Below are 67,631 nucleotides of genomic sequence, written 5' to 3' on the forward strand. Positions count from 1 at the left end.
AAGGGAATCTGGGTTAGGCAACAATTACATCATGTAGGATAAATTTTAAAAAATGTTCTGATGAAGATTTCTTTTCTTTTTCTTTTAGTGTTACAGTCTTTATTTTCTCTGATGTTTATTGTATCTATGCAAGTTCAGTTATTGTGTGTTTGATCCATCTTGGGATTCCTGAACAGATCCATCATACCTTGTGACCTGTTCCAAGTTTCTATTCTCCTTTATTGCTTTAATGAGAAATTCCTTTACAGTACTGTTTATGATATTACCAGCAGTGTATTTTTTTTCCAACTGCAATGACAGTTTTGACCCCTGATTACCTAAAATTAAAAAAGGAATTTTTTACATTCTCTTTTTTTTCTTTTCCCAATAAAGTTGACCTTAAATTGTATCTTGTGATATCAGTCTACCTCAGAAAAGGAGGGAGATCGATATCCCTCATCAGATGTCTAAAAGCTACAAGGAACAGGTGGTAGGCCTATAGCATTTATTTCATTAGTATGACCTTGTTCACCTGCCAGTTAGGTGCCAAGGCTGAAGGGGTCCCATCTTTCTCCCACACTGGCGTTAGAGGGGAAAATGCCAGGTGAAGTCACCCCCTAGAAAAGCGGGTGGCAGCATTAACCACCAAGCAGCTACACGAAGGCAGGTAGGTGGGCCAGGGAGACCCAAAGGGCTTCGGGGGGAAGAGGATTGAGACTCCCAACCTTTCATCCTGGGGTCTCAGCCTGGCAGCTGCACCATACAACAGATGGAGTCACCAACTGAGAATTCACTCAGGAGATAAATCATATGGGGAAAGCTTTAATTATTTTACTGCTCTTACTCTGAATCAGAGGACCAAGCAGTAGTAATATCAGTGAGCATCCTGTGGAAAAATGATTGACATTTAATTGTAGTTCCCCTTCAAAGAATCTAGTGTGAATTCCAGAAGATTCCATCCTAAAATATCCTAGCTACTCCAGAGTTGATCTAGGGGTTCTGAGGACGTCAACCTTCTGATGTTGCTCTGGGGTAACACAGGTTTTGAGAAGCATCAAGCAACCCACAGTGAGGCTAAATCAGACCAATATTTGTGCACATATTTAGCGACCACAATTGGGACCAGCAATTCAGCTTTAAGCGAAGCAGTCACTAAGTGAAACCATGACTGTGCTTATGATGTTACTTCAGCTTTCCTTTGCTTTACAGACCCGCAAAGGATGTAAATGAGATGATTGGTCACAAAGTTAGATTATTATCATCATCGTAACTACAAATGGTCACTGTATGAGGCAGTCACTAAACGAGGACTGGCTATACAGTGGTACCTCGGGTTACGAATTTAATTCGTTCCGTGACTCTGGTCGCAGCCCGAATTGGTCGCAACCCGGAGCAAATTTCCCCATAAGTTTCAATGTAATTACCGTTAATCCGTTCTGGCGTGGGGGACAGGGAGGTGGCTATTGCTTGGAGGGAGAATCCCCCTCCCTATGACCACGTGTCAGGGGCGGAAAATGGCCGTGGACCATGTGTCGGGCAGAAAAATGGCCGCGGACCATGTGTCAGGGGCGGAAAATGGCTGCGGACCACGTGTCGGGCGGAAAAATGGCCACGGACCGTGTCACGGGAGGGAAAATGGCCGCGGATCCGGTTCGTAACCCGAGGCGGAGTTAGCAAACCGAGGTAAATTTTTGCGGCCAGAGCTGGTCATAATCCGAAAAATTCGTTAACAGAGGCGTTCGTAACCCAAGGTTCCACTGTAATTCAATAAAATTATCCACGCAATGCTGTAACTGCTTCAAGGGACTGAATGCTGAAGGAGGACTTCCTGCACAAGAATGAAGCAGTGAAGGAAGACATCAAATAACTTTTTGAAATGTAGATGGGAAGAGGAGCTATTAAAAACCAGCACATCTTTCTTAACCTGAAAAAAATTATTCAACTACTTCACAACCAGATAGAAACAACCAAAGGACTATTACAACCACATGGCATTATCGTAGCACGAAAACCAACTAGAGCCCTCCAAAACTTCTTAAGCAAACCAAAAGACCCAGTAGCCCAAGAAGAAAAAACAGGAGTCATCTACAACATACAATGTAAGGACTGTAACAGCCACTATGCAGGACAGACAGGCAGAAGGCTAGCAGAGCGCATCCATGAACAACAACTAGCACTCAGAAGACACAATGAAAACTCCTTCATCTCACCACACATGGACAGACTCAACCATAGCTTCAACTGGGAAACTGAGCATCCTAGGCCAAGCTAAATCCAAAAACACTTGGGAATTCCTGGAAGCTTGGCACTCAGACACATCAGCCATCGATAGACACATAGAGATAAGCCACATTTACGCACCATTTGAAAGAGAGAATAGGAAAGCTAAGAAGGAAACAGACCAGAACACACATCCTCCCCAGCAGCCAATACCCAGATAAGCAGGGATTAACACCAGACAAACAATCAGGCAGAAAACAATACCCTATTCAGGGAACTACCAGGGAGAAAACCGAACCCCCCAACAACACTGGCAGGGCCAGCAACGGTACATAGACAGGGAGCAAACCCCACACTCACTCGCACTGATGATGTTACTTAGTTGGGTAACGAAACGTCTGCAAGCAAACCACCAAGCTCAGAGAGCACCAAGGACTCCACAGAGAGAAATAAAGTGTCTTGATGGAATGATCCCTCATTCTAGGCAAAAGCCCCTTTTCCACATCTCACTCCAGGTCTCCAGTTTCAGTCTAAACCTGCTCCCGGTTAATAAATAACAGTTTATTATTATTATTATTATTATTAATAATAATAATAATAATAATAGAGTAATAATAGATTATTATCTATTTAATTATTAATAGATAATTTAAAAACATCATCATTTAATGTTTGGGGCCTTCATAGCTAAAAACCAAGACCTGTCTAGATTTTGCTCCTAGAAAGGTTATGCACACTGCTTTTTTTTTTTTTTTTTTACAGTTAGGCTGGCTAAAGTTGGCTTTCCTTTTTTTAACCAAGAATGGAGGCTTTTGGCCTGAAAACAATCTTGAAATGTGCACCTGCAAGATTTCAGCTAAAATAGTTGCAAGGTATTTGCCTTCAAGGCAGACATGATTGCTGGTGACTCTACGTTCATTTTCAGGGGAGACCCCTATTCCCCTGCTCCCTCAGAAATGGAGGGGCCCCAAGAGACCGTTCCCCAATTTGGCACTTCCTGGGAGCCATAGCCGGAGGGAGGTCCGTTGGTTTCTTTGCAACTCGGTGACGGCTGAGAAGCAAAAATGACCTCAGGACGTGAAGGCTCAGGAATCAAAGGCTCCTCCTGAGGAAGGGAGCTCACTTATTTCACACATTAGAATGCCAAAGCCATGGATAATGCAGTAATTCAGATTTAACCCTTAAGATGGCTAAATGTTGGCTTTCATTTCCTTTTACCAAAGATTGAGGCTTTTGGCTTTAAAAAGATCCTAAAGTAGGTACCTATAAGATTTTGGCTAATGAAAAAGGCTTCTGGGCTTGCAAATAATTCCAAGGTATTTGGTCAGACTTGACTGCTGGTGACTCCATGTCCATTTTCTGGTAGAGACCCTTGTTCACCTGCTCCCCCAGAAGCGGACCCCCCCCAGAAGCCATTCCCCCCATTGGCACTTCCTGGGAGCCACCGCTGGAGGTCCGTTGGTTCCTCTGTGACTCGTGACCGTTGAGGAACAAGAATTACCTCAGAACTTATGGAGGAAAGGCGTTTTTCTGATTTCAGGCATGAAGGCAGCGCCAAAAGTGGATAATGGCATCTTTTGGCAGCTCTGATTTGGCTAAAAGTTTCCTTTTATCGAGGATTGTGGCCTTTGGCCTCAAAAACACCCTGAAATGGGCACCTCACAGCTGAGGGCTTGACAAGGTTTATGCTACACGGGAAAGGCGTCAGGCCTAGAAATCAGCTGTCCCAGATTTTCTAGCCAAGAAACAGAATCTGAATAAATAGGGAAGTGAAGTTTACCAAGGGAGTATCTTGCTCATTTTTGCTGTTTACCCATTGCTTTCCCGATGATGCTGTCACGTAGAATTTTAGGCTTTATTATTAGCATTTTAATAAAGGTGATATTAGCATTTTAGCATGGTAGTCTGTGGCTCCTTTTGAAGTTTAGGAAACCACGTTTTCTTTTTTAGCCAAAGTTATTTCCTTTGATGTGCAAAAACCAGCCTTTTCAGCAATGAAACAATAGGAATGTATTCTGAAATCCTTGATTAAAGTTGCAAGTGTTAAGAAAGAAAGAAACCTGGGTGAGAGAGGAAGGGATGTAACGTGTAAGCTATCTCAGGATCCATAAATTTACCACTTGTGGAATTTTATCTAAGGACAAAACAAGCACAAACAAAGCCTTTATTGCACATCAGTGTCTTTTATTGTTTTTTGCTTTCTGTTGCACCTTTCACAAATATCAAATATATATAATCATTTGTACCTTATATAAAGAATTGATCCCCCCCCCCAATAAATGCCTTTTGCTTTGCCTGAAGTACTCGGGATTGGTATTGTTGGGGTGTGAAAAAGACACTTTGCAAAGACACTTTGGGGTGTCTCTCTCTCAGTTCCAGGGACCAGGCTCTTGCCAGCTCTGTGCCAGCTCAGGTGCCTGAATTTTATGGGCAACAATGCTAAGTTTTCCAAAAACAATTTACTCAAGCTGAAGGACAAAACAGTTTCCTCCGATGTTCTAGAGAAAAGGAAAGGCTTTTAGACATTCTCTCCATACATCCTGTGTAGTTTTCTTTCACAATTCATGTTCAGGATGAAACCTTTCAAGGTTTCTAAAGCATCCCATTTTTGCTTGGATTATATGATTTTCTTTAGCTCTGTCAAGTCAAGGTTTATTGCATAAATTCCTCTTGAAGATAAAGTCTCCTTCCAGAATGACCTGGGCTGTCCTTACATTAGCAGGGAATGTTGCCTAAGACAAGAGTGTGATTAAGTCTAGCAACTTCTTTATATCTTTTCTGTTTACTAAAAAGCCTTAGCTGAAATCCTCAATTAGCAAAAATCACGATGGGCAACACAGTCATTCTTTTCTGCTTCTTCACATAAGATTGATCCCTCCCAAAGGGAACAGCATGATACGTACTGATGGATATATGCATGTATCTGCTCTGGGGATTAGAGAGTTAGGGAGAAATCTTTGAGCATCTCTGTTCAATCAGAAATGTTTTCTTCCTCTTTTAGGAACCCATGTCCTTCAAGGTTGTTGCCCTATATTTCTCCAAAGAGCAGATCCAAAGAGATCCTGGATTGCAATCAAAGAGCTCTGCACAAAGGAGTAATGGGAGACAGTTCTAGGAATGTGGCATTTATTTACTTAATTTGTAGACCACCTGACTCCCTAATGACTCTGGGGTGATTTACAACCAAAAGCCCTAAATGTAAAGAATGCAATTGAGCAAAGTGTCAGACCAGACCAGACCAAAGCAAAGCAAAAAGGGAGAACAATCAGGTCTTTGATAATTTCCTGAACGACATAAAGATGGGAGCTACACAGATCTCTGGGGGAAAGATAATTTCAGAAGGTGGGAACTGCAACAGGTCCTGCATGCTGGGTGGGCAGAGATGATTGGAGATAAGTGGTCTCTCAATAATGGTATGTCATTGTTCTGAATTCAAGCAGCTGGTGAAGGATGTTATAGTCTCAAGTAACCAGCCTGTTTCTTCCAAGAAATGGCCAAACCAGAATCTGCCTCCTGGTTGGAAGATCTACTCTCCTGGAGATCCAAGAAAGGTGAGAGAACAAGAGGCCTTTGCTGATAGGACCATTTCTTGCCTTAGTTTTTATGGGTTCTTTCATGAACTTTTCAGTTTGTGTTACTTCATGAGTAATTTCTTCTTGGCTGCCTCCAATCCCCAGATCCTCCTTGTGATGCCCTTAAAAAGATAGTGGCACCAGCCTCTGACACATCTCATCTCTGATGTCTTGATCACATATGCTCCAGGAGGGAGAAAAGATCTGCTGTGCCACCACCTCTGTAGGAAAACCAGCTCCCTTGAAAAGTAGTAATTTCTTCTGTCCCCACTCCATCTATGGCTGTTCCCCCCCCCCCCCCCCGCTGTGGGTCCTTATACGAGAAGCCAGTTGACTGCTTTGCCTGAAGCCCTTTCCACACACACTGCATTTATATGGCTTCTCCCATGAGGAGTCTTTTATGGGAAATAAGATTACTGCTGTCACTGAAGCTCTTCCCACATTCAGAGCATTTATATGGCTTCTCCCAGGTGTGGTTCTTTTTATGGGAAATCAGGTGACTGCTCATCCTGAAGTCCTTCCCACACTCCACCCATTTATATGGTTTCTCTCCAGCATGGACCATTTTATGGAAAGTTAGGGAATTGCTTGAGCTGCAGCTCTTTCCACCCTCCAGGCATTTATATAATTTCTCTGCAGTGTGGATTCTTTTATGGGAAGCAAGAGAATTGCTGTCAGGGAAGCTCTTTCCACCCCAACCCCCTGCATTTATACAGTTTCTTCACTGTGTGGAACATTTTATGGCAAATAAGGGAACTCCTATTGCTGAAGCTCTTGCCACACTCCAGGCATTTATAGGGTTTCTTCCTTGTGTGGGTCTTTTTATGGTAAGTAACAGATGGCTGGTGTGGGTCTTCCGGGCTGTGTGGCCATGTTCTGGAAGTTTCGTTTCCTAACGTTTCGCCAGCACCTGTGACCGGCATTTTCAGAGTGCAGGAGCACAGACAGGAGCAGTCCTCTCTGTGCCCAGGGTGATGTGGCCCTTTTGTGGGTATTTATAGAGATCTGAGGGGGGGGGATTTGGGTTACTGAGTGGCTGCTTGTTTTGGTGTCAGAATCTGTGTGTATTTTCCTGGGGATTAGGCAGGGTTTTTTCTTCTATTGAATTGCTAACAAGGGGCTGCTGGGGGTGATTAGCAAGTTCATTGTGTGAACTGTTCACACGTCCTGGTGGTTGAGCTGAGTTCATTGACCTTTTGCAGGCTGTATTTTTCAGGATTGGTAGCCAGGTTTTGTTGATTTTTAGACTCTCCTCTTTTTTATTGAAGCTGTGCTGGTGTTTGTGAATCTCAATGGCTTCCCGGTATAGCCTGGTACAGTGGCTGTTGGTGTTGTCCAGTATCTCTGTGTTTTCAAAAAGGATTTTGTGTCCAGTGTGCTTGAGAGCATGTTCAGCTACTGCAGATTTTTCTGGCTGCTGTAGTCTGCAGTGTCTTTCGTGTTCTTTTCTCCTGGTATGGATGCTGCGTTTTGTGGTCCCGATGTATACTTGCCCGCAACTGCATGGTATGCGGTATACTCCTGCGGCGGTGAGGGGATCCCTTTTGTCTTTTGCTGATTTTAGCACTTCTTGTACTTTTCTGGTGGGTCTGAAGATTGTTTGGAAATTGTGTTTTTCCATCATCAAAATCAACAAAACCTGGCTACCAATCCTGAAAAATACAGCCTGCAAAAGGTCAACGAACTCAGCTCAACCACCAGGACGTGTGAACAGTTCACACAATGAACTTGCTAATCACCCCCAGCAGCCCCTTGTTAGCAATTCAATAGAAGAAAAAACCCTGCCTAATCCCCAGGAAGATACACACAGATTCTGACACCAAAACAAGCAGCCACTAGTAACCCAAGTCCCCCCCCTCAGATCTCTATAAATACCCACAAAGGGCCACATCACCCTGGGCACAGAGAGAACTGCTCCTGCTCTCTGAAGATGCCGGTCACAGGTGCTGGCGAAACGTTAGGAAACAAAACTTCCAGAACATGGCCACACAGCCCGGAAGACCCACACCAGCCATCGTATGCCGGCTGTGAAAGCCTTCGACAATACAACGTAAGTAACAGAATTGCTCTGACTGAAACTTTTCCCATACTCTATACATTTATATGCTTTTTCCCCTGTATGAGTTCTTTTATGTCTGGTAAGGGACACATTTTTCACAAATTCTTTCCATGCTCCATGCATTTATATGGTTTTTCTCCAGTGGGATCCTTTTATGCAAAGTTAGGGAACTGCTCTGTCTGAAGCTTTTTCCACACTCTAGGCATTTATATGGTTTTTCTCCTGCATGGATCCTTTTATGTAAAGTTAGGGAATTGCTTTGGCTGAATTTTTTCCACACCCCATACATTTACAGATAGTACCGTTTGAGTTCTGTTCCCAGGGTCTGTCCTTAACTCGAATTTGTATGTAAGCTGGAACAGTATTATTGTATAATACTGTATAAGTAGTATTGTGTAATGAACCTGAACTATCGTGTATTTAACTCAAAGTTTGCTACAATAGGCTCCGTTCTTAACTATGGGTCATCTGTAACTGGGCATTCTTCACCTGGGGACTACCTGTATATGGTTTCTCCTCTGTGGACCCTTAAAGGGAAATAAAGGAATGAAATCTCTTTCCGCACTCCATACATATATATGGTTTCTCCCCTGAATGGATCCTTTTATGGATACGTAGAGGACTGCAATCACTAAAACTCTTTCCATACTCTGTAGGCTTGAGGGGGAGGCTTGAGCTGCTCCTCCTGGAGCTGCAACATCTAGCCAGTGGCGAAGAGTACCCCCGCCGGGTCCTTCTGGCCAAAGGCGCCTCCGCAGCTTGGCAATGAGGGGGGCGCCGTGTTGCAGATCGGGGTCGCATTCAGGAACTGGGAATTGTTAGCCCCTTAATTGGCCTCTTGGGATTCGCGAAGGAGGCAGGAGGGCTGGAAAATCCTCCTCCCACCCAATGCCATTCATCAAACACTGCTAAAGTTTAGGATTGGTGGCGATCTCTTCTCTTAGCCCCGAAGCCTCATCCTGCATTTGCCATGCAAGGACGCGCTCTGCATTGGAAGCTTCCCTCCTTGTTCACCCGGGTGATTTGCATGCTTAGCCTCCCTTCCACATAGGCAGAGCCCCTCCCCCAACCCTTGAATAGGAGGATGGTGCAACTGCAGATCTGTTCTCCTGTTAGTTGCAATGAGTACTAAGAAGAAAATCAGGCACAATAGTCGTGCTATGCGCAGCATTGCACACCCCAAAAGGGAGCTGCCTGAAGGTTATGGATGGGGGACCTTCCTAAAAAGAACAGAATGACATCCAAGCCCCACCTTGCAGGGGAAAGCCCTTCTCTTTCCATGGGGGGAGAGACCTTCTGCTTGGGGAAGCCTCTCTTTCCCTTGCTTGGGGGTCTGGGGCCTCCTGGGGGCAAGCTGAAGCTGTGGGAGAACCATTTCTGTCCCGGATACTTGGGGGGCAAGCAAGGACAACTTTGGAAGGGGGAGTTGGGCAGGGTCCCCACTTCCTCTGTCCTTTGAAAATTGTACCCTGAGCTCCCTTTGAATTGAGACCCTCCAGCTGGATCCCTCACCCAATGTAAGCCTTGCGAAGGGGGTAAGAAGGAGGGAGGGACTGAAGAAACCTTTCTTTGGGGGAAAGAGGGGGTCCAGTCTAAGAGTAGATTAGTAGAATGCTGATTTCCTAAATCTCAAATCTAGATTAGTATTTCTCAACCTCAGCAACTTTAAGATGTGTGAACCTCAACTCCCAGAATTCCCCAGCCAGCCTTCAAACCAACCATATTCAACAATCAGGTAGGATTAGAATTTGGTTGGTTTGGTTTATGGATGCATAAAACATATTTTCCATCAGTTTTGATTTCTATAAGGTCTCTTTAAGATCTATCTTTTACACACTCCCCCCTGCAAAGTTCCTCTGAAATTCAGAGTTTGGTAGGTACTGTCTTTATTAAGTCCAACAAAACGACAAATAATGCTTTTCCTAAGTGGGAAGTTCTTCAACTCTGCATTCTCAACACATGTTCATTGTGTGGGCAGATTCATGTAAATGATAAATACCGCTATGATTTCTCTCCTCCATAGGTTCCTTAATAGGTCCCAAGACCTCTCTTACTCTAAAGCATTACCAGAAGATTTACTTTGTGAAAATGGACGGACAACCCCTGATATGGCTGGATTGTCATAATATGGAATCTTCTGGAATTCCCTGGAACATTCCATTTCCTAATTACTTCCCTATGTAGATTCTTTCAATGGGAAATACAGTTAGTGTTCATTTGATTTTTCACACACCATGCACAATATCCCTTTTTGTGATTTAGAGTAAGAGCAGTAAAATAATCCATATTTGCTGCATTTATGGGGTTTCTCTGCGGGTGAATCCATAACAAAGCAAGGCTACCCAAGAGCTGTTATTTCCATACTCTATAGTTGTATATGGTTTCTTCCCCGTGTTGATATTTTTATGGGAAAGAGAGTGCATTCTTGTATGGACAATCTTTATAGATTCTCTCTTATATGAGTCATCGGAAAAAAGAAAGTGGAGGCTGAAACTGGAACTCATTCCCTATTACATGATTTCTCCTGGGTGAATCCTTTTATGGGAACTAAGGTGGCTGCTCTGGCTGAAGCTTTTTCCACACTCCATGCACTTATATGGTTTCTCCCCAGTGTGGATCCTTTTATGCGCCGAAAAGCTACTGCTCCTACTGAAGCTCTTTCCACACTCTGTACATTCATATGGCTTCTCCCCCATGTGGATCCTTCTATGAGATGTAGGGCTACTGCATCGACTGAAGCTCTTTCCACACGCTATACATTTGTACGGTTTCTCCCCTGTATGAAGCCTTTTATGGGAAGTAAGGATACTGCATGTGCTGAAGCTGTTTCCACACTCACTACATTTATATGGTTTTTCCCCTGAATGAATCCTTTTATGAGTAATAAGATTATAGTTCTGAGTGAAGCTCTTTCCACACTCGATACATTTATATGGTTTTTCTCCCGTATGGAGCCTTTTGTGAATAGTAAGGTTATAGTTCTGATGGAAGGCCTTTCCACACTCCATGCATTTATAAGGTTTCTCTCCTGTGTGGAGCCTTTCATGGAAAATAAGGGCACTTCTCATTCTAAAAATCATTCCACACTCCATACATTTGAATGTTTTCGTAGCATGGATCCTTTTATGACAAATAAGTTGACTGCTCCGTTTAAAACTCTTTCCACACTCCCAGCGTTTATATGGTTTCTCCCCTGTATGGATCCTTTCATGTACAGTAAGATGACTGTTCCATCTGAAGCTCTTCCCACACTCAGCACATTTATATAGTTTCTCTCCTGCGTGGAGCCTTTTATGGAAAGTAAGGCTACTTTTCCTACTAAATCTCTTTCCATGCCCTATGAATTTCTTGGGTTTCTCTCCACGCTCTGTGTGGATTCGCTGACATAAAGTAAAAGCAAAGCTTTGGTTGAAATACATTCCATGCTTTTTACATTCACATTGGTTGTCTACAGTTTTAGTTCCACAATGATTACATATCTCTGATTTATCTCTGAATATTTCCCCATAGGGTATGGAATTCCCATTTCAGTTTCCTGTGTGATGCTGTTGAGTCAGGAATTCATGGACTTCAGTGCACTGGGAAGTAGATGATTTCTTCTCCATATACTTAGACTTTTTCCCCTCAAGTGTTTTTGATCTGCAGTGGTTCTCAAATGTCTCTTTTCCCACTTCAGCATTGGCTGGTTGTGATGTCACTGTATCTGGCTGCTGGCAACTCTCATTTTCCTGCTCATCTGCTGCTGGAGAGAGAAGGAACAGACTGAGTGGGGTAGCAAGGATTAATGCCCATTAGCTAATGAATTCATTCTAATGTGAATTGATCAATATCTTGCACAATTTTTCATTTCTGCTCTGTGTAATTTGTCAAAATGTTTTTTTTGCATTTTGATTACACAACTGTTTCAGATGTGATGTCTTTCCTGAACTGTTTCCCATTGAGGGCATCATTACTATTTTTTCCTCTAAAAATGAAGCTTAAAATGAAGGAACAAAAGAGAAGAAAAAGACTGTGATGAAATTGTGATATAGGTAGGCCACAGATGGAACTTATATCTAATCTTACATGTAAGATGTCACTTACAGTTCTGTGGAGTTTTAATTTTAACTACCTGGAGCTGAGCAAACAGAGAATTGCTCTTTTCAGTTTTGGAGGGGCAAATTTTCCATGGGAACAGGCATTTGGAAAGGCAGTAATACGAAAATGAGCAGCTAAGTCTTATGGGAAGAGACAGAAGTAAATGCATATGTTTATCCTTGAGAAGATGATTGAAGTTCATGTAACAATACAGGTAGTCCTCGCTTAACGACCCTAATTGGGACTAGCAACTCCATCGCTAAGTGAAGCGGTCATTAAGCAAAACATCACATGACTGTCCTGCTTAGCAACAGCAGTTCTGGCAGTTCCAGTTGCAGACGTTAAGTGAATCACCCACAATCGTTAAGCGAGACATCATGTGATTGTGACTTGTGACCTCCTGCCAGCTTCCCCATTGATTTTGCTTTGACTTTGCTTGTAGAAGCCAGCTGGGAAGGTCGCAAATGGCAATCATGTGACCAAGGGACACTACAACTGTCTTAAATGTGTGACAGTTGCCAAGCACCTGAATTGCGATTATGTAACTGCGGGGACACTGCGACCATCATAAGTGCAAGGACTGGGTTGTAAGTCACTTTTTTCAGCACTGTCATAACTTCAAATAGCCGCTAAATGAATGACAACTAAGTGAGGACTACCTGTATTTTCCAGATATCTGGAAGATGTCACAGAGAAGATAGTCAAGACCATTTCTCTATTCTCTGAGTGATGGGCAATGAATAATGGATTGGAATGTGGATTCCAATTGAATTCTAGGGAAAAAATCTATATAGTTCAAACAGTACAAGAATGGAACCAGTGATCCAGAGATAGTGGGCTTTCCTAACCCTGGATGTGTTCAGTTGGAGGCTGGATTGCCATCCCTTGGATACTTTTATGTGGATTCTGGCACTGAGCAGAAGATTGGGCTCAAGGACAGTTCCCATTCTAGGATTCCATCATACTGGATTTGTGAATTTTTATAAGGTTTGCCAGTTGTTTTTGTAAGGGATGTTGCAACTGCCTTGGAGGATCTCAGTTCAGGACCTCTTAGGGCTGGAGAAGACTTCACTGCTTTACAATTTCCTCTACCTAACTGCACTCAAAAGGAAAAAGTGGGCAACTGTTGTATCATGCAATGGCTACCAGCCAGCCTTCAGTTCAGAACAGCCCAAAGGCAGCCCCCTCCCTGCTGATGGAACACCCTTGTGTCCTTCCCTCTAGGAACTACTACCATGTAGTTAGTCCAACAGAGCTAGTTATGCAGGATACCTTCCCTTTCTTTGCACAAACCCAGGAACGTTTGGTACTGAGATGTCAGAGATGAGACACTGCAGAAGCTGGTGTCATTATAATTTTAAGGGCTTGCCAAAGGGGACCTGAAGGCAGGTCTGAGACCACAGGTTTCATAATTATTCTTCATAATTATTCATTTAATAATAATATAATTTTCCTTCATAGTAATTAATTTATTATGAAGTAACAGAAACTGAAAAATTAACTAAGGAGCCCTAAAATCTAAAACAAGAAATGGTCCCATTATTGACCTCAGGAAAGGTCTGCTATTTTCTTGCCTGACTTGCCTCTCCAGAAGAATGGATCGCCGTCTTCCACCCAGCAGGCAGGCTCTGGCTTAGTTATTTCTTGGAAGAAACAAATGGACTGGTTACTTCAAAAGCCCTTCCCAACTATCTGAACTCAGGAGCAAAGAGGGGCCCTTACCCAGAGAAGCCACGTTTCTAGAATTCTCCTGCATGACTTCCCCATGGAGGGCCTTCTGGGTGGAATCCAGCAGAGCCCACTCCTCCTCTGAGAAACACACCGCCACCTCCTGGAAGGACACGGCACCCTGAGGGAGGAAAAAAGACATTATTAACAAATAACCTCAAGGTTTTTAAAGATCTCTGCCTTAATGATCAAACCCCAAAAGCAGACATTTCCACCCATCCATGTGCATCACACTTATTACTTTTCAAGATAAGCAATATTATGTAAGGAAGGAGTTGCCCACATTCCACCAAGGCAAAGGGTCCATTCAGTGGGCTGGCATGCATTGAGAATGTGCAGCCACTTACAGTGTATCCAACGGCGATTTTTTGGCAGGATTCTGAATTTTGTAAGAAGAAAGCAATTAAGAATACTCAGCAAGATGTCACTGTTTTTATGGATTCTCCTGCATCTTCAGTGAGGGAAAACCACAATATCCCATGGGTCACCTTCCCAAGAGAGATGGGGATCTCATTTGACATCTTATGAGGGAAAAGCCCAAGTTGGGTGATCCATTGATGGACTGATGGACCTTCACAATGCTCTACTTTGGATTTTGGACTTTCTCCTTCCCCAAAGGAAAAAGGGAATGGCAGCCCATTGTACTCAAGATCATGCAACTTGACATGCCCTCCTCTCCTAGAAGTACCAGGAGGGGAAACCATTCAAACAGATGGTTGTACCTCAATGGGCTCAGACACAGGGAAGCTATTCTATTCTTAGATGGTGGTCACCTCTAAACCCTTAATGGTGAAGTATCAGGTTACATCAGCCTTGCCTTGCCAGAATTGGATCTGCCTGTCCAGTCTGGTCATTAAAAGAGGGCCTGTTGCCTGTTGTTACTCCTCGTGAAGTATATTGACTGTGGACCAGATGATAGGCCCCACCAGGAGTGTCCCCCCGCCCCCCCGGAAAATTCTCCCCTTGGAGGTATTGATGGGCCCAACTCTATTGGCATTTCACAAACAAATCAAAGGAATTTTCTGTGAGATTATACATGACCCTTAGACCTTATTAAGCAGGGGGCACATCTGAGGATGCTTATCTATATTTTAAGGATGCCATTATTTTATTTGCTTGTATTGTATTTTGTAGTTGGACTTTGAGCTTGTTGTGCCTGCAAGAGTCCTTCAGGACTGAGTCATGCTACAAAGTGTAAAACAAACAACAAAAAATAGTTCTGATAGAAGTTATCTCCGTACCCCATGCATTTATAAGGTTTTTCTCCTGTATACATCCTTATTTGGGGAAAAAGTTGCAGCTGTTCCTGAAGCTGCTTGCTAAGAAGGAAATAAAAAGATCAGAACACGTCCTCTCCAGCAGCCAACACCCAGATAAGCAGGGATTAACACTAGACAAACGATCAAGCAGAAAACAATACCCTAATCAAGGAATTACCAAGGAGAAAACCACACCCTCCAACAACACTGGCAGGGCAAGCTATTGTATATAAACAAGGAGCAAACCCCACACTCACTCACACTGACGTTAGCTAGCCAGGAACAACCAAGCCCAAAGAGCACCAAGGACTTCACAGTTCAACTCTGAGCGACAGATATTCTCTTCTATTGGAACTCCTTACACACTCCATGAATTTATATGGTACTAGACAACCTGTGACCCACTGGGTCATCATTTCAGAAATATTTCCCTACCTAAACAGAGAAACAGAATGACCAAGGGCAAAAAAAGCAGAGGGAGTGTGAGAGACTTACGACTGGCTGCCGGCTTCCCCATTGACTTTGCTTGTGGGAAGTTGGCAGGGAGAGTCAGAAATCCTCCCTCCCTCCCTCCCTCCCTATAAGCTTGTGCCATTTGCCCTCCCCTCACAATCCTCAGGAGAGCCCCAGTGAAGCCGCCTCCTCCTCCTCCTCCTCCTTGGATGACCGGTGGAACTGGCTCCCACTTTCCTGGGGAGAGGTGGAACAAAGGGAGCCCCAGACCACAAGGAAAAATGCACTCCTGCTCCTCATTCTGGCGTGTCCCCAGGGCCCCCTCCCTCAAGGAAAAGGGCTCAACCAACGACCGCTGGCACTCCTGGGTCAGCCCTACCTGGGATGCCAGCCCTACCTCACCAGCAGGCATCCGAGTCACTCCCTTGTCCTTCCCTCAATGCCCGCTGCTGTTAAGAGATTTCAAATTTCATCCTTGGTTCCAAAACAGCCAATCACTGCTTGCCTGTTGGGCCTTGCTGCCAGCTGATTGGGCGCAGGGGCCAGAGGGAGGTGGGAAAGAGGTTGGGGATATGCCCATGATGATCATGTGACCTGGGCTGACAGCAGCAGCAGCACCAGCAGCTACAAATTTCCTAAATTTCAATCCCACAGGAGTAATGGGTCCCAGATTTTGGACACATACTGTAAGTTAGCCCATTTGAAGTACCTTGGTTCAGAAATTGTTGCCCTATGATGCACTGTTTCACCCAGCAGAAGGTTACAGACATGAGAGTTTTAGTAGTATATATATATATAATGGCATGGCTGAGCCCCTACAGTGAGAGGGTGAAGGCCTCAGACTTCCTCTTCCAGAAGCCTCCTGAGGTTACACAGCCTGGGCTGCCTCCCCTCCACCTTTTTTAGCTTCTTGATAGTTGCTGTGGCCACCTATCCTCTGGAGATGCCTTTACCAGATGTGCTCCCGCCAACCCCACTATTTGGAACAAAAGGAACCCTACACCCTAACTGGCAAAATGAAATAAATGTTCTAGCAGCACTTCTTGAACCTTGTAGATACTAGGCATGGCCTAAGGCAGTGCTTCTCAACTGTGGGAACTTGAAGATGTTTGGACTTCAACTCCCAGAATTCCCCAGCCAGCCAGCCAGCCAGCCAGCCAGCCAGCCAGCCAGCCAGCCAGCCAGCCAGCCAGCCAGCCTGCCTGCCTGCCTGCCTGCCAGCCTTGCTTTTTCTTTTTTTTTCTGGGAATTTTTTCTTTTCTGGAAATTCTGGGAGTTCAAGTCCAAACATCTTCAAGCTGCCAAGGTTGAGAAACACTGACCTAAGGAAATCAGCTTCATCCTTTGGGAATTATATTACATTATACAGTAATACCTCAGTTCATGAACACTTCTGTTCACAAACAATTTGGTTCGCAAACAACAGCGTTCACAAAATTTTGCTTCCGTTCACGAACTCTGCATTGGGTGACGAACATGACCCGCAGCCATCTTCCCTGCTCTGACACATGGCTGTGGCTTCCTCTAGGTGAGATTGCGGTCGCAGACACTTGCTGTGAAGGCTGGTGTGGGTCTTCCGGGCTGTGTGGCCGTGTTCTGGAAGTTTTGTTTCCTAACGTTTCGCCAGCACCTGTGACTGGCATCTTCAGAAGAACTGCTCCTGTCTGTGCTCCTGCTCTCTGAAGATGCCGGTCACAGGTGCTGGCAAAACGTTAGGAAACAAAACTTCCAGAACACGGCCACACAGCCCGGAAGACCCACACCAGCCATCGTATGCCGGCTGTGAAAGCCTTCGACAATACTTGCTGTGAAGCTTTTTGGTGTCGCCTCGAGCAAGGTTAGTGTTCTCTCTCTTCATACTGTACTGTACTGTACTTTGTTTCATATTTTTGTGGTTAAAAAAAAATACATATGGTTCAGAATGGATTAACCTTATTTACATGGAACCTTATGGGAAAATTTGATTTGGTTGGTGACCAATTCAGTTCGCGACCAGAATCGTGGAACGAATTAAGTTCGTGAACCGAGGTACCACTGTATTATATTAATATTATATTAATATTACAAGGCAAAATGTAAAATCCGCTTTATTAACAAAAACTGAATGTAAAAATTCATTTTTACCTTTAGGTAACCATGTGTAAAACAATGAATGCTGGGTTTAAAAATTACAGTGCTGCTAAAATTACAAGCAACACCTCAAAGGAATCTCCCATTGAAGAAATAAAAGAGAATCTAAAGTTGGGATGGATGACAAGGTGTGCTGGATCTCTAGTGCAGAGGTCCCAATTGTATATACAGTACAGTAAACTGAGCTTGCAGAGATGCAATAAACTCCAGAGAAAATAAAGATCTTAATGGTACACAGAAATGAAAATTAATATTAGGATGGCTGGCACGTTAGAGGTCTTTATTTCATGTTCCTGAGATAACTGTTGTTTGAAACAGATTTTCCTCTGGCTCAAATATTCCTGGATTCTGTCTCCTGATGATCCTGGAGGACTCCAGTCAGATAATCCGGAGGCTGTTCTTCCCAGCCTCAGTTCCCAGAAACTCCTCCCCCTTGTCCCAAAGTTTATTTTTCCCCAAGGCAAACTGACTTTCTCTCGAAGGAACAGGGCTGGGGGCAACCTCCTTTGTCTGAGCACCAGGCAAGCTCTTTCTCTCAAGAAGATACTGGAGTGACAGTCCAAGCTGGCAACTCACCACCTGACCGGAGGGGCTGAAAAGTCAGGGAATGTGGGGAGGCACTTCCCTGCCCATTCACTACATAGGTGCTTTCCCCACAGTGGGTCCTATGATGGGAAGTATGTTGACTCCTCCACCTGAAACACTTTCCACACTCCATGCACTTGTAAGATTTCTCTCCGGTGTGGATCCTATTATGGGAAGTAAGTTCACTACTCCGCTTGAAACTCTTTCCACACTCCATACATGTATATGGTTTCTCTCCCGTGTGGATCCTTTTATGCAAAGTAAGGGAAAAGTTCTGACTGAAGCTTCTTCCACAATCCATGCATTTAAATGGTTTTTCCCCTGAATGGATCCTTCTGTGGGAAATAAGCTTGCCGTTGTTTTTGAAGCTCTTTCCACACTCGATGCATTTATATGGTTTCTCCCCTGTGTGGATCCTTTTATGCAAAGTAAGTGAACAAATCTGACTGAAGCTCCTTCCACACTCCATACACTGATATGGTTTTTCTCCTGTGTGAAGTCTTTTATGGTTAGTAAGATTACTGCTCTGTCCAAATCTCTTTCCACACTCGGAGCACTGATATGGTTTCTCCCCTGTGTGGACCCTTTGATGGGAATTCAGGTGACTGCTCTGCCTGAAACTTTTTCCACACTCCAAGCATTTATATGGCTTCTCCCCGGTATGGATAGTTTTATGGGAAGTAAGATCACTGCTCCATCTGAAGCTCTTTCCACACTCCAGGCATTTATACGGCTTCTCTCCCGTGTGGATCCTTGAGTGGTAAATAAGAGCACTGCTGTGCTTGAAGCTTTTTCCACACTGCATGCATTTATATGGTTTCTCCCCAGTGCGCATTTGTTGACATAAAGCAAGGGGGATGTTTGGGCTGAAAAATGTTTCAGGCATTCTCCATTCATATTGGCTAACTCTAATCTCAGTTCCACACTGATTATCTAGGTCTGACTTATCTTTACATATTTTTCCTCTTCTGTTTCCTGCATCAAGATCTTCCACATAGGTTTCTAACCTCCAGTCATGTCCAAATCTCTCTTTTCCCACTTCCCATTGGATGGCTTGTGATGCTGCCATATCTGGCACCTGATAATTCTCTGTGTCGTGCTCTTCTCCTGTGAAAGAGAACGAGAAGGACCATAAATGTTCTTAAGCCTTTAAGATACAATCTGAGTGGATCCACAGAGCCTTGCAGAGTAAACCTGACTTGGACTTCACTGCTTAAATAGAACTAACGTAAGAGCTGATGTTCCAATTCTCTTCTTGCTGCTATTTCCTGTATGAAATGAATCTTACTCTTCTCTGAATGATCATCATCATTATCACCATCATAATTTCCATACTGCCTGAAGAGAGCAACTTAACATGGATCAGAGAGCTTTAGGGGCTGCAGAAGGGGAATTCAGGTGGCCACTGACAGCTTGGAGAACAGTAACATCCTTATCTTGTTTAACCAGTGTTGTGTCATAAGCTCTGCTTCTCCTGGTGTGTATGTGACACTATGACACATGTAGAAAAGGGGGGTGGAAGTTGCCTCACAATGACAGGGCACTACTATCATCATCTTGAAAGCCTCTGGAAGCCTCTGTCTGTGATTAGAGGTGGCCCTCCCTCTTTTCAGCCAAGTGGCTAGTCAACTGTGAGCACCCAGAGTTGCTTAAGATGGGCGGCCATATAAATCTTTTGAATAAATAAAATAATAAATAAATTCACAGGGAGATTAACAGAACCTAGAAATTCAGGCCCTCAAGTCCAGAACATAAAAGGATCCCACCATAAATCACAGCAGGGACCTGTTCCTATCTCACATTCCTATGAGCTCCAGAAGAAAGCATTTTCCCATTTTTTCCAGCCAGGAGGTAGAAGAAACACCCTCTGTTTGCTTACAAAGGCCTTCCCCCAACCATCTGAACTCAGGAGCAAAGAGGGGCCCTTACCCAGAGAAGCCACGTTTCTAGAATTCTCCTGCATGACTTCCCCATGGAGGGCCTTCTGGGTGGAATCCAGCAGAGCCCACTCCTCCTCTGTGAAACACACCGCCACCTCCTGGAAGGACACGGCACCCTGAGGGAGGATGAAAACGTTCCTGCTGAAACAATAAGCTCAGGCAAGCTTTAGAAGACCTCTCTCTTAATTCACAAGACCCCAGAATAAATATTGGTACATATCCACCCACCGTTCCCCTCTGGGTTAAGCAACATTATCCAAAGAGGCAGAAAGGGCCCCACTGTTCCCATAGAGATTGAAGCCCATTGTGGCCTTGGTCAAGTGGGGCTTTGCTGTAAGGCTTTTCAGCATGGTGGAAAAGGCATAGACTGGGCTACCAGCTTTAGTGTGCTACAGGCAGCATTCCCTGCTAACAGAAGGGTCACTCCTGGTCTGTTGGCCTGCAGTTGAGCCACTACATCCCAAGTGCAACCTAAACCCAGTTTGATTCCAAGCATGCTCCTACTATTCTTGGAAAATTAGAATTGCTCATTTGCACACTATCCTGCAAGCCAACATTGTGTTCCTGACAATCTACCAACTCAGAGGTCCATCTATTGACGCACATTCAGGATACAAATACATTATCGGCATTAAAAATACATATTTGCAGGGCTGAGTTTTCCTGGAAGAAGTTTTTCACAGGGATACCAGGAAAGTTGTATCTTGGTTACTTTTTCTCCATTGAGGCTCACGGTCTACCTGAAAAGGAAGAAAACATTCTCCCTCATTTTGGAGGACGCCTGACCATTTCACACCCCACACGTAGGTCCAGGTTCTATCCCAGCAATGGGTTATGATGATGATGATGTTCTGAGCTCTCTAATAAACTGGAAGTCTTGACATGGTTTCAGTAGGTATTACTTGATGACCCTTCCCTTACCTGAGTTGAAGGCAGAGTTGGAAAAGGAGAAATTTCTAGAAGTACCACTGATGTCGTACCATCCCCTGTGAGAGGAACAAATGAAGAGACTTTTAAAATATATTACAGGTAATCCTCATTCAGCACCCGCCTCATTCAGCGACCATTCAGTTATGATGGTGATGAAAAAGTAACTTTGCGACCAATCCTTGAATTTACAACCTTTGCAGGTCTGTAAAGCAAAGAAAGGCTGAAATAAGATCATAAGCACAATCACAGTTTCACTTAGCAACCGCTTTGCTTAACAATCAAGTTGCCAGTCCCAATTGGAGTCACTAATAGAGTGACTAGAGGACTACCCATACTAATAATTTTGGGGCGGGGGGGGGGAATATATAAATCCTTGTCCAGACTGAAGATAATCCTGCAAAACCAATTCCTGAAGATGACAAACCAAGCCAGAAAGCTGGAAATATCAAGGAAAAAAAGGAAAGGATATGCCCTTACCTGGTGAGACATCCTGAGCTTGTTCCTCCTTGGAGATCCCCCTTAAAAGTATCCTCTGAGGGGGATCGAATAGATCTCCCCTTGCCTTCAGACCTTGTGCATCTATCTCAATGGATCTTCTCTGCATGTGAAGACCAGAGAAGAAGAAAGAAGGAGAATTAGGGGGAAGAACAACAGCCCATTGTTATATCTCTAAGTGGGGATGGAGGAACTTTCCACCTTGTTAGAAAAATGTCTCAAAACCATACCTAAATTTTTTGACTTAGGAGTTCAGAAATATCCTTGTAGGGATGCATTTAGAGAAGTCAAGAATAATGTTTCTCTCACCAGTCTTACTTTGTCCTCAGCTTGGCTCAGGAGGAAGCCTTCTGCCAGGGCCACCGCCTGGGAAGTGGTGTCTGCGCCACACTCCCGCACCCAGTCGGCCATCTCAGAGGGCAGGACGGCCAGGAAGTGCTCCAGGACCACCAGGTCCAGCATCTGCGCCTTGGTGTTCCGTTCTGGCTTCAGCCATTGAAGGCAAAGGTGGTGGAGGTGGCTGCAAACTTCTCGGGGTCCCTCAGGCTCCTTGCAGAGGAACTCCCGGATGTCTTGGTGCTGGACATCCCATGGAAGGGTTTCCTCTTCCAGGATCTTCCGCCTGGTCCTCTGACCCGCTTCCTCCCGGCTCTCAACCGGAGCCTCACAAAGTCCCTTTCCTGCTGGATCTTCTGCCTCCATCGTCTTCCTGGGCTCCCCCGAAGATCCAAAGGCTCTGAAGGGACCTCCTGGATCTCCAGAGCTGGTGGCACTGAAAGGACCACACGCCTATAGAGGATCTGGAGATCCCCACCAAGGCCCTTCCGGAGAAGGGGCCCCTCTCCCCCCTCTCACCGGGGCCTGCCCTCGCCCCTCCCTCCCTCCCTCCCTCCCTCTCGGCCGCCCGCCCGCAAGCTCGGCCCGGGGTCCTCAGCCACAGGGCAGCGGAGCCTCTTCCCAGATCCGCCGACCCCCTCCGGGCGGGCTGCCCCGTAGAGTCGCCGGGCAGAGCCGCCCCTCCAGGAGCGCTCCAGCTTCTCTCCCCCCGGAGCTCCCCGACCCCAATCAAGGGAGGGGACCCAGCGCAGCCCCCCCCTCGGGCGGCGCAGGCGAGGCGCGGGGGAGGGGAGGGCGCTGCCCGTGGGTCAGGATGCCCCCTGCCCACCGCCGGGGTCTGCAAACACGCCTCCCCCAGACCCACCGGGCGACCCCCTCGAGGCGGGCACGCCACGCGCGGCGCTGCCCCTGCGGCGCCCCTGCCCTCACCCGACGGGCCCTCCGCGCCCCAGGAGATGCGCCCCTCGCGCGCAGGCTGCCCCTTCGCATCGTCGCGGGGGGCCGGGGGGGCGCCGCTGCCCGGAGGGAAAGCCGGCAGCGGCAGGCAGCCCGCGCAGCTCCCCCGCGCATGCTCGGCCGCCGCGCCTCGCCTCGCCGCAGAGGGCGCCCCCTGGCGGCGCCTGCGGGGAAGCGAGGCGGCCGGGCGCGCAAAGACCCCGGGGGTGCGAGGACGGGCGCGCCAAAGGGCCGGGGGTCTGCCCCGCCCGCGGCGGCTTTCCTTGGGAGGAATTAACCTATCTGGAAAATCCGACGATTGGAAGAATTTTAATAAGAGTTAACATATTTTTAGCATTTTCCCTCTTTTCCAAATTGCTTCTTTCGTGCGTGGAGTTGAAGTCGCTGAAGAAAACGAAATTCCTTCAGGAGGGGAAGGAGGGGCTGCCCCGCCCTCCCTCTTTGCCCCCCCATCGTCTGGGCCACCCAGCGGCCAATCAAAGAGCAGCGTTGCGCAGGGAGGAGACAAGATGGCTGCCTGGAGTTGGGCCGCCTCGGGAAGGGGAAGGGGAAGGAGAAGAGGGGGATTCGGCTCTGAGGAGGAGGGGCGCCGCTCAGGGTTTCCCAACCACAGGGGAACTTTAACTCCCAGAATCCCCCAGCTGGTGAGGTCCCCCCCTCTTAAAGTTGGCTGGCTGGGGAACTCTGGAAGTTTTAGTAGTTATTTTCTCAAACGGAGGCTATAACTCAAGGCAGCAAACATACCTGATATTCCTGCCTCTTTAGAGTCTGGGTCAGTCGGATTAGTTGTGGATCAAGAAAGAACCTGCAACACCCAGTTAATAAACCCAGATGGTTCTGTTCCTACACAAATGAAGCAGATTGTGGTACATCGATGGAGGATGGAGCTCCCCATTTAAAGGCTGGAGCTCAGCTTGGCCTCCGCCCGAGACAAGCTTGAGGTCAAAAGAGTGAAGCAGAGGTGGACTGGGGTCGTACGTCGATGAGAAAGGCCACACAGGCCCAGTCTGATCCAAGGCTGTCACCACCTCTCATTCCAAGAGACAACTCAGGCCTCAGTCCATCTGCGCCCTGGCTCTTCAAGAACTTCTCCAAGCGCCCTATGAAACCTGGTGGAGTCCATCGGGGACCAAGGGTGGACCAGCTGAATAGCTGATAAGAACATAAGCCATGTCCTGCTGGGTTGGACCCCCAGCCCCTCTGGCCCAGCCATCTGTTCTCCCATGGCCCACCAACTGCACAAGAAGCCCACTGGTCTCCCAACAGATGGCCTTCAGAGGCAGTCACACTGTTGTCAAGGCTAAGAGCAGTGGATCCCCAGGACTTCCATAAATTAGTCCAACCCTTTCTTCTCTGTGGCAAGAAGCAGGAATGGAGAACTCTGTTCTCTGGAAAACTATCAGTGAGCTGTCCGTGAGAAGGGACAAATACTGAACTCCGCATTGCCACTGTCCCAAGATGAAAACCAGATCCAACACAAGACCGCTGTTGTACTCCATGGCCAGTGCAAATTCCCAAGCCTCTTCAGACTCTGTGCCAAGGACGGCAGACTGTGTCTCCCACTGCTGTAATTGTGGGAAATTTGATTGTCAGCTTAGCCTTAATGTCAAGTAGCCATTATGCAGCAGGGAGGCCAGTATAGTAACAACTGTCCCATCTTTCCCTAGAGCCCAATCTCAGAGTCTCGCATCTGGTTATCTGTGACGCAAGAGCCACAAGAGTCTCTTGGATAGCAACAACTATACCTTTGCCTTCTTTTGAGGTAGGGGATGACGTCGCTCTTGAAACTTAGGCAGGCACATTTCCTAGAAGGCCCCCCATGCCAATCCACACCTCTGTAATAGATGCCTGGTCATCCCCCTCATCCACAATAAGGACAGCCTTATTACTAGTCAATCTGTACAGCCTAAGTCAAGAGCTACTGAGGATCTGATGACCAGGCATTATTTGCCAAATACCAGCAGCGTTGGAGCGGGGAGAGTTTTCCACAGAGGGTGGTCATCACTAGGTGGCCTGTCACCCGGTTCACAGTCAATGTACTCCACAAGGAGAGGACCTGCAACAGGCCCTCTCTCAATGGCCAGACTGGACAGGCAGATCTGATTCTGGCAAGGCAAGGCTGATGTAACCTGGTACTTCACCGTTAAGGGTTTAGAGGTGACCACCATCTCTTCAAATTGTGCCCAGAACCCTCTTGGCAACAAATGCACCAACTTCAAGAGTGGTTATTCTTGCCTGCTGCTCTCTTTCCACAAGGAACTTAACCTATGCAGTTTGCATCAGCTGAAGTTTTTCTGCTATGGTAGAGCGTGTTACAGTAGTCCAACCAGATGGTGATTGGGGCATTTTGGTCCAGGTGGTGTCATAACTTAGCTGGGCAAAAGCTCCCATCGCCACAGCTTCTACCTGATGTTTCAGCAGGAGCTAAGAGCCCAGGAAAACCTCCAAGTCATGACCCAATGTCTTTAGAGGGAGTGTGACTCCATGAAGAGTAACGAGAGTAATCTAATGTTACTAGATATTCAAATTTCTATTGACAACTAGTAACTCTGTCTGGTAGGATTTAATCTGATCTTATTTCATCAAATCAAGATCCTCTTGGTTTCCAAGCACCAGTTCAGGACTTCTGCGCATCTCTGGCTTGTACACCTGGGTATCATCAGGACCTTGATGACTCCTCAGCCCAAACTGCTGAATGACCTGCCTGAGCACTTTCATGTAGATACTAAATAACATGGGGAAAATCACTGAGCCCCAAGGTAACTTGAATTGGAGTACCGAGTATTGCCCTTTTCCCTTGACCAACTGATAGTTTCATTATTACTATTCATAGGAAGCAATGGCTCCTTGCACTTAGATCTACACTTGCACACTTCCTCTCTGCTCCTGGGAAGGCCTCTCACTCTCTCTTCAAACAATCTCAGACTCCTATTTTCTGGAGCTATGGCACTTGGGCAAATTTACCGCAGTTGCCTTTGGAAGCTGGAAACCGAGCAATTGTTTTGAAGAGGGCTCCCCCTGGTGTCAGTTTCTGGTAATGTCTTTATGGAATGTGAGTGTGCAGAAAAACCCAAGGTCCAGGGTTGGGAACATGGAAATTACAGTGATGGGGGGGACAAGGGACAGAATGAAGACAAAAGCAAAGTAAAGAAGCAAACAGAGATTGAAGGGTTGTGCATAAATGGAAGAAACCCTCAGCACCTTGAATTTGGTCACTCAATATTGCTATCATTTTCCTTCTTTAAAGTCGAGAGTTTTGCAATGTTGGCAACTGCTCCAACAGAAGCTGAGATGGTTTTTACTTCTGTGTTTAGCTGAGTTTTTTATTTTTATTTTTTTTGTCTTGTAAGAAGCCATGTAAGAAGTAAGATTTGCTGGATGAGGAAACTTCTAAACACAAATTTACACTATGATTCTTGGGGTTGTCCAAATTTTGCAGCCCAGATGTTACTCCAACTTAATGGCACTTTTCTAATTTCAGAATCATTTAATTATTAAATGATTTAATTATTTTGTAGTGCAACCTCATTCCTCTAAGGCATACAAATTAAATTTTTAGTATTATATAAATTTATCATGAATATTTTTTCTCAGTTGCCCTGGTGATGTTATGGGCCTGGATCTTTTGTTATTCAAGGACATTTGTGAAGATTATGGTATGCTTTTCCATTCCTAAAAAGAGTTTCTTACCAAGGAACATTCTCTGGCTTTTATTGTCTAAATTGTCTTTGAAAGTTTCGACTGCATGCCATTAGGCAGAGCTGCAAAGTTCACAGCAGAATGCAGTATATGCAGAAAGAGTATAAAGCCATCTTTTTAGCAGATGGTCTCTTGGTAGGCAGATCAAAACTGATACAAATTGTATGCTTGTCACCTTGAGTTATAGGTGCTGACAAATTAGACGATGGCGGTCATAACTGCAAGACAAATAGGCCACAACCAGAAATTGAAATGGTGATATTCAGAAATATTTCAATCTCTTCCTTTCAGATGCTCCACTCAGCATGTGCCTATGATCCCCTAAGTAGCCTGAAAGAGGGACAGCTACCTTAAATTCTTTAATCCAGACTTTTACCATGGTTTAAGAGTCCAATGTGCCTTCCTGGATTTTAGGAGACGGCTAAAAAGGTTTAATAAATAAAATGAACTTGAAATTGTATGAAAATGATGATCTGTGAAACAATTTATAATTTCATCATTTTCATGAATATATAATTTATATATTCAAAGAGAAAGCTAATTAAGTGTGAATATACCACTAGCTAAAACTCTGAGAATAAAAAGAGTGGACATCTGCAGAGATTGCTTTTTTGAGTTCTTTGCTTTCCTAGGACTTAAAAGCTTTTCTTCCTATCAGTTCTGTTTCTAAAACTTATTTAACTTCTCTTCATTGCTTCTTCCTTGTGCAGAAAATTCTCTGTCCATGATGCTTTATCAGCAATCCAACCATTAAACATTTCTCCATAGTGTGGATAGTTTTGGGTATAAATACTGCACTAATTTCTCCCCTCCGTGGGTTCCTTGAGATTTATTGCCAGACAGAACCAGAAAAGTTTACTTCTGCCCTTGACACTTGGAATGGCTGGGTCATCATGGCCCAGAAGAAGAAAGAAATGCTCTGGAATTCTCCAGAATGTTCCATCTCCACAATGAGATCATTTGTCCCTGTAAAGATCCTTTATGAGGGAAATAAGATTCACATACTTTCAACACACAATGCATTTCTGATATCGCCCATAACAATAAGACTTTTTCTATACATCATGCATTTATGTAGAATACATGCTGTGAATACTCTTATGAGCTCACAGCCTAAAACTCTTCTATACACTGATTACTCCCCTTGTGCAATCATTTTATGTCAAATAAGTTCATTACTCTCTTTGAAACTCTTTCACTGCTTCACACATTTATATGATTTCTCTCCTGTATGGAGCTTTTTATGGGAAATGAGGTTACTGCTCTTGCTGAAGCTCTTTCCACATTCTGTACATTTATATGGTCGCTCCCCAGTGTGGAGCCTTTTATGGGAAGTAAGACTACTGCGGTGACTGAAGTCCTTGCCACATTCTGTGCATTTATATGGTCGTTCTCCTGTATGGATCCTTTTATGGGAAGTAAGGGAACTGCTGTCACCAAAGCTTTTTCCACACTCCATACATTTATATGGTTTCTCCCCAGTATGAAGCCTTTTATGAGCAGTAAGTTTACTGCTCTGTTTGAAACTCTTTTCACACTCAGTGCATTTGTATGGTTTTTCCCCTGTGTGGAGCCTTTTATGGGAAGTAAGGTTACTGCTCTTGCTGAAGCTCTTTCCACACTCCATGCATTTATACGGCTTTTCCCCAGTGTGGAGCCTTTTATGGGAAGCAAGGCTGCTGCTCTGTTTGAAACTTTTTCCACACTCTGTGCATTTATATGGTTTCTCTCCAGTGTGGAGCCTTTTATGAGAAGTAAGGTTACTGCTCTGCTTGAAACTCTTTCCACACTCTGTGCATTTATATGGCTTCTCACCTGTGTGGATCCTTTTATGAGATCTCAGCTGACTACTCAACCTGAATGTCTTCCCACACTCAGAACATTTATACGGTTTCTCTCCTGTATGGAGCTTTTTATGAGAATTAAGTTTACTGCTTTGTTTGAAACTCTTCCCACACTCCATGCATTCATACGGTTTCTCTCCTGTGTGAGTCCTCCTGTGGGAAGTGAGGTTACTGCTCTTGCTGAAGCTCTTCCCACACTCTGTACATTTATATGGTCGCTCCCCAGTATGGAGCCTTTTATGTGAAGTAAGGCTACTGCGGTGACTGAAGTCCTTTCCACAGTCCATGCATTTATAAGGTTTTTCCCCTATATGCATCTTTTTATGGAAAGTAAGGAAACTCCTCATGCTGAAACTCCTTCCACACTGTAGACATTTATGTAATTTCTCGCCCGCGTGGAACAAATTATGCAAAGTAAAATTATGACCCTGGTTGAAGCTCTTTCCGCACTCGATGCATTTATATGGTTTTTCTCCTGTGTGAAGTCTTTTATGCAAAGTAAGTTCACCTCTCCATCTGAAGCACTTTCCACATTCCATGCATTTGTATGGTCTCTCTTCTGTGTGGACCTTTTTATGTGAAGTAAGCTGACCTCTCCATTTGAAACTCTTTCCACACTCCAAGCATTTATATGGTTCCTCTCCTGTGTGGAGTCTTTTATGGGAAGTAAGGGAACTGCTCTGGCTGAAGCTCTTCCCACACTCCATACATTTATATGGTTTTTCCCCTGAATGGATCCTTCGGTGTGTAGTGAGGTTACCACTGTCCTTAAAGCTCTTTCCGCACTCTATACATTTATATGGTTTCTCTCCTGTGTGGAGCCTTTTATGGGATGTAAGGGAACTGCCCTCACTGAAGCTCTTTCCGCACTCTGTGCATTTATATGGTTTCTCTCCTGTGTGCAGCCTTTTATGCGAAGTAAGGGAACTGCCCTCACTGAAGCTCTTTCCGCATTCCATGCATTTATATGGTTTCTCTCCTGAGTGGAGTCTTTTATGGGAAATAAGGGAACTGCTCTCTTTAAAGCTCTTTCCACACTCCATGCATTGATATGGTTTCTCTCCTGTATGGAGCCTTTTATGGGAAGTAAGGTTACGACTCTGGCTGAAGCTCTTTCCGCACTCTAAACACTTATATGGCTTCTCCCCTGTGTGGATCCTTTCATGGAAATTAAGGGAACTTCGCTTCCTGAAGCTTTTTCCACATTCCATACATTTGTATGGCTTTTCTCCTGTATGGATCCTTTTATGAGAAGTAAGTTGAGTACTCAACCTGAAGCTTTTTTCACACTCTGTGCATTTATATGGTTTCTCTCCAGTATGGATTCTTTTATGAGAAGTAAGTTTACTGCTCTGCTTGAAACACTTCCCACATTCAGTGCACTGATATGGTTGCTCCCCAGTGTGGATTGTTTTATGTAAAGCAAGGGAACTGCTGTTGCTGAAGCTCTTTCCACACTCCATACATTTATATGGTTTCTCTCCTGTGTGGATCCTTTTATGTGAAGTTAGTTCACAGCTTCGTTTGAAACCTTTTTCACACTCCATGCATTTATATGGTTTCTCTCCTGTGTGGATTCTTTTATGGGAAGTAAGATCACTAATCTGCTTGAAACTTTTTCCACAATCCATGCATTTGTAAGGTTTTTCCCCTGAATGGATCCTTCTATGGGAAATAAGGGTACCAGTGTGCTTGAAGCTCTTTCCACACTCCATGCATTTATAGGGTTTCTCTCCAGTGTGGAGCCTTTGATGTGAAGTAAGGTAACGATTCTGGCTGAAACTCTTTCCACACTCTGTGCACTGATACGGTTTATCTTCTGTGTGAAGCTTCTTATGGGCTGTCAATTGTCCATTCTGTTTGAAACTCTTTCCACACTCGGTACACTTATATGGTCTTTCCCCTGCATGTATTAATTTATGGGAAGTCAGGTTACTGTGGTCACTGAAGTCTTTTCCACACTGGATGCATTTATAGGGTTTCTCTCCAGTGTGGATTTCTTGACATACCGTAGCAGGGAAGATTTGGTTGAAAAATGTTCCATCTTTTGCCTGTTCATTTTGGTTGTGTCTAGTCTCAGTTTCAAACTGATTACATAAGTCTGACTTATCCTTTGTCTTATGTAGTAGACAATTCCCAGTTCTATTTCCTGTGTGATCCTCTTGTGTTAAGAACTCAGGAACGTCCATGCACTGGAAAGAGAATGACTTCTCCACATATTTAGAGTGGTTTTCTTTGTGTATTTTTGTTTGCCAGTGATTTTGAAATATCCCTTTTGTCATTTCATGTTTGATAGTTTCTGACATCATCATATCTGGCTCTGGATAATTCTCATTTTCTAACTCATTTCCAGCTAGGGAGGTAGGGAGGGTGTGAGAGTGAGAGAGAGAGAAGTATATTTTACTAGATCTTCAACACAATATCTGAGCATGCACCAAGGATCAACTCCTATTAGCTAATGAGTTAATTCTAATGGGAATTAATTGACTTCTCCAACATTCTCCACCTCCTCTCTGTATACTTCGTCAAAGTCTTTATTATATTTTTTCTTACATACCTGTCAGAGTTCATTTCTTTCCTAGACTGTTTCCCATTGACCTCATGAGACTCAGATTTTTGCTTTTCCATTTTAAAAATCAAACATTAAGATCAAATAACAAAAAAAATCTGGTAGTTACTTCATCTTAATCTTTGTTTGGAAGTTCTCAATTCAAGACCTCCTAGGGGTGGGGAAGAATTCCTGCATTACAACTTTCCCACCCAACTGCAAAGCAAAATTTGGGCATTCATTCTCAAATTAAAATCAGCCTTCTGAACTTCAGGCCATGAAATGGCAGCCAACCAGTCTCCAGTTCAGAAGATCCCAAAGGCAGCCCCTTTCCTAGTGATGGAATATCCTTGTGTCTCTCCCTGTAGAAATTGATGCTGTACTTTAAGGAAGACTCCAAGGGAGCTGGTTTCTCTACAGAGGTGGTGGCACAGCCTTTTCTCCCTTTGCCCCAGTTCTAGGAACATGTGGGTGCAAAACTGGCAGAAGGCAGAAAACTGTCATCAGAGATGAGAGGAGCTGTTATCATTTTGGCAGGAAGACAATATTTGGACAGCCCAGGACTGACAGCTGAAGAGTGGGATGGAGCATGTAAAAAGTAGGGAGGCCTAGGGTTTAAGAATTTCACTCTTTTTATCCATCAAGGTTGGGACCTGCAGAAAGGAGACCTGGGCGCCACAGGCACCTCTGAGTTCACAAGCTGCCCTCCCTCTTTTCAGTCAATGGGTCAGTCTAATCATGGTGAGATCGACACAAACTGAAAATTCACCCAGGAGGCCCTCAAATGCAGGGCATGAAATGGTTTTAGCAGGGGCTTGCTGTTCACTTACCCTTTTTGGATCCCCAGAAGAGCAGATCTTCTTCCTCCCAGAAGACAGGCTCTGGTTTGGCTACTTCACAGAAAAAACAGATAGTTACTTCTGAGTACGAAATATCTTTCCCAGCTCTTTGAATTCAGAGCAAAACCAGACCAAATCAAAGCAAGCAAGTTCAAGGTACATTTCCAGAAGGGGTTTCTGGAGCTTCCTTTCAATTTGGGCCTTGACAATGTTGTCAGTCAAGCAGTGCTCATTGATTTCAAGGAAAAAGGAGGGATGGAGTTGGAGAATTTCAAAATTCTGGAATTTTTAAAGACTGTTGAGCAAATAACTCTGAAACAGCCTCCCTGTTTTATCTGAAGGCCTATTTCCCCAGCAACCTATTTAATGTGTGGATGAAGATAACCTCTTTGCCTGATGCCTGGAAGAACACTGTTACTATTCCTCTCTACAAATGGAAAGATAGTAAGGTTGAGTGGAAAAAAACTACAGGGGGGTTGGTGTGTGGCAGAATTGAACTGAAAGGGAACAATAAGTGGCAATGAACCAATGATTTGGGAAGTGCTTGTGACTTTATGCCAGGCAGTGAATGTGCATTATATACAGCATGAGTGAGAATAAGTGGAATGTTTAGCAAACACTCAATACTGGCAAAGAGTAAGACAAGCAGATGTGATATTCCATCGATTGTCTTATGTACTTTTGGACAAACATGTAAGATATTTACCCTGTACCTACCCTGTTATCTGGGAACAGTTTGACCCTGTTGGACCTGAGGAAGTGGACAGGATCCTCTGGGCTGTAAATGCCACCACCTGTCAATTAGATCCATGCCCCCCCCGGCTGGTTAAGGCAGCTCGGGAGGTGACATGTGGGAGGATCCAGGCAATAGTGAATTCATCCTTGAGAGAGGGAGTGTTTCCAGTGGACTTTAAAAAGGGGCTGATGCACCCCCTCCTCAAGAAACCATCACTGGATCCCACTGTACTGGACAATTTTCGTCCAGTCTCCCACTTTCCTTTTTAGGGAAGGTGGTTGAGAAGGTGGTGGTGTTGCAGCTTCAGAGGATCCTAGATGAAACGGATTATCTGGACCCTTTCCAGTCGGGTTTCAGGCCTGGATTTGGGACTGAAACAGCATTGGTCACACTCTTGGATGATCTCTGGCAGGAGCGGGATGGGGGTAGTGCATCCGTCCTTGCTCTTCTTGACCTCTCAGTGGCTTTCGATACTATCGACCATGGTATCCTTTTGGGTTAGCTTGGGGAGTTGGGGGTGGGTGGCACAGTTTTGTGCTGGTTCACCTCCTTCCTCCAAGGCCGGTCCCAATTGGTGTTGATAGGGCGTGAGAGGTCCAGCCCGCGGCTCCTCCTTTGTGGGGTGCCGCAGGATTCAGTACTCTCCCTGCTCCTTTTCAACATCTACATGAAACCGCTGGGTGAGATCATCCACCACCGTGGGATGAGGTATCATCAATATGCAGATGATACCCAGTTATATATCTCCATCCCAGGTGATTTGAGTGATGCTGTGGCTACCCTTTCACGGTGCCTGGAGGCTGTGGGGGTCTGGATGGGAAACAACAGGCTTCAGCTGAACCCTGGTAAGATGGAGTGGCTGTGGATTGGGGGCTCCTCTGTATCTGGAAGTTTACCATCTTTGGTTCTGGATGGGGTTGCACTACCCCAGACAGACCCGGTGCGTAACCTGGGGGTCCTCCTGGACTCACAACTCCTGCTCGAAGAGCAGGTGGCAGTCGTGGCCAGGAGGGCCTTTACTCAACTACATGTTGTGCACCAGTTACACCCTTTTCTGGATCAGGAGTCTCTTCAGTCAGTCACTCAGGCCCTAGTCGTCTCCCATATAGACTACTGCAATCCGCTCTACGTGGGGCTACCCTTGAAGAGTATCTGGAAGCTTCATCTGATTCAAAATGCAGCCGTGCAGGCAATTTTGGGTGCCCCAAGGATGGCACGTTACACCGTTGCTACGTGAGCTGCATTGGGTCCCAGTTTGCTTCTGGGTCCAATTCAAGGTGTTGGTTATCACCTTTAAAGCCCTGCATGGCATGGGACCGGGTTACCTGAGGGACCGTCTCACCCCCATTACATCCGCCCATCCCACCTGATCAGGCAGGGAGGGTCTGCTGCGGACCCCGTCGATGAAAGAATGTTGACTGGCAGGGTCCAGAAAGAGAGCCTTCTCTGCCGCGGCCCCCCCCCATGGAATACCCTCCCCCCAGAGGTGAGGCAGGCCCCAACTCTCTTCTCCTTCCGGAAAGCAGTCGAGACCTGGCTCTGCCAACTGGCATGGGGCGAAAAAAGGGTCAACCAACCCTGGGGGTGGCTGGCACCTTGAAGATGCTCTCATATGTTAACATCTTACTGACCATCAACATCTTGGAAGATATTATTATTTGTGTATGTGTTTGGTTTTTAGTCTATTTTTATTGTATTTTATATTGTTTTTATTGTATTTTAATATTTATTGCTGTTTTATTGTGAACCACCCAGAGTCACTTTTTGTGAGATGGGCGGTATCTAAATTTGAAATATAAATAAATAAATAAAAATATGTGAACATAGGTGAACTTTTGTATACAGATGCATCGTGTGCCTGAAAGTGAACAATGTGCAGCGAATATTAGATAGATGGCATGATACAAGGAGTGTGGATCTGAAAATTAATATCTGAAAGACTGAAATAATGGTGTTTGACAAGGAAAGTGGAGTGAACAGTTGTAATGTATACATAAATGGCTAAAAGCAAGTGTATCTTGGAGGAAAGCTTATGAAAGGTGGGAAAATGAATAGAGAATTTTTAAGACCAGTACAAAGCTAATTAGTGTGCAGTCTGCCATTTATATATAAGAATGAAAGCTTAGTTATATGGAAGTAAGAGTTGGGTACATCACAAGAAACCTAAATGTACTTTGAATGCAGTGCAAATGGGATACTTATAGTAAGAAATATGTACACTGAATCAAGAAGAGATAGGGTCAAGAATGAAGAAGTGCTAAATGAATCTAGATTGAATACAAAAACGAAATGCCAGTAGGAAAGAATTACACTGCGGAGGTTGGGTCATATAGACAGAATGAAAGTGGACCTAATTACTAGGTTGAGAGGAAAGAAGGCAAAAATGTTGTAGCTGAATGGAGATGGTGAGATCTTCAAAAAGAGAGAGGTAAGAATTGTAAAGAAGAGGATGCCGTGTATGGACCCAGTGGAAGGAAAGATGGTTTACTGGGATGGAAAATATCGAGAGTACAATAAAGGGTGCAAGTAACCTAAGCTGTTTTCTTTCTCTTGTCTCTTGCCATGATTTGTTTGCCTTACTATTTCTTACTTCCTTTCTACATTTTCCATAATATTGTCGATCCTCAAAGGGAGTATCTAGAATGCAGAGCAAAGAGAGGCCCTTACCCAGAGAAGCCACGTTTCTAGAATTCTCCCGCATGACTTCCCCATGGAGGGCCTTTTGGGTGGAATCCAGCAGCGCCCACTCCTCCTCTGTGAAACACACCGCCACCTCCTGGAAGGACACAGGACCCTGAAGGAGGATGAAAATGTTCCTCTTTTAGCCAGAGAAGCTGGGAAAAGTCCTGACCTAAGTTGGATATTTAATACCCAAACCAAAATCTTCTGCCCCCCCAAATATCTTATTTTGTGTAGACTTCCTACAAAGGAAGGAATGTGAATTTACTGTGGGTTGGCCAAATAAACTAAAGAAAATCCAACAATAAATTCTTTTACCTTGATACAAATTCATTTTTATCAGATTTATTTGACTGGCATCCCGCCTTGATTTATACAAGCCATTTGCCACTGCAGAGGAAAACGACCCAGGTCCCAAATTACTAAGTGAAATCCTCGACTTCCTGAGATACATAAAAAATTGCCCACTTGTTGCAGAAGCAACATTTCCACATGTTTGAAGCCTCCTTTCACTAGATAATGGAGAATTCAATCAAATTCCTCAGATTCAGAATTTTTTTCAAACATTCACAAAGAACTTCTCCCAAAGAAAGAAACAAACTGCTACTGAATTTTAGATTGAAAGAGGGGGCCTCTATTTCTTTATCCATTTATTCTTTATTGATTGTTTTGTGCCTTTGAGTCCTGGCAAATACCTGGACAAGTCCGAGATGTTTTGGGGCAATATTTTGGGACATAATTTCCCCTTGTTTTCCTCCTAGTGCTAGCTTTTTACTTATTTTTCTCACAGCTTTTCTCTGGATACAGAATCTGGGACAATTGATTGCAAATTTGCTTTCTAGGCCTGATGCCTTTCCTGTGTAGCATAAATCTTATCAAGCCCTCAGCTGTGAGGTGCCCATTTCAGGGTGTTTTTGAGGCCAAAGACCAAAATCCTTGATAAACGGAAAAGAAGGGGACTTTTAGCCAAATCAAGGTTGCCAAAAGATGCCATTATGCAGAGTTTTGGCATTGCCTTCATGCCTGAAATCAGGAAAATGCCTTTCCTCCATTCCCAAACCTTTAAGTCCTGAGGTAATTCTTGTTCCTCAACTGTCATGAGTCACGGAGGAATCAACAGACCTCTGGCTGTGGCTCCCAGGAAGTGCCAATGGGGGGAACGGCTTCTTGGGGGGGGCTCCATTTCTGGGGGAGCAGGTGAACAGGATTCTGTTGCGGGTTCTTTTTTTGAACCACCAGTAACAAGACTGACCCAGATTCAATAGACACAAAGCCCTGGAAACTTGGGCGATGGACTGGGCTTTTGTATCTCCCTTTGGTGGCTGGGGGGAGACTTTCATTTTACAAAAGGAAAGCTTACAAATAAAAAATAAAGGATTTGTAAATTATAAACGCCTTCAACTAGTTCAGAAATTAATCTTAATAATAAAACTGTTTTCTATTTTAACTGTTTTCTATAAGGTCTTTTTCTGCACTATATTCTTTAAAGTCCAAATTCACTATATTTTCATATCTTTCTATTCTATATCTGTAATATATTTGTTTATGGCTGACTTATATTTATGTTGAAGAGTAAACAGTCCCTTACCTTACTGAGGCTGGGGGGCACCAAGCCAGGAATGGCTTGGATAGGGGTGGGTCTTCACCTAACCACCGGGTGGGTATCAGTTAAGGACAGCAACAGGGACTGCTGGGATTGCCATCGTTAAGCAATGTGGTCATGATGTCACACTTTATGACTGCATCGCTTAGCGACAGAAATTCCAGTCCCCAAAATTCCAGTCCCAATTACCATCGTTAACCAAGGACTATCTGTATTTGTTTCTGGGGGACTCTATAATGCTGTGGTCTTAATCCCTGCATATCTCAATGGCCACTCTCTCTAGAGCCCTACTCCTTTTTCTACCCAATTTGATTGTGTCTTTTACTTGTATTAGTTTCTCTCTTCTATTTCTGCCCTGTCAAAGTCTTTAATTTTTTCTTCGTCTTTTCTGCCGGTTTCTCCCCGGCTGGGCGCCCGGACTCTCCTCCTTTCCACACTCTCGGCTGCCTCTGAGGGAGACTCTTCCCTCGCGCCGGTTCTGAGGGGAGACAAGAACCGCCTCTCTCCCCCCAGGCTTCTCGGCGGCTGCCTCTCCTCATCAGGGCAGTCTATCTTTTAACTGCATCCCTTACTTTGGCTCTGCGTATTCAGCCTATTCGCGTGAGGCCTGCGGCGGCAGAACCCCCTCTTCCCTCCTCCTCCCCGTCTGCCCAGTGGTGCTGTCTGATTGGTCGCTGCTGTTTGATTGGCAGCTGGGTCGTCCTAATAATGGGGGAAGGCTAAGAAAGAAGGCGTGGAAGAAGCGCAGGGGCTTAGTCCGTCTATCCTTCCACAGCGTCTCCACTGAAAATGAACGTGGAGTCATCAGCAATCATGTCTGGCTCGAAAGCAAATACCTTGGAATTACTTTAGCTGAAATCTTACAGGTGTACATTTCAGGACTGTTTTCAGGCCAGAGGCCACAATGTTTGGTAAAAGGAAATGAAAGCCAACATTTAGCCAGCTTCCATGGCTTTGGCATTGTAATGTGTGAAATAAGTGAGCTCCCTTCCTCAGGAGGAGCTTTTGATTCCTGAGCCTTTAAATCCTAAGGTAATTTCTGTTTTTCAACCATCACTGAGTCACAGAGAAACTGACAGAACCCCCCAACTATGGCTCACATCCAGCGCCAAAGGGAGGAAGGGGCTGCCTGGCTCAAATCTCCTGAGGGGAACTTTCATTTCTGAGGAAGCAGGTAAATATGAGCCTCCTTAGGAAAATGAACCTCATATATTACTGAGGAGAGAGAGAAGAAGCTCCTGGCCCTCAGAGTTGGGGCCCTTGTTCTCTCTGAGGTAAAAGGGCAGCATAACATATGCAACGAAGGACAAAGTAAGATCTCCATCTCCCTCCACAATGGCCACCTTTGCACCCAGGACTCTCTGGGCTTTACGAAGGAGGAGGAAATCTTCCCTGAATCTCGTCTCTGCTAGAGGACAGAAGGAAGTTCTGTCCAACAAGGCATTACAGAGCTGGGCCAAGATCAAGCTAAGAGCATGGAGTTTTGGGGTGGACCAAGCCCATAGGTTTCACAAAGCACCTTCATGGAGGATTGGTCCTCCACAGCAGTGCTCGCTCTGAGCACCCTCCGCCTTGGGTGGGTGCAGATGTCTCCTTTGTTCTCTGCTCCAAAGTAATGGCACTAAAGTGGCTCTTGCCATTGGGGCTCCTGCCTTTTTATATCCCCTAAATGGTGGGCATTAGAGGTGCAATCCTGAGGAAAAACAATGGTAGATGAAGGACGAGACCCTTCCCCAAAAGAAGCATCATGCAGAAGATGTTGCTTCAGACATGGAGCTTGTAAGTAGAGTATTCATTCATTCATTCGATTTATATTCCATCTTTCTCATATGCTGATTCTACAAGTAAAATGAAGAGCTCTTAGTTGGGAATGGGAGAACTAAATTCCCTTGTTCAATATCAGTCACATCTGCTTCTGGCCTTCTTATTCTCTGGAAGAATGAGAAGATGATGGTCCATCATTTCTTCAATGCTGCGCAGAATAACTGGTACTTCAGACTATGTATCTTGATATTTTCTCCTCTCCTAGAAGTACCAGGAGTGGAAAACACCCCAATGGATCATCATACCTCTAATGTGCCCAGACACATGGAAGCTATTCTCCCCTTGATTTCTGTCCATAATCTCATGGGCACTAAAGAAAGGAACTATCCTGAAGGAGGTTTTACAGAAGACACTGCCAAAATGGATTTTGAAAGAGGTGGACTACACAGCCAAGAATGGATGGAACTCAGTCCCCCATTTGTACCTCATGAATTGAGCATTGAAGGAGGAGGAGCCCCAAGACATATAGAGTCCCCAACTCTGAGAGATCCATCAGAAGCTTTTGACCTGCCTGCCAGACTGAGTGAGGGGATTGCTTTCTCCATGTACAAAAACACTGGGAGGCTCTCCAGGAAGTTGACAAATAATAGTATTAATATACCAGTGAGTTGAAGCCCTGATCCTGCTTTTCTTTGCATTCCAGGGAACCTGCTTACACCAAGAATCTTTGGCTGGATTGGAGCTAACAATAATAAAGATTATTCTGGAAGCCCTAATATCAGAATACTATAGGTATTTTACTAGTTTTAGGGGCAATTTCTCAGCAGGTTGCAGCACTTGATCTCCTTGCCTGGGCTTGAAAGTTAAGCAAGGCTGGGCCTGGTTAGTAATTGGATGGGAGACTTTCAGGAAATCCTAGAACTACAGGCTAGATTGGGAGATAGAAAAACTTGCTACCAGAAGGCAATTTTTTAGATAACATCAATACTGTTATCTAAAAAGCACCATGGGGATTTCCACGAAGTCTCGAAGAGTAAAATTTGACTTAAAGAAGGCTTTATTTCTCTTAAAAATTGAGATTTGGAATCCGGGGTGCTGGTGGTGAAGATGAGGGATATCCCACATCCAATTTTTAATCAAGATGCCCAGAAAATTACATGTTGGTCACCTCTGAAGTATTTAGGACCATGATGCAGCTTCTCCTTTTTTAAGGGAGGTTTGATCCAATTACACACCCGACATGCATCCTGGTTTGATTCCCGCAGTCAGCAATTATTATTATGCCCTGAGCAATTTAATGTGCAGGAGGCCTCCCAAGTAGGAGCCTTACCCCATTCTACTCGCTGTTGCTTATCCTACCTGGGCTGGGGGTGCAGTTGCTCTTTCTGCTCCATCTGGAAAAAAAGACCTTTGAACAAGGACCACCGATGTTGTATTAATTCCTATGACAGAGACAAAGTGGGTGGAGACTTTTTAAAAGGAGACTTTTAAAAAATATGGCTAATAATTTTTAGGCTGGCAGTAGATATATTTTAATCATAACTGAAGCTAATCCTGTAAACCAGTTTCTGAAGCTGATATGACTCAGATAGCTCCAATCTTACCTGGTGAGATGTCCTGAATTTGATCCTCCTTGGAAATACCCCTGAAAAGCCTCCTCTGGGGGGGATCTGATAGATCCATGGTTGCCTTGGGACCTTGTACATCCACCCTATTGGAACTTTTCTGCAAGTGAAGAACAGAGAAGAAGAAAGAAGGAGAGTTAGGGGGCAGAACATAGAAAAGAGGGTTTCACTGTCTTCTGACACCAGCTATCCATCCCTATATCCATAAAAGTGGATGCTTCCTACCTTGCTAGAAAAGTATCTTAATGTACATAGTAAAATATTTTTGTCTTAGGAGTTCAAAAATATCCTTGTAGGAATGCATTTAGAGAGGTCAAGAATAATGTTTTGCTCACCTGCTTCTCTCTGTCCTCTGCCTGGCTCAGGAGGAAGCCTTCTGCCAGGGCCACTGCCTGAGAAGTGGTCTCGGCTCCACATTCCCGCACCCAGGTGACCATGTCGGGGGGAAGAATAGCTAGGAAGTGCTTCAGAACCAGCAAGTCCAGCATCTGAGCCTTGGTGTTCCTTTCTGGTTTCAGCCATTGAAGACAAAGGCGGTGCAGTTGGCTGCAAACTCCTCGGGGTCCCTTAAACACCTGGTAGAAGAACTCCCTGATGTTTTGGTGTTGGCCATCCCAAGGAAGGGTTTCTTCTTCCAAGATCTTCTGCCTGGTCCTTTGGCTCAATTCCTCCTGGTTCTCCACCTGAGCAGGATGAAGGACTTTTCCTGTTGGGTCTTCTGCCTCCATCTTCTCTCTGGGATCCCCTGCAGCTCCAAGGGACCTCCTGGATCTCCCAAACTGCTGGTGCTGGGGGAACAGAATCTGTGGGAAAAGTTGGAGTCTCCCAAAGTCCCCCTTTTGTGAGAGGTTGGAGCCCCCTCTTTCCTCTCCCCACCCAAGGAAAGGCCTCCTCAATCTGCCTCCTTCTTAGCCCCCTGCAAAGCTTGAGCAGATGGGCTCCCAGCCTCAAACCTAAGGGGGTCCCTCTTCCAGGGATGGAGACTTCTTCCAGCTCCCAGAGCCACAACATCCACTCCCCCCACCCAAGGTGAAAACTTTTGCAGCTCCAAGCTCCCCTCCCTCCAAGACCCCCAACCATGGAAGGGGGAGGACTTTCCCAGAGCAGCCCCTCCTCTCCCAGCACTGCAGCAGGAGGTTCCCCCCTGTAAGGAAAGGTGGGGGGGTGAGATGTCTTTCCGTGGTACAGTGCAGATCCCAAAGGCACATTCTGGACCAACCTCTAGGAAGATCCAGATTTGCTCTTGCAGCCACCGCTTTGCTCTGCTCTTTTGGAGGAGATGCAGCCCAGGATCTTCCTCTCCCTCTTCCGGGGCCCCATTCCAGGAAGAGCTCTTGCAGCCTTCCTGTTCATGAGGGAGGCTCCATCTATGGGTTAAAGTGAGAAAGTGTGGTGCCCTAGAGAGGCAAGACCCTTGTCCAGGAGGACCCCCCTCTTCCTGCCCTCCAGTTTCAACTTCCACTTTCCCTCTTCCATCAGCCCAGCTTTTCTGTCAGAGGAGCTAGGAGCCAAGCTGCAGCCCGCGAAAGCTTCTGCCTTTTCATAAAATGTTTTAGTCACAACAGGTGTGACCACACTCTTGATTTTTACCCCTCCTCCTTGTGACTCAACATCTGGTTCACTTATGCAGTACCCTTTACACCCCCTGGGAAGTGCCCCTTGCACAATTCCTGCGGAGGCTGCTAGTCACTGGATCCCTCTGAGAACATGGAGATAAGCGAGTACATCTTTGTTGCAGATAATAGGCGATACTGAAGAACTCTCATTTGCTGGTACTTTGATTTTGAAGGGATCAAAAACTAAATTGGCAATATTTAAATTGGCAATGTTAACGTCATAGCTTTAGACTATGCGCAGAGTTCTCTATAGCCAAGCTTCAATACTAACAGCACTTAGTGAAATTGCAAGAGGAAGCAACTAACCACAGACGAGCTAGCTCAGATAATAGGGAAAACTCCTCCCGAAGAGACTAAGTCTGAGGCCTGATAAGGAGGGAGGACACAGAACAAGGGTCTGCAGGGACTGACAAGGTATAAGAGTTAGGGGGAACTCCTTTAAATTAATGTAAGCAAACAAGGGCGGGGAATAGAATTAATGTAAGCAAACAAGGGCGGGGAATAATGTATTTTGTTTAAGTTTCTTTGACTGGCTGTAAAACTCATCTTCATTATAATGGTACTAAGATCTGCCTTTTTAAAAATACTATAAAAGGCTGTGGTTTTGTCTCCAAGGGTGTCCCACCCTGCTCTCTCTTGGTGCATGGTGTGGGCACCCAGACTTTTGCTTGGCCAAATAAAACGCTGCTTAGAGAAGTCCCTGCTTGAAGTCTTTTATTTTATGCTGCTGATTGATTTCAAGTTTTCTGGGTAGCCGTGAACCTTACAATTTCTCTTCCAGAACACTCTGGAATAAGGCAGTCAGCAAAACACAGAATGAGTAGAAAGTGTAGCTCATAGCTGGGGATTTCTTGGGCGTCGCTCATCCAAATACTAGCCCAGTCCAACTCTGTTTCACTCTTTTGACATCATCCAAGCTCACTTTGGGGCTGAAGCCAAGCTGAGCTCCAGCCTTTAAATCGAGTCTTCCATCCTCCATCATACTGTGATCTCCTTCACTTGTATAAGAACACAACCACCAGGGTTGGTTAACCCAGTCTGAGGGTTTAGCACCTTGTGCAAAGGCCAACTGCTCTGTGGGCGAGAGGATGACAGCAGATCTCTTTTCCCCAAAAGTCTAGGAACAAAACCAACCAAAACCCATTCAGGTCCTCCTAAAGGTACACAGTGAAGAGGCCAAGCCACCCATGGAGTAAGAGTTCCCCATCGGGACTTCCAGTAGGACCACTCCAAGGTTCCATCTTACGGTCCCACGATCTCTTGCATTGGCCTCTTGCACGCCCAGATCCCGCCACAGACCACAGGCAGGCTCCATTTCGCCCAGCTCAAGGCCATGACCTCCACACGGATGAGGGAGACCCAAGAACGTCTCTTCTGCAGGACCGTTCTGCATCTGTCTCAACACTGCTGCGTTGCCCCTCTCTGCTCTTGGAGGGGGAGCTTGTGATCCCACTTGGCACTTGTCCAAATTAACGTGGCTCGCTTCTTAGTTGCTGGCCTCTCTGTTGACATTTCCAGGAGTGTAGCAAAGTTTGCTCAGTTGCAGATGTTGTTAGGAGGGTTTGAGTCTTCTGCTGCTTAAGGGCATTGAAATATTTGTTTGTTTGTTAGTTTGTTTGGATTTTAGTCTACTGCGATTTTATAAGGAGAACATTATCACCAATTTCCATCTGCGACCCGCTTCCTCTCATGCGCCCTAGCGAAATCTACAGGCTGTCTACAAACTGCGGTTTGTGCAACTTCAAAATGCAACAGAAAAAGAAATTTTTAAAAATTATTCTTCCAATTGTCAGATTTTCCAGATAGGTTAATTCTTCCCAAGGAAAGCTGCCACCGGCGGGGCAGACCGCTGGCCCTTTGGCACACCCGTCCTTATACTCCCGGGGTCTTCACGCGCCCAGCCTCCTCGCTTCCCCACAGCAGAAGGTGGTTGGGCTGCAACTTCGGAGGGATCTGGAAGAAGTGGATTATCTGGACCATTTCAATAGGTGTTCAGGATGGGGTACAGCACTCAGATTGAATTGATGGCACTTCTGGATGACCTGTGGCAGGACCAAGACGGGTGGTGCAACTCTCTTGCTCCTTGATCTCTTGGCAATCCTCAGTATAGGCAGTCCTTGAGTTACAACATCACATGACCAGATTGCTTAGCGATGGCAATCCCTGCAGTCCCTGTGTTACGCTGCTCCCAGGTTTGGCTTATGGTCACTCATTCACACACTCACAGCCTGTTGAGACACGCGGATCTTGTCAGCCCCCCTTGTTTTCTATCTGGGTTTCCAGAGAGGTGCGGCTGGAGCAGACAGACACACAGCCCTGGTCAACAGCCGGGAAATAATTGGGGATACACACAAATCACTTCCAACCGAACACTGAGGCACGAGAGGTTCTTTGTAATACACGGAGACCCAGAGAATTTAACAGCAAACCTTTACTGGTTGCAAGGTACATTTGCTCTTCCTCATACACACACACACACACACTTACCCATGTCCTTCCCAACTAGGCTGCCAGGCACTAGCTAGAGGGATGAAGCCGCCAAGTCTGGATGACTCAGATGACCAAGACGACTCAGACGACTCAGAGTGGGCCCTGGGACCCCTTTTATCCCCAAAAGTGGGATTGGGGTGAGGGCTTCCATGTGCTCAGGCCCAACTTCCTCTTTCTGGTTCAGGTCCTTTGTTTGTTCCTTAAGGACTTGCTTCCTTCTTATCTACCTCCTTGAAGGGATCTCATAGATAAGATTCCTGGCTTTTGTCCTCTCTGCTTACCTGCCTGCTTCATCTTTAGGTTATGGCAGCTGCAGCCTAGTCTCACATATTCCTCCGCTTGGCATCAAGTTAAACAGGAGATGCCACAAAATGGGGCTCACTCATCACCCACTCAGAGCATTACAGGTTTTTTAGGTATTCTTGCCAATAGGTTTGCTGTCCAGTTGACATGGAGATACAACATTTCTGGAAAACAGATTTAACACATTGAAAGATTAAGGAAATTAATATAAAGGCAAATAATACAAACAGCAAGATTTGAATAATTTTCCTTCCCCAGGATCCCAAGTCCAGTAACCAAGATGTGAGCCATGACCAGTTCCATCCCTCTGGATCTTGGGAAATGTGAGAGGCTAAAACAACAAAGACCTTGAAAGGATTCACAGCCCTGTCCTGCCCTTAATAGTAGATAGTCAATAGCGGTTTTGGATGACTGCAGCCCTGATATCAGTCATTTCTTCAGCTGCAATAAGGGAGGATGCGAGGTTGACACTTTTAGCTAGGATACAGGCCACTTTTCTGAGGTCCATATAGGTTCTTTTGCTTAGGGCAGGGACCCCCACTAAGGAGAGGGCTGGAGCCATGACTTCTGTTTTGGATAAGAGTGTCACATCACTCTCACAATCAGATGATAGTTCCCTTTTAAGTCGGGTTGATGGGTTTACTTGCATTGGAGGCAGGGCATATAGAGAGGTCAAGCGCCCAATGGCACAAGGCCCCCCTGAACTGTAGACTGGGACATGAGTATGGGCCTCATGCCCACATAACAAAAAGAAACCTTTAGGTAAAAATAAAGGGGTGGAGGCATAGGAGATATTGTAGACCTTTTCACAAGTAAAAACAGGAGAATTGGGGGGCAGTGGGTGTTTATGATTCCCAAGGTTAGTGAAATATACACATTGAGTTGCATTGGTTACCCCTAAAAGATTCAGGGTCATTCTCCTCTGATTTGTCCATGGTTCAGGTTCTGGAGAAGATCCAAAGTGAAAGAACATTCCCTCCCACAAGTCATTAGTGAAATTCTTTAAAGCAGTAGCATCTCTTAAAGTCTCTAGGCTTGAGGGTATTCCAAAGAAACAGGTGGATGTGACCCCTCCCACTGTCAAAAGTCGCCCTACGCAAAAAGCTGAGCTGTTCATAGCAGTTTGTGCCAGTTCTACAAAAAAATTCTTGTTAGAACTGTGTGCAGAGCTTCTAGGCATTGTCCCAGCAGGAGAATTTGGATGTAGATCTTCATGCTTCGATCCTGTGAATGAAATCAAAAGGGTGGGGGGACAAAACAAAAACAACAACAACAAAAAAGAAAAACAAAGAAAGGGGGGACAAAAGAGGGAGTGGAAGACAAAAGTAACCTAGCCTATTTACACAGATTACACAGGCCTAACTTGGAAGCGGTACCACCATCTGTTTGTGTCCAGGTACACTAGATGACCCCTTCATGGATCACTGCCTTGTCGTGGCGAAGGGGCTTGCGTAACTCAGTGAAGCCATGAGCTATACCGTGCAGGGCCACCCAAGACGGACAGGTCACGACAGAGAGTTCTGACAAAATGTGGTCCACTGGAGAAGGAAATGGCAATCCACATCCAGTATCCTTGCCAAGAAAAACCCATGGACAATGTCAAAAGGCTAAAAGATATGACGCCGGAAGATGAGCCCCTCAGGTCGGAAGGTGTCCAATATGCTCCTGGGGAAGAGCGGAGGGCAATTCCAAGTAGCTCCAGAAAGAGTGAAGCGGCTGGGCCAAAGCCGAAAGGACGTTCAGCTGTGGATGTATCTGGAAGCGAAAAAAAGGTCCAATGCTGTAAAGAACAATATTGTATAGGTACCTGGAATGTAAGATCTATGAACCAAGGCAAGCTGGATGTGGTCAAACATGAGATGACAAGATTGAACATCGACATCTTGGGAATCAGCGAACTGAAATGGGCGAGAATGGGTGAATTTAATTCGGGTGACCATTATATCTGGCCACTACTGTGGCCAAGAAACCCTTAGAAGAAATGGAGTTGCACTCATAGTCAATGAGAGAGTCAGAAAGGCAGTAATGGGGTACAACCTCAAAAACGACAGAATGATCTCAGTGCGTATCCAAGGCAAACCATTCAATATCACAGTCATCCAAGTCTGTGCCCCAACCACTGATGCTGAAGAAGCTGAAGTTGACCGCTTCTATGAAGACCTACAGCACCTTCTAGAACTAGCACCAAAAAAAGATGTCCTTTTCATCATAGGGGATTGGAATGCTAAAGTAGGAAGTCAAGGAGTAATCGGAATAACAGGCAAGTTTGGCCTTGGAGTACAAAATGAAGCAGGGCAAAGGCTAATAGAGTTCTGTCAAGAGAACAAGCTAGTCATAGCAAACACTCTTTTCCAACAATACAAGAGACGACTCTACACATGGACATCACCAGATGGTCAATACCGAAACCAGATTGATTATATACTTTGCAGCCAAAGATGGAGAAGCTCTATACAGACAGCAAAAACAAGACCAGGAGCTGACTGTGGCTCAGATCATGAGCTTCTTACTGCAAAATTTAGGCTTAAATTGAAGAATGTAGGGAAAACCACTAGACCACTCAGGTATGACTTAGATCATATTCCTTGTGAGTACACAGTGAAGGTGATGAATAGATTTAGAGGATTAGATCTGGTAGACAGAGTGCCTGAAGAACTATGGACGGAGGTCTGTAACATTGTACAGGAGGCAGCAACTAAAACCATCCCAAAGAAAAAGAAATGCAAGAAAGCAAAATGGCTGTCTGATGAGGCATTACAAATAGCTGTGGAAAGAAGGAATGCGAAAAGCAAGGGTGAAAGGGAAAGATATAAGCAACTGAATGCAGATTTCCAGAGAATAGCAAGGAGAGATAAGAAGGCCTTCTTAAATGAACAATGCAAAGAAATCGAGGAAAACAATAGAATGGGGAAGACTAGAGATCTCTACAAGAAAATTGGAGATATGAAAGGAACGTTTAGTGCAAAGATGGGCATGATAAAGGACAAAAAAGGCAGGGACCTAACAGAAGCAGAAGAGATTAAGAAGAGGTGGCAAGAATACACAGAAGAACTCTACAAGAAAGATCTTAATGTCCCTGATGTCCACGCTGGTGTGATCACTGACCTTGAGCCAGACATCCTAGAGAGGGAAGTCAAGTGGGCCTTAGGAAGCATTGCTAACAACAAAGCTAGTGGAGATGACAGTATTCCAGCTGAGTTATTTAAAATACTAAAAGATGATGGTGTTAAAGTGCTGCACTCAATATGCCAGCAAGTTTGGAAAACGCAACAGTGGCCATGGGATTGGAAAAGGTCAGTTTACGTTCCAATTCCAAAGAAGGGCAATCCCAAAGAATGCTCAAACTATCGCACAATTGCACTCATTTCACATGCTAGCAAGGTTATGCTCAAAATCCTACAAGCTAGGCTTCAGCAATACATGAATCGAGAACTACCGGATGTACAAGCTGGGTTTCGAAGAGGCAGAGGAACTAGAGATCAAATCGCCAACATTCGCTGGATCATGGAGAAAGCACGCGAGTTCCAGAAAAATATCTACTTCTGCTTCATTGACTATGCAAAAGCCTTTGATTGTGTGGATCACAACAAACTGTGGCAAATTCTTAAAGAGATGGGAGTACCAGACCACCTTACCTGTCTCCTGAGAAATCTGTATGCGGGCCAAGAAGCAACAGTTAGAACCGGTCATGGAACAACCGATTGGTTCAAAATAGGGAAAGGAGTACGACAAGGCTGTATACTGTCACCCTGCTTATTTAACCTATATGCAGAGTACATCATGAGAAATGCCAGGCTGGAAGAATTACAAGCCGGAATTAAGATTGCAGGGAGATTCATCAACAACCTCAGATATGCGGACGATACCACCCTAATGGCAGAAAGTGAAGAAGAACTAAAGAGCCTCTTGATGAGGGTGACAGAGGAGAGTGCGAAAGCTGGCTTGAAACTCAACATTAAAAAAACTAAGATCATGGCATCTGGACCCATCAATTCCTGGCAAATAGAAGGGGTAGAAATGGAAGCAGTAACAGACTTCATTTATTTGGGCTCCAAGATCACCGCAGACGGAGACTGCAGCCATGAAATTAAAAGACGCTTGCTCCTTGGGAGGAAAGCTATGGCAAGCCTAGATAGCATATTAAAAAGCAGAGACGTCACCTTGCCGACAAAGATCCGCATAGTCAAAGCTATGGTTTTTCCAGTAGTAATGTATGGCTGTGAGAGCTGGAGCAGAAAGAAGGCTGAGCGCCGAAGAATTGATGCCTTTGAACTGTGGTGCTGGAGAAGACTCTTGAGAGTCCCCTGGACTGCTAGGAGGTCAAACCAGTCAATCTTAAAGGAAATCAACCCTGATTGCTCATTGGAATGATCGATAATGAAGCTCAAGCTCAGATACTTTGGTCACCTAATGAGACCAAAGAGAGATCTCTTTGGAGAAGACCCTGATGCTGGGAAAGATTGAAGGCAAAAGGAGAAGAGGACGGCAGAGGATGAGATGGTTAGATAGCATCACTGAAGCAATGAGCATGAAACTGAGCAAACTGAGGGAGGTAGTGAAGGACAGGAAGGCCTGGCGCAATATGGTTCATGGGGTCATGAAGAGTCGGACACGACTTAACGACTAAACAACAACAACAACACACTAGATGGGGTGAAATTACATCAAGGACTGTATGTGGTCCCTGGGCTTCTCCTAGTTTTCCTTTTTTTTTTTTTTTACCATAACTTGATCCCCTGGTTTAATGTAATTTTGGATTCTCTGGAAGCAGCATCAGCTTGTCTGTTCTTACTTCTGCTAGGTTTTTAAGCCATTCGGGATTCCAATTCACATATCCTCCCCTTCCAGCTAGGACTGAAACTTTCCTTAAAGCTTCTGTTAATTGTTTCAGTTCCTGCTGGAGCAGCAAAAAGGCTGCTCTTTCTCCTTAACTTTCCCTTCATCTTCCTCTTCCTCCCTGACTTCTCTGTAACTGTTCCACCCGCTCCTTCAAGCTTCTAGTAGGAGCCCCATCCCATCTCTCCATGTTTTCTCCTAAGTCTTTCAGCTTTCGCCACACTTGCACAGGCTCCTCTCCATTCCCTACTCTCTGCCCCTGATTACTCCACAAATTCCTATTCCTGCTGTCTCCCCCACTTCTTTCCCACCTATCTTTCATTATTTGCACCTCCCCCACAGTCTTTACTTTACTTTCCTCTCCAACATTCCCAACAGCTTTCCTTGCTTCTCGCAGATCTGTTTCCAAGGTGGCCAAGTCCAATGGGTAAGCTGCATCCACTCGCCCGATCCAAGCTCGCTCGGGGTGCTGCAGCCCACCCAGCACGCCTTTTAAAGACGGATTGCTCCAAGGGCGCTGCATGATGTCACCCATCGTTCGCCCTTCATCCCCGTTATTAGGTGGCTCTGTTCTGGCTATGAATTGATACCATAAATAGCGATGGCAAAATTCTAAAGGGTCCTCTTTCCCCTGCCGATCCCCAATGGCTTTAAGCCGTAATTGGGTACCAGTCATTAAGTCCTGCACCATGTTTTGGAGCCCCTGTAAGACACTAAGGCGGTCACCGGGATTGGGGGGATTAGGATGTCGCCGGTATACGTGCCACTTGGTGCGAACCTCAGGGTATGTTAATATGACCCGCTCAATCTCTTGGTCAGACAAATTGTACTGGAGGCTAAGTTGATGCAGCCTCCAGGTCCATTTGAGGGGGTCAGGGCTCAAGGTCCCCAGATCTGTAACAATCTGTTTCAGCTCTCCTCCCGATAAAGGGGTATGAGTGACTACTTGTTCCCACTCTTCCCATTGCTGGTTTTGGGCATTTCTGCACCTTGTTTGTGCTCGGGTTTCCACTACTGCTATTGAACTTCCTCAAGGAAGTTGTGGCTTAATTCTTCAAAAGGCTCCTTCCCATCAAAGGGAAAGTCTGGGGTTTCATCTAGGTCTGAACCTGTTAAGCAGGCAATTTGGTGAGATTGCTGCCTTATTTGTCTGCGTAGTTCCTCTACCTTACCACATTCTCCACATGCTCTGCCCTTATTCTTAGCAGAGGTCTGCACAAGGTCCTTTAAAGCTTCAATTTTTAGTTCTTGCGCAGCCTGCTTTTGTTGCCATTCCTCTTCCCTTTCTACACTATCCTTCAGTTGAGCCAAGGTCCCTCTTAGTTCCACCATTTGGCTCTTTTGCAGCTGGTAATCAGCCTGCAAAACATGGTGGGTATTTTTGAGTTGTTCCAAGTCTCCTTTTAAAGAGCAGTTCTCTGACCGCAACTGTGTGAGGAGCTGATCCATCTGGGACAAGCCAACTCCCAATATTACTGCCAACACTCCAGGTAAATCTTTCTGTTTCTTCCGTCCTCTTAATTTGTACAGCTTTCCAAATTCTATCCTAACATCCCTCCCTGAATACACTGACTTCATTTTCTCCTGCAAGTCACCAAGAGGCAATCCCAACTTCTTAACAAGTTTCTCCATCACTTCACAATATACCAAACCCATTTCCTCCTCCTCAGGATTCTCCAGTGGAGCTGTCGCCTGGGAGGCAGGTGGTGACAAAGTACCCTTTTGTTGGGCATCTCCAAATTTCCACAAAGGCATAACTAATCACTCAAATAATAAATTCAAAGGGTCCAAACCATGTATCCCACTTCTGACACCAATAAGAATGTTACACACGCTGCTCCCAGGTTTGGCTTATGGCCACTCACTCACACACTCACAGCCTGTTGAGGCACGCAGATCTTGTCAGCCCCCCTTGCTTTCTACCTGGTTTTCCAGATAGGTGCGGCTGGAGCAGACAGACACAGCCCTGGTCAACAGCGGGGAAATAATTAGGGATACACACAAATCACTTCCAACCGAACACTGAGGCACGAGAGGTTCTTTGTAATACACGGAGACCCAGTGAATTTAAAGTAACAGCAAAACTTTACTGGTTGCAAGGTACATTTGCTCTTCCTCATACACACACACACACTTACCCATGTCCTTCCCAACTAGGCTGCCAGGCACTAGCTAGAGGGACTGAAGCCGCCAAGTCTGGATGACTCAGATGACCAAGACGACTCAGACGACTCAGAGTGGGCCCTGGGACCCCTTTTATCCCCAAAAGTGGGATTGGGGTGAGGGCTTCCATGTGCTCAGGCCCAACTTCCTCTTTCTGGTTCAGGTCCTTTGTTTGTTCCTTAAGGACTTGCTTCCTTCTTATCTACCTCCCTGAAGGGATCTCATAGATAAGATTCCTGGCTTTTGTCCTCTCTGCTTACCTGCCTGCTTCATCTTTAGGTTATGGCAGCTTCAGCCTAGTCTCACACCTGTTGCCCTCATGAGGCGAGGATTGTGGGTTGTTAAGCAAGAACCTCACAACTTTCTGCCAGCTTCCAACAACCAAAGTTAGTGGGGAAGCTGGCAGGAAGTTGCAAGTACCGGGTAGCCCGCAAGCAGGCTGGCAGGCAGATAAGTGGCTGCTGCCAAGTGGGAGAGGGAGTGCACGGGTGATGAGGGAGGTGCAGCACGAGTACACCAGGCTGCTGTCGGGCGGGAGAGGGTGCACAAGTGGCCAGGGAGGGCAGCACAAGTGTGGCAAGGCTCGGCGAGGGTGTGCGAGTGGTGGGGGAGGTGTGGTGTGAGAGCAGTGAAGCTCAGGGATGGCACAAGTTCAGCAAGGCTCCAGGATGGTACATGAGGGTGCACGAGTGGCCAGGAAGGGTGTCCGAGTGGCCGGGAAGGCATAATGCGACTGCAGCGAGGCTCGAGGAGGGTGCATGAGGGTGCTCAAGTGGCCAGGAGGTGCGGCACAAGTACAGAGGGGCTGGGGGAGGGGGCATGGGTGGCAAAGACTTACCCTGGCAACTTGTGACCTTCCCTGCCAGCTTCCCTATTGACTTTGCTTGTGAGAAACTGGCAGGGAAGGTCACAAATCATTATCACGTGACCATGGGATGCTGCAACCACTGTAAGTGCAAGCCGGTTGCCAAGCACACAGATTGCAATCACATGACCACAGGGTTGCTGGGATGGCCAGAACTTCAAGGGCAGGTCATAACCACCACTTGTTCAGTGCTGTTGTAACTTTGGTCGCTGAACGAGCGGTCGTTAACAGAGGACTACCTGTACCATCAGTCATGGTATCCTTCTGGACTGGTTCTCAGGAGGGGGGCATTCAGTTGTAGTTGTTTTCCTTCCTCCATGGTCCGTTCCAGTTATCTGCAGTGGAGGGAATGATCAAGCTTGAGGCCATTGCTATGCAGGGTATCTCAAAGCCCAAATCTCTCCCTGCTCCTCTCTAATCTATACATGAGACCCTTGGGTCAGGTCATCCAACATGGGTATAGTCAGCAGGCCAGTGCTACTCAGTTATACATCTCAACTTTATGCTGTTGATCTTCTGTCCAGGGGCCTGGAGTCTGTTAAAGAGTCTGGATGGGGAAGACCAGGCTTCGACTCAACACTAACAAAACTGAGGGGCTGTGGGCTTAGGGACCTTGCTTTCCTAGAGGCCAGTTCTGGATGGAGCAGCATTTCCCCAGATGGAGGAGGTGCACAAGTTGGGCATCCTCCTGGACTTACGGCTCTTGCTTAAAGAGCAGATGGCAACTGTATCTAGGAGGGCCTTTGCACAGAATCATCTCATACCCCAGCTGTGCCCTTGTCTGCATGGGGATGCCCTTCTCACAGGTCACGCATGCCATAATTACCTCTTGTTTGGATTACTGCAACGTTAGGCTGCTACCATTCAGAAGCTATAGCCAGTCCTGAATGTTGTGATGTGAGCAGCCCATGTGGCACCACTACTGCTCGGGCTGCACTGGCACCATCTGGCTTCTTGGTGCAACTCTAGGTGTTGGTTGTCATTTTTAAAGCCTTCATAGCTTTAAAGGTCTCTCAACCTTCACGAAGGCCATAAATAGCTGGCTCTTCCGTTGTGGGGAGATGGGTGGGGACAAGTCAAATAAATAAATAAATAAATAAATAAAGCCCTGGGACAGGGAGTTTTGTGAACCCCCAATACGCTGTGACTGTTTTAATTGTATTCTTTGGGCAGCTGATTGCTATTTGATGGTTCTTTTATCGTTGTATTATGTTTTTCAGTTTCTCCTGTATGTCACCTTCAGTCATTTGATGACTAGGTGGCCTTACAAATGCAATAAATAAATAATACTTGAGAGGGAGGGAAATCAGTTTTAGGCAACCAATACATCACAGAGGTTAAGAAAAAATGTCTAGCTAGTCAGTTGGAGACATTTTTTTGAGAAATCTGTAATGCTGGGAAAGGTAGAAGGAAAGAGGACAACCAGCGGCAAAGGGGATGGACTCAATTAACAGCCATTGCAGGTGTTGCATAAAAAGGTCCACATTAATGCACAGAGTGGCAAAAGTTACTATTTTAGTTATTTTTACTGCTGTTGCTATAAATAAGCAGACAGGGTTTATGATATCAGAAGCCTTTGAACAATTAATCATTCTCATACAAGAATCTAGAATGATTTCCAGAAAAGTGTGTGCTATGACAGACCAACCATTTGTGGATTGGCCTGGGTGTTTTCAAGAAGTAAACCTTCTCTTAGTGCTTTGGGTAGTGAAGGTCTTGGAAGACATCAAGGAACCCACTAAAAAGCAAAATGAAAGAAATATTCACAATTTAATGAAACTCCCACGCAATGGAGGAGCTGCTTCCATTGGTGAAAAGTTGGGAGAGAATATCCTGCCCAAGAAGGAAGCAGAGAAGGAAGACATCGAAGAGCTTTTACCAATGCAGCTGATGGGAGGAGAAGCTTTTAAATCAGAAGAGATCTTACCAAAGACAAAATCAGATACAAAATCAGGTCAGTCACACAGGAGTAGAAAACATGGAAGGAATGAAGCATGTTCTATGGGAACCACATTCCTCACCTGTTAACCAATTAAAAGCCTATTTTCTGCAGGAGCCCAATTTCAATGTACAGCTGCTCCCTGAATGCAAGTTATATTTTTAATTGGGGCCTTCAGAGCTATAAAGCAAGACTATATTTAGGTTTTGCTCCTGGGAAAGTTGATACATACTGATTTTTTTAAAAAGTTCTTCATGTTCTTTCAATTTACACTTCAAGGGTTTGGAAGGAAAATTGATACTGTGCATTTTGATGATTGCAAAAGAACGCTACTGAGATTGGAGGTGCAGGTCCACCAATCTGCACCAGTCCAAACCCAGCTTGGCTGAAGACCAGTCAGAAGTTGGGTCACCTGGTTATGAAGACAGGAGCCCAGTCAGCCCCTGCTCAGTTGCCTGTGGTCCGCATAGCAGACCACCTGAAGATGCCAGCCACAGTTGCTGGAGAAATGTCAGGAAATCTGTTGTCTAGGCCACGGTCACGAAACCCTGAAGCTCAACCCTTCCCCTGGTGAAACCCTACACCAGCAATTGCCAGACTCTGTGGTTGAGCCCTTTCATGCTGGGATTGTCAGGTTCAGCCCAAAGAACTCCAAGAGACAATGCAAATACAGTTCTGCTGTGTTTATTAGCTTCAACCTCAAGACAGAAATCTCACCAGACTGAACCCAAGTTCCCAAGCCAGCCAGCCACAACATGTGAATTCCTTAGGGAGGTGCTAGCCTCATCCTCTTGAACTTCCCACGCTCCTGTTGGGGGTTAAGAACACACACATCTCCCTGAGCCTGGCCTTCGTAAGTCCATTCCATCACAGGGATCTCCCTTTTTCAGGTGACTCCAGCAGCTGAAAGGATGAAGTTGAAACCTTTCTGCATGCTGCCATCCCGCACCAAATTATTGTCTCTTTGATCCTCCAGGTTGACTGGCTTGAATATCTTTAGCCGGGGACTGAGATGGGCGGCTTATAAATTGAATCAACACACAAACTTGGCTGTGCTCTCAGGCAAATAGTTTCAAGGCAAATGGCAACTCCCAAAGTCTCATGTATACCACCGGGTTGGCGGAAGAGTGTGCCCACTTTCTCGCGTAGGGTCCCCCACTGAGTCCTGGGGGGCTGCCTGCTAGGGGTCCCCCTCCCCAGGGTGTTTTACAGGCCCCCCTGCCCCTCACCCTTGCTGCACCCCTCATGCATCCCCTTTCCCCAGGATTGGGGCAGCCTTCAAAGATTGCTGCACCCTGGAGGCCTTCTGGGACTTCTTCCCAAAAGATTGAGCTTCTGTTGGAGGACAAATGACAAACTCCTCACGCTCAAATGCCTCAACTTGCATCCTTTTGTTGTACGCCACCCAGAGTCACCTTGTGTGACATGGGCAGCCATATAAATTTGATAAATAAATGAACTACATTACTGGCGTGATGATGTCTCCCATTTGCCGTGGGCGCAGCTGTCCAGGCCCAGACCATTGTGGCTGTGTTTGTGTGTGTGTGGGTGTGTGTGTTAAATGTTAATGTAATACAGGATGGGGGAGATGGTATTGAGCAGTGGGGCACCTGAAAAGGATCTGTGGTTCTTGGTGGATCCCAAGCTGATCATGCATGAACATTGTGTTGCAGATGCAAAAACAGCCAATCTGATCCTCAGCTGCAACAACAGATGTCTCGTGTCAAGATCAAGCAAAATTCTTCCTTTCTATTCTGCATAGATCAGACTCACGTAGAGTTTTCTCTCCACTTCTGGGCATCACATTTTAGGAAAGACTGACTAGAATATGTGCAGAGGAGAGCGGGAGTACCAGGGACGAATGGGACCGCTCTCAGGGCTCCCTCCGTCCGAGCCCCACTGTATCCTCAGCTGCTACCTTTAGGGAGAAAATGGTACTAAAGAAAAGGAGGGGGAAAAGCAACTGCAATTTCATACCTTTACAGTACCAGCAGCCGGAGAAAACACCAATAGAGCAATAAGGCCCACGGAGAGAGAGGAAACGTGTCAAAGAAAAGGAAGGAGGAACATCGACCAAACTGCCTGGCTAAGATAACTGAGGATCCATCTGGCCCCAGATAAGCAGAGGTCTGTGTGGTCAGATGATTTCCAGGCAGAGCATGAAACGGACGCATGAAAAAAGGAGTGGGGATGAATTGCATCTAGAATTTTGACCTCCTTCCTGCAGACACCGCTGCCTATCAGAAAGATCATCTTAATATTTCATAATTTAGCAAGCCTCATTAACAAATTCAAAAATACAGAACAGTCAATATAATGATAGACATAATGAAAGAACAGAAATTCCTAACAAGAAAATTACGTTTTAAACTTTTTTTAATCAAACAAACACAACATTCAGATATAAATGTACCTCTTCAAATTACAAAATTAACCAGAAGCAAAACCTAATATTAAAGGGGAAAAGCACACTGAAAAAGTAATACTTATGCATTGACAGTACAAAAAAGTTAATACATTTATAATTCAGGAGAGTACCACAAATTGATCAACATTTAATATCTTTATTGAAAATAACATTTGTGCTGTTGGGGATGATCTATCAAGGAAAAAAAAAACATGGGCTTTCATTTTCCAGAGTCTCCAATGACTAATCTGTTAACAGTAAAACTGAATCTAGCTTTTAGCACCATTTTTTAAAAATCTACTGTATGAAATATAGACAAAATCCTAATTCATGATTTGTTTTAAAAGTTTACTACGTGATTTTCTGAAGGTCATCAAAACTTTTATCTAAAAACTTTAGTTAATTGGGCATTGCCACAAAAAATGAAAATAGCTGCCAGTGTATCTCATTCTTGCCAACCCAATTTAAAAAGATTGGCATTTATGTAATTTTATGAGCACAATGCGACCTTTATTGATTGATTTTTACAGTATTTATAGCATACCCCAATCTTGATGGACTGTGGGCAGGGTGCAACAAAGTAAAAAATAGAAAATGTGTAAGTAAGATCAAGAATTTAAACAAATTACTATATAAAAGGTGCCAAATGCCCACAGGAACAATGCCAGTTTGATCTGTTTTTGAAGTCATCTGACATCATACATAGGAAAATTGTAGAGCAAATCATAAGGAGGTTATTCTGTAGGCATTTGAAAATAATGCCATAATCACCAGATGTCAGCATAGATTTGTCAAAAACAAATCCTGCTAGGCTAATCATCTAATAATGTATTGATTAGGTTAACTTCCTTAGTAGAGTGAGGGAATGTTGCATAAATCATATACCTTGACTTCAGCAAAGCATCTGATAGAATTTTTTTAACAAGGAAATGAAGTGTGGGCTGGATGGCATGACAATTAAGTGGATGCACAGTTTGACAAAAAGCATACTCAAAGAAGGCTCATCAACGGTTCCTCATCAAATTGGTGAGTGGTCTCAAGTGAGGTCCCAGAAGAATGTCCTGGGCCCTCTACTCTTCCATCTTAATGAATTGGATGACGAGATGGAGGGAATGCTTATAAAATTTGCAAATGATACAAATTTGGGTGGGATACCTAATATCCAAGACGAGGGAAATAAAATTCACAACAATCTTAATTGATGAAATGGGCTGGAAGTAACAGAATGAAATTTAACAGACAAGTGCACAGTTCTTCATTTAGTCAAAAAACTAAAATACACAGGAATATGATAGGGGATACCAGACTTGGTAAGGGTATTTCTGAAAAAGATCTTGGAATAGTAGTTGAGTGAAGATGGAATATACGTGATAAGACTACAAAAAAGGGAAATGCTATTTTTGGCTGCATCACTGGAAGTGGAACTGCAATCGTTCCGTTCTATCTTGCGCGGGTCAGATTCCACCTCAAGTCCTGTGTTCAGTTCTGGGCACACATTTGAAGAAGGCTTTCAGAGCAACTGGACAGGTCCAGAAGATAACAAAGATTTTCAGAGGATTAGGAACTAAGCCCAATGAAGAAGGATTAAAGGAGATGGGCATATTTAGCCTTGAAAAAAAGATGATTGAGGGTGGATATAGCACTTTTTCAAATATCTGATGCCATAAAGAATAGTGGATTTAAATTACAAGAAGACAGATTTCAACTGAATGCATTTTTAAAAATTTTCCTAAGAATAAGGAAGCTTGGTGTGATGGCACCAAGCTCCCCCTACCTTTTTTTATTGCTTTTTAAAATAATAAAAGAAAATAATAACAGAAAAAGAAAAAAAAGAAACAAAACACAAAGATGATAGAAGTTATAAGTGTATTAGAAATAAATATATTCATACTTGCATAATATTTGCATTAGATAAGTATATGTAGAATTGAAACTTACTGTTATAATAATATATTTTTCTTTTTTCCATTGTATTTTTAAACTTTTTTTTAAAGCACTTGCTATGCATTTTTTTTTCTTTGACAATGTAGGTATTTCTACCAAGCTCCCCTCTATTGATGTGTTCCAGCCATCTGTCTAGAATATTTTACTTTAGATTCCTGCAATGAGCAAAGGTTTGACTTCATTAACCTAAATGGCCCCTTCCAATTCATGATCATGAGTCTATTAGTTAATATGTGAACTCAGCTGAAAAGATATTAAAATACAGTATCTTCTTGAATAATTTACTTAGCTGAACAGAATGTATAATCCCTGGCTAATGGTTAATTGTTCTCCAAGCATCAATATGCTGTGCCCTTTAAGTACATCCTCTGTAATTTAAGCATTTTCCTTTTAACTATCTTTTATCCATATATTCATTAAGAACCCAATTCCAATCTCTGGCTAATATTTGTTAGAAGGTTGGTGCATGTAGACATTTTTATATATTAAGACATTTAGATGTTTAAACATTTATCTTTATAATAAAAGCAGGCCTAGCAAAATGCCAATATTCCCTTTCCTGTATGTATGGTTAACTGTATTTTAGATTATCAAAAGGTTGCATTCTTGAGGATGAGACCTTTAACACTTTTCAAAATCTCAAGGATGTGTTAATTGCTGACATGGTTTGCCTCTTCCTGACTGGAAAGGCAGCAACTCATGTAAGCAGATAAACTGTCTTGACCTGATAGTCTCTTCTTGTTCAGATGACCCCTCACAAAGAAAGATAAGCGGTCCTGACCTTGTTTCTCAGGGATGTAAATCAGGACAGCGCCTGGTGGACAATCAGAGTGATAAAGGATAGTTTACATATGGCTGTTAACACTCAAGGTGATAGAAATTAGTTTACATACAGAAAGGAAGAAGCTTATTCGGCATCAGAGAAAGGGGTCCTGGGTAAGGGGAGGAGTATGGATCAAGGTAACTGGCTTTGATTGGATCAGAAAGTCATGACATCTTAATGTGGGTTTGAATGTCACAGAAGGTATATAAGGTACTGTGGGGAGGGGGCCCAGCGCGGCCGCCCACCTAACTGCCTGCTGTCATTGCTTCTGCACTTGGGTGAAGAATAAATCTCCTAACTTCATGCAATTTGTCAGTGTCTTTACTCCCGGCTCAGAAACGGACTTGGTAAGATAACTTTTTCTTCCAACATATTAATTCTTCCTTCCTAAATTCCTCAAGTTGTTTAAACAAGTTACGCAGAAAAGGCATCTGCTTCTCACTGGGACTGTAAATTGATCCCAGCGTAATCTCTTTCTGCCTTTGAGTCAGTTGTGACTTCTGGTAACTGTCTAGACAAGTCCCTGCAGTTTTCTTTGCAAGAGTTTCGAAGTCCCCCAGGTGGCAGAGTGTATGATACCACAAAGAGTATGGAACCAAAAATTAATGTATGGAAGACTACAGGAGCCGAATCTTCTGTGTGATCTCTTATGTGAAGTTAGTTTTTTTTCCTAGAAGCTCTTCTCATATTCCAAAGATCTACATGGTTTCTCCCTTTTGTGGATCCTTTTATGAGAAGTTAAGTGACTGCTTTTATTAAAATTCTTTCCACATTCCATACATTTATATGGTTTCTCCCCAGTGTGGATCCTGTTATGGGACATAAGGGAACTATTCATTCTGAAGCTCTTCCCACACTCTGTGCATTTATATGGTTTCTCCCCTATGTGGATCCTTTTATGAATTGTAAGGCCCCCATTTTCACGGAAGCTTTTTCCACATTCCATGCATTTGTAAGGTTTCTGCCCTGTGTGGATACTTTTATGAGAAGTAAATGACCACTTTTTACAGAAGATCAGTCCACATTCCATGCATTAATATGGCTTTTCCCCCGTATGGATCCTTTTATGAAAAGTAAGGGCATTGCTCCTCAGGAAACTCTTTCCACACTCCATGCATTTGTATGGTTTCACACCAGAATGCATCCTTTTATGGGAAGTAAGAGACCGACTTATCCGGAACCCTTTCCCACACTCCATGCATTTATATGGTTTCTCCTTTGTGTGGATCCTTTTATGAGAGGTAAGGTATCGATTTTCGCGGAAGCTCTTTCCACATTCCATGCATTTATATGGTTTCCCCCCTGTGTGGATCCTTTTATGAACTGTGAGATTACTACTGTTACTGAAGGTCTTTCCGCACTCAATGCACTCATAAAGCTTCTTCCCTGTATGGACCCTGTTATGAGATGTTAAGTGGCTGCTCCTGTTAAAGTACTTCCCACACTCCATGCATTTATACGGTTTCTCCCGTGTGGATTCTTTGATGGGAAGTAAGGTTACTCCTTTCATTAAAGCTCTTGCCACATTCCAAGCAATCATATGGCTTCTCCCCAGTGTGGATCCTTTTATGGGAGGTAAGGGACCCATTTTCACAGAAGCTTTTTCCACACTCCAGGCATCGATATGGTTTCTCCCCGTGTGGATCCTTTCATGGGAGGTAAATCGGCTGCTTCGAGTAAAGCTCTTTCCACACTCTACATTTATACAGTTTCTCTTCCATGTTGACACCATCATACAAAGAAAGAGTGGAAGTTTGCTTGTAATCCCAGCAGTGATACTGTTCTTTGGTAGTGTGATTTATGCATTGTTCATTTAAGTCTAAAGTATTTTTAAACATTTTACCATTCTTCTTTGAACAGTTTCCTGTTCCATTTCCTTCATGTTGTTATTGGGCAAGTAAATCTTCAGTCTGAGCACAATGGAAAGGTGAGCTTTTTTTACTCTTAGTTATGGATTGGTTTCTCTCACATCTTTTTTGTTTCATTTGATTTGCAGACTTCTCTTTTCCCTCTTTTTGCCTGATTGTTTCAAATGAGTCATTCTTATTCTTGCTCTGCTGCTTATGGTCACCTAAAGCCAAGGGATTAGTCAGTCATTGAGATTGTGGAGAAGCCTGACCATATGTAGAGCAAATCCTTCCAGAGGGTCTCACCCTATTGGTGTGAAAGCATTAAGTCCCCAACCTACAAGCTGCAGCAACTCTAAGTGGCAGCAGAGAGAGGCCAGGTCAAGGACAGATCATCATGCAGAAAACCTATCTATGTGGTTGCTAGGGGTTGACACCGATTTGATCGCACATGATAAAAATTCTGGAACAAATTATTAAACAATTGGCTTGTGAGTATTTAGAAAATAATACCTTGCTTGGCAGAGGCCAACATGAGTTTATCAAGAATAAATCATGCAAAACCAACCTAATCTTTTTTGATAGAGTGACTGGGTTAGCTCACCATGGGAATTGTGTGACCATGGCGTATCTTGATTTCAAGAAAGCTTTTGGCAAAGCCTCCCATGAGATTCCAGCAGATAAAATGGCAAAATGTGGGTTGGACAATGCTACAGTTACATGATTCCAAAGCTGGTAAATCACAGCCAGCAACTGTACATCAATGGCTCCACACCAAGCTGGAAGGAGGTGACAACTATCTAAAAGCCATAATGTAGAAGGCAGAGCAGAATTGTTCAGGGTTGTTCCAGAAGACAGGACAAGAAACGCTCAGTTTAAATTGCAAGGAAATAGATTTCCACTGGAGATCAGGAAGAATTTCTTGCCATTAAGTGGAAGAGTGATATGGTATGGAAATGTTATATTCCTGTATCTTTTCTCTGTTAATTTTGTTCCTTTTATGCTCTTGTGGCTTTAAGGAGAAAAGCCTCTCATTCCCTTTGTTTTGCTCATGGCCATCTTGGGTTTTAGAAGAGGACAAACCTACCTCCATAGTATCTTCCTTCTTGTTCCTCTCCTCTGGAACGCCCTTCCCTGCTTTTCCACTGGTACTCCGGTGCTCCTCGGCATTACTGGCACTTTCCCCCACCAGTGAAGAATTAGGTTTCTCAGGTGGAGCTCAGCTAACCTTGATCTTTACCCGCTCACAAGTGCACATTGTTTAAAAGGATCTAGCCTTGTTCCTGACTGCTGTTAATAGCGCAGCTTCCTGACCACAAAGTCTCGCCAGGCTGCTCCTCGGTCACTGTTTCTAGGATTTCCTTTGTTTGTATTGTCCCTCATGACTTAAAGTTTACCTGTATCAGTGCACTGCAGGGAGAAGGGGGCAGCAAGGTGAAGACAGGGACGCCTGTGCCACGCAACTCCCGGTTCCAGAATTTAAACGAGAGTACTATTCCCTTTTGCTGCACCTGCACGTTACTTTAACAAGAGCCTTGAGAGGTGTGCACTCTCCTTCCTGAAAGTACTTAAACGGAGGCTGGACCAGCATCAGTCAGGGATGCCTCCGACAGACCAGGTGGTCTTTAAAGTCCCATCCGACCCTGACATTCTAGAAAGTAATGGAGGTGAATGTGTGTAGTTGAACTGTGGAGTCCGTGGGGTTCTCTGAGCTTGGTTCTTTTCTTGCAAACGTTTCATTACCTGGCTAGGGCACTGAAGATGTTACCTAGCCAGGTAACGAAACGTTTGCAAGAAAAGAACCAAGCTCAGAGAACCCCACGGACTCCACGATTCTAGAATGTTGTGATCCTGGAGGGCTTTCGTGCCTCTTTGCCGCCATCTAGTGGCCACGCACATTTCTGAAGCCCAGATATGGCGTGCCTATTCTCTTGTCACTCGTTCCTTCTTTGGTGGGAAGGAAAAGGAGAGCAAGAGGAGGAAGAGATCAGGCAGCTGCAGGGCTTCTGAGGGCCCTGCCTGGAGACTGTGCAGCTACGGGCAGCAGCTGAACCAGGAGTAGCAACAGAGGAAGAAATGGAATCAGCAGCAGCCTCACTCGCTCCCTCCTAGCCTCTCTTCCGGACTTCACGGGGGCTCCCATGGAGGCTCCCTACTTTATATGCTGGGTTGCAAACTGCAAGCAAACGTGTTCAGAAAAGTAACTCGTTGCTGTCCTTTAGTGGCGATCTGGATTTTTGCAACCTAGATAAAGTATGATAGCCCTAACCCATGGAACCGGTCTGACTGGGCCCTCTTTCTCCTGTCAAGAAACAATGTAAGGTTTGGGAATAGTTGTAAGAAATAGTTGGTTACGCTTGACCACAAAATGGCTTTTTTGAATAGCTGAGGACAGAGCAGGACGCCCTTGCCTAGAGAGGCCAGAGTCCAGCATTCTCCAGCATGACCTCTCCATGCAGAGCTTTTTGGTCTGGGGTCAGTTGTGACCACTCCTCCTCAGGGAAACAGATGGCCACCTCCTCAAAGGACACGAGGCCCTGAAAAGCATAACAAAACATCTTTTCCCTTGTCAGTACTGTACCGTGTGTCTCCTGAGAGTACACTAATTACACCTCCTAACCGCTGGAATGCAGGAAAGAATATGTTGGCTTACAGAGTAGCATTACAAATCCCAGCTTTCGCGGGATAGTATGAGCATCCTTAGAATAAAACCACGTGCCCAAATATGTGCCCAAACTGACCACAACTGTCCTGTTAGCAGGGATGCTGTACGTGGCACTGGCCGGTGACCAGTGAATTTAAGCGTGAATTTAAAGAACAAAAGGCAATGTAAGAAGAGGTGAATGGATGTGGTGAAAGCAAGTATTGTTTCAAGGAGAGAAAAGTAAGGAGACCTTTTTTTTTAACCTGTTCAGTCGTGTCTGATTCTTGGCGACTGCCTGGACAAATCCCTGCCGTTTCTCGGCAAGGCTTTTCAGAGCCATTGGCCTGCCGTTGGCTCCTTCCCAGGGCTGAGAGAAAGTGACTGGCCCAGGGTCACCAAGCTGGCTTCGTGCCCGAGGCAGGACTAGAACTCACGGCCGCCCGGTTTCTAGCCGGATGCCTTAACCATGACACCAAACTGGCTCTCATAGTGAACCGTAAAAACTGAACTATTTTCCCTTTCTGTTACAATATGGCTTTAATCTCTTTGTCTTATTACTTCTTTCTCCTTTTCTGTGCTCCGTGTAGGGTTATTTACCTAAAGGGGAACCTGGATGGATACGCACTGGACGGGTCAAACCACGTCGCGTTTTTCGCAGTGCGTTTAACCCTATGCCAGCTGCCCAGAGTCGCAACTCCAATCAGTACGAAATCGTCTAAAATAAAGCACCCAAACGAGTAGACCCTCCTTCTGAGCCGAAAGCCCAGCCCCGCGTCTGCCAGCGAGGGTGGAGGCCGACCGCACGAGGCGGCGGGACACGTTGCCCGGCGTCTCCCTCCATCCTTGCGACAGATACGGGAAGGCCCTGCGTCGCGGGGCGAGCGCTGCGCAGCGCCCGAGAGGAGCCGCGCTCGCCTTCGGCCCCCCGCAGCGCCCCCCGAGGGGCCCGGGCTCCGCCTGCCCCGGCGCGGTCCGCCGCCGCTCGCCGGAAGGGCCCCGTCCCCGCCGGGCTGCGCGCGAGGGCTGAAGGCGGCGAGGGCAGCGGCCGGCGGGGACGCCCCTTCCCCGCGGCCGAGTCCTGGCAAAGGGGCCCTGCGCAGGCGCCGTTCGGCGCTGAATCGAAGCGGCCGCCCACGCTGCGGACGGGCTTCCGGGAAGCGCCCCCGGTGGAGAGCTCGGGGGCTGCAGGGGCGGGGCGGGCGGACCTGGGGGCGGGGCGAGCGGGAGGGGAAGCGGGGGCCCGCAGAGGGGCGGGAGGGGCCCGGGGGCGCGGCGGTCCCCCTCCTCCTCCGAAGCAGATCGGCGCCTTACCCGCAACTCAGCGCGAGTGCGGGGGGCAGGGACTGGGGAGGGGGTCGGGGGGGTCGGTCGGTCTCCGTTTGCGCAGCCGCGGAGGCCTCGCTGGCAGCTTGAACGGCGCTGTCCGGCGGAGCGGGTTTTCCGGCGCTTTCATAGTTTCATTTAATAGTTTAATAGATTTTGGAGGCGCCCAGAGTCACGGCAGGGAGACGGTGGCCATGTGAACTTCGTCCGCCAATCAATCAGTCCATCAATCAGTCCATCAATCAATCAACCCGAAGCCGTGAATCGTGGCTGGCGAGACCGGGCGGACCCGGGTCCGGGGGCTGCCTGAGGGGGACCAGTTCGCCCCACACAAAGTCTGGGGCAGGAATAGCCATTTATCCCCCCCGCCCCCAAATCTTTCTCGGAGGCGGCAAAACGGAGGAGCCCAGAGGGGAAGGAAGCGGGGGATCTCGGGGTCGAGTTTGGAAAGTTGACCCGGGCCTGGAGGTTTATGGGGGGCCGCCCCCGATCAGGGGAAGGAGCGGGGAGGAGGGGGCGAAGCCGTGGGGCAGGAGCGAAGGCCTGCAGGAAAAGAGGATCACTCCCGGGGAAGGCATCGGCCCCGTGGAAGAAGCGCTCCGGGGCTTTCCCCGGCCAGGAAGGAGCCGCGAGGAGGAGGAGGAAGAGGAGGAGGAGGAAGGCCGCCAGGGCAGGGCACGGTCTCCCCCGAGGCTGGTGGAGCAGGGGGCTGCGGAGGGCGCTGGGGGCTGCTCAGAGCCCGCGGGAGGCGTGCTCTGCACCCGGGGCCACCCGGCAGGGCTCTCCGTCCTCTGTCGTCGGGAGGGGCCGAGAGGAAGGGCCCGCCCGCCGCCCTGGTCTTGGGCAGCCCGGCCCGTCCTGCGGGGCTCTCGCTGCCCCCATGCAAAGTGGGGGGGAAAGGAAGGGGCCGGTGGGGAGCGCCGGAGGGGACTCTCCCGGGTGACCGGTGCAGCAGACCCGTCTCCTTTCCGTGCCTCCAGGGGGGACTTGTTTGGCCCCCGGCTGGGGAAGGGGCAGAAAATACGGGGTCTTATGCTCCTGGGTCTTTTTCTCACCTCGCCCCCACAAACTTTCCCCTTGCTCCCCTCCCAATATTCAGCCCCACCATCCGGCTGTGGGTCTCTATGCGGGCGGGGGGTGTTCCAACCCCTTTCTTCCTCCCCCCACTTCGTTGCTCCTCAGGTGCTTGGGAGGAGTTAGGAATGAAAACGCCGCAATTTCTCTTTTTCCCTCTCCTTCTCCTTCTCCTTCCTCCTCCAACGCGACAAACTTTGGGGGCTCCAGATCCGGGTCTAATTCGGGGCCCGGAAGATCCGACTCCAACCCAGCTACGGGGAAGAGGGGGGCGAGAGAGTCCCAGGTCGGCTGCCTTCCCACGACCCCCCTCCCCACCTCGGCCACAACTAGGGAAGGGGGTCCCTCTCAGCCCTCCCGGGGGGTGGATGTGGGGAGGGAGGGGCAGAGACCACATAGAGATTGAGGCTGCTGCAGGCTCCCGCCCCTCCTGTCCTCGACCCCTTCCCCAAAGCCACTCCCGGGGGTCCCAGCCCCTTTCCTCCCCCCTCCCCCCACTTCATCTTTGGCCCCCTTCCAGAAGAAAAGCTCTGCATGTACAGTTAGTTCACTGATGGTACCCGCAGACTCGAAACGACTCTCTCTGTCCTCTCCCGGAATGCTGCAGGCTGGAAAGCAAACATGTTCGATGATGCATTGACGGAATATATTTCTTCTTGCGATATTCTCCTGTTTCAAGAAACGTGGGCTAGGGAGGACCTATCAACACCTGGATATTTTCCCTTTACTTCGAATGCAATTCCCAGTACAGAAAAGGGCAGACCGTCAGGCGGCCTGAGTCCTATGATTTCGGTTAAGCTCAGCGTCCCAGTGATAATGCGGAAGTCTTGTTCAAATATGGCTCTGACCCTCTTACTCAGACTTAACTTTTACTCTGTATTACTTGTCGGTGTATATTTTCTCCCAGTTTGTGGGCACAGGGAAATAAATAGTTTGTGGGATCAGTTTGATACCTACATAAATTTGCTATCGTGCCAGTATCCAGACTCCACCATATTAATAGCTGGTGATTTCAATGCGTGCACGGGCCAACCTGGTGCTTCTTTGCAAACTCATTTTAATTGGCAAATGCCCCCTAAAACTGTGGGATATTTATTAGCCAGACAATCTAAAGATCAAAAATGTAATACGGCAGGATTTCGTTTGGCTCGATTGCTGGATAGTTTAGACCTAGTTATACTTAATGGCACTGTTGGGGTGACCTAAAAGGGGGGTTTACATTCTGGCACCCAAGCGGGGCCAGTGTGGTGGACTATGTTATGATTTCCCCGAACTTTATATATCATATAGCTTATTTTTA

The 67,631-nt window shown here is 45.7% G+C and overlaps 3 protein-coding genes and 1 pseudogene across 8 annotated transcripts; all 4 read right to left on the minus strand.

The window, feature by feature from the left end:
- Positions 1–7,785: 7,785 nt before the first annotated feature.
- LOC148214460 (uncharacterized) lies at positions 7,786–11,249 on the minus strand. Its single transcript, XM_088151455.1, has one exon. It carries the CDS (start codon positions 11,247–11,249, stop codon positions 10,341–10,343), a length of 909 nt encoding a protein of 302 aa, XP_088007581.1. The 3' UTR covers positions 7,786–10,340.
- A 193-nt stretch (positions 11,250–11,442) lies between these two features.
- Positions 11,443–25,393, minus strand: LOC103059361 (zinc finger protein 197-like). Of its 6 annotated transcripts, XM_088151400.1 has the most exons (9): positions 22,694–23,128; positions 21,737–22,199; positions 21,410–21,530; positions 20,924–20,988; positions 19,992–20,118; positions 19,070–19,169; positions 14,877–14,954; positions 13,630–13,756; positions 11,443–11,572 (listed from the first exon to the last, which is right to left on the minus strand). In XM_088151400.1, the coding sequence occupies exons 2-9, from the start codon at positions 22,127–22,129 to the stop codon at positions 11,525–11,527; spliced, it is 1,059 nt and encodes a 352-aa protein (XP_088007526.1). In that variant the 5' UTR covers positions 22,130–22,199; positions 22,694–23,128; the 3' UTR covers positions 11,443–11,524. The 6 variants fall into 6 exon arrangements, with proteins under 6 accessions (XP_088007526.1, XP_088007527.1, XP_088007525.1 ...); XM_088151401.1 differs by lacking the exon at positions 14,877–14,954; XM_088151399.1 differs by lacking the exons at positions 11,443–11,572; positions 13,630–13,756; positions 14,877–14,954; positions 22,694–23,128 and adding an exon at positions 23,465–25,393 and having other exon boundaries at positions 17,422–19,169.
- A 3,525-nt stretch (positions 25,394–28,918) lies between these two features.
- Positions 28,919–52,291, minus strand: LOC103063708 (uncharacterized). The gene is given in 9 exon segments (XM_088151324.1): positions 28,919–29,140; positions 29,142–30,616; positions 31,642–31,704; positions 35,054–35,180; positions 39,792–39,874; positions 40,037–40,157; positions 40,393–40,860; positions 41,277–46,221; positions 51,441–52,291. Coding segments are annotated over 7 exon segments (2,352 nt in total). The 5' UTR covers positions 40,786–40,860; positions 41,277–46,221; positions 51,441–52,291; the 3' UTR covers positions 28,919–29,050.
- A 7,850-nt stretch (positions 52,292–60,141) lies between these two features.
- LOC148214461 (zinc finger protein 837-like) lies at positions 60,142–61,164 on the minus strand (annotated as a pseudogene).
- Positions 61,165–67,631: the final 6,467 nt, after the last annotated feature.

Source organism: Python bivittatus, unplaced genomic scaffold (assembly GCF_059951505.1).
Source record: "Python bivittatus isolate LINGU-HERP-01145 unplaced genomic scaffold, Pbiv_v1 ctg000650_np1212, whole genome shotgun sequence".
Lineage (NCBI taxonomy): Eukaryota > Metazoa > Chordata > Lepidosauria > Squamata > Pythonidae > Python > Python bivittatus.

What these genes read in the sequence shown, in the direction of transcription:
- LOC148214460 (XM_088151455.1), bottom strand. Translation starts at nt 11,249, where the DNA reads ATGTATTTCAACCAAAGCTTTGCTTTTACTTTATGTCAGCGAATCCAC.
- LOC103059361 (XM_088151399.1), bottom strand. Translation starts at nt 22,129, where the DNA reads ATGGAGGCAGAAGATCCAGCAGGAAAGGGACTTTGTGAGGCTCCGGTT. An exon ending in AGCTCAGGATGTCTCACCAG is followed by an intron (nt 20,989 to 21,409) that starts GTAAGGGCATAT and finishes TTCCTCTCACAG; the next exon opens with GGGATGGTACGACATCAGTG. An exon ending in CAACTCTGCCTTCAACTCAG is followed by an intron (nt 20,119 to 20,923) that starts GTAAGGGAAGGG and finishes ATCCTCCCTCAG; the next exon opens with GGTGCCGTGTCCTTCCAGGA.